This window comes from Zeugodacus cucurbitae, chromosome 2 (genome assembly GCF_028554725.1).
Source record: "Zeugodacus cucurbitae isolate PBARC_wt_2022May chromosome 2, idZeuCucr1.2, whole genome shotgun sequence".
NCBI classification, from domain to species: Eukaryota; Metazoa; Arthropoda; class Insecta; order Diptera; family Tephritidae; genus Zeugodacus; species Zeugodacus cucurbitae.
The window spans coordinates 44,318,652-44,390,740 of NC_071667.1; the positions used below are offsets into that span (position 1 = coordinate 44,318,652).

The 72,089-nt window shown below is 36.1% G+C and overlaps 5 protein-coding genes and 1 long non-coding RNA gene across 8 annotated transcripts in view; 4 read left to right on the plus strand and 2 right to left on the minus strand.

Annotated features, from left to right (window-relative positions):
- LOC105220415 (kelch-like protein diablo) overlaps positions 1-8,716 on the minus strand; it is a 9,514-nt gene extending 798 nt beyond the window's left edge. The window contains exons 1-7 of one of the 3 annotated variants that reach the window (XM_054235967.1): positions 8,155-8,716; positions 3,237-3,429; positions 2,810-3,167; positions 2,360-2,701; positions 1,959-2,272; positions 1,213-1,414; positions 830-931 (exon numbers count right to left, since the gene is read on the minus strand). In XM_054235967.1, the coding sequence (XP_054091942.1) occupies positions 830-931; positions 1,213-1,414; positions 1,959-2,272; positions 2,360-2,701; positions 2,810-3,167; positions 3,237-3,391 (1,473 nt within the window). In that variant the 5' untranslated portion in view covers positions 3,392-3,429; positions 8,155-8,716. Of the gene's footprint in view, positions 1-829; positions 932-1,212; positions 1,415-1,958; positions 2,273-2,359; positions 2,735-2,809; positions 3,168-3,236; positions 3,430-8,154 lie in introns of all 3 variants that reach the window. The other 2 variants (XM_054235966.1, XM_054235965.1) reach the window with 2 other exon arrangements.
- Positions 8,717-22,650: 13,934 nt separating this feature from the next.
- On the plus strand, positions 22,651-24,008 carry LOC128921813 (putative nuclease HARBI1). Its single transcript, XM_054230254.1, has 3 exons — positions 22,651-22,965; positions 23,022-23,417; positions 23,484-24,008. The coding sequence occupies exons 1-3, from the start codon at positions 22,720-22,722 to the stop codon at positions 24,006-24,008; spliced, it is 1,167 nt and encodes a 388-aa protein (XP_054086229.1). The 5' UTR covers positions 22,651-22,719.
- Positions 24,009-25,009, minus strand: LOC128924147 (uncharacterized). Its single transcript, XM_054236056.1, has 2 exons — positions 24,874-25,009; positions 24,009-24,816 (listed from the first exon to the last, which is right to left on the minus strand). Exons 1-2 carry the CDS (start codon positions 24,885-24,887, stop codon positions 24,195-24,197), a joined length of 636 nt encoding a protein of 211 aa, XP_054092031.1. The 5' UTR covers positions 24,888-25,009; the 3' UTR covers positions 24,009-24,194.
- Positions 25,010-25,735: 726 nt separating this feature from the next.
- LOC128924148 (uncharacterized) lies at positions 25,736-26,732 on the plus strand. The gene is made up of 3 exons (XR_008472832.1): positions 25,736-25,987; positions 26,051-26,392; positions 26,444-26,732. It is a non-coding gene; the product is annotated as an uncharacterized LOC128924148 (long non-coding RNA).
- A 2,716-nt stretch (positions 26,733-29,448) lies between these two features.
- LOC128921820 (uncharacterized) lies at positions 29,449-31,108 on the plus strand. The gene is made up of 2 exons (XM_054230297.1): positions 29,449-30,172; positions 30,231-31,108. Exons 1-2 carry the CDS (start codon positions 29,743-29,745, stop codon positions 31,106-31,108), a joined length of 1,308 nt encoding a protein of 435 aa, XP_054086272.1. The 5' UTR covers positions 29,449-29,742.
- A 21,155-nt stretch (positions 31,109-52,263) lies between these two features.
- On the plus strand, positions 52,264-55,332 carry LOC128919845 (uncharacterized). The gene is made up of 2 exons (XM_054225310.1): positions 52,264-52,707; positions 53,765-55,332. The coding sequence occupies exons 1-2, from the start codon at positions 52,415-52,417 to the stop codon at positions 54,501-54,503; spliced, it is 1,032 nt and encodes a 343-aa protein (XP_054081285.1). The 5' UTR covers positions 52,264-52,414; the 3' UTR covers positions 54,504-55,332.
- The last annotated feature ends 16,757 nt before the right edge of the window (positions 55,333-72,089 follow it).

Here is a 72,089-nt window from a genome sequence, read left to right on the forward strand (position 1 = left end):
GGAAACTATTACAAACCAAGTTTCATTGAAATCGGTCGAGTAGTTCCTGAGATATGGTTTTTGACCCATAAGTGGGCGACGCCACGCCCATTTTCCATTTTGTAAAAAAATCTGAGTGCAGCTTCCATCTGCCAATTCTTATGTGAAATTTAGTGTTTCTGACGTTATTCGTTGGTGAGTTAACCCACTTTTAGTACTTTTCAACCGAACCTTTGTATGGGAGGTGGGCCTGGTTATTATCCGATTTCTTTCATTTTTGGACTGTATTAAGAAGTGACTGAAAAAAACGACTCCAGAAAGATTGGTTTATATAGCTCCATTGGTTTCCGAGATATATACAAAAAACCTATTTGGGGACAGGGCCACGCCCACCTCCCCAAAAAAATTACATCCAAATATGCCCCTTCATAGTATGATCCTTCATCCCAAATTTTATTTCCATAGCTTTATTTATGGCTTAGTTATGGCACTTTGTTTTCGGTTTTCGCCATTTTGTGGGCGTGGCAGTGGTCCGATTTTGCTCATTTTCGAAAGCAACCTTCCTATGGTGCCAAGAAATAAGTGTTCCAAGTTTCATTAAGATATCTTAATTTTTACTCAAGTTACAGCTTGCACAGACGGACGGACGGACGGACAGACAGACATTCGGATTTGAACTCCACTCTTCACCCTGATCACTTTGGTATATATAACCCTATATCTAACTCGTTTAGTTTTGGGTGTAACAAACAACCGTTATGTGAACAAAACTATAATACTCTCTTAGCAACTTTGTTGCTAGCAACTTTGTTGCGAGAGTATAAAAATTAACTTTAATATATGTACATACCTTAGACCATGTATTTCGCAGAGGATCGTAACGTTCAACATTTCTGCAATTTTGATGCCAATAATCACCTACAACATAGATATGGCCATGATATGCAGCTACCTGTAATATAAAAAATAAAAATTAATATTTTATTTAACTTTGAGAGGTAAGAGGACGGCTTAATAAGCCAGGGTAGTTCGGGACAAACAAGTGGATTTTGTTATTGTATCGCAGTAATAATTTTGAGAAATTTGCTTGGTGAAAAATTTTGGCTGGATAGTAATTCGAATTAATAGAAATAAATAATTATTTAACACATTTTATTCATTATTTTTCGTTTCTGCTAAATTAAAAAAAAAAATCGTTTAAAATAAAATGAGCCTTTAAATCTTAAAACTTACAGCAGGCTTCGAATGATAATTTGTCATATCTGCACAAGAAGCCCAAGTGTTCGAATCAGGGGTATAGCATTCGACGGATTTTAAGCGATTTTTATTTGAACCGCCCATTACGTAAATTTTACCATTCAAGGTCACCACACCGGCACAGCATCGTGGTGTAATCAAAGGATCCACGATCTCCCAACCATTAGATGTCGTATACCTGGAAAAAATAAAAAAATGACACATATCTTTAAATTGAGACATCTTATTATTCATAACTGTATGAGGACAACAAAAATATATTTTTGGAGGAGAGATTTGAGTACTATGTTTTTTAAAGTAAAAGTACTCCGTTTTATTCACCGTGAATTGTACATGTTCACTTGTGTCGTACACTCTGCATTGGTTGTGTTGCAAAGCTTGAGGTATTTCTCTAACATACCATCTCGGTTCAGCTTTTCCATTTCCTTCGGTACTTCTATAATTGGGTACCCAAATGATATTTACTAAATTTGGCCCTAAAATACGATTGACAGTGGAGTGGCGTGGAGAAACCAAACACTTAGTTTAGGTAAGAATTCGGATGTACCAAGACCTGGAGAGTTGTCATGGAGGTGGAGAAATATCGGGGATGGAGTAGTGTTCTTCATTTTCATTGCTTTTTCATCATTAAGCTTAACGCAAACTTTTAATATTAAGTTGTCTCAACGTCCACAATCACAACTGCTAAATAATCCATTAGAGTTTTAAACATATGTACTTACCTTTCAACTGAATCCAAAAAAGTATTACCATTCCCATGACCACCAATCGCGTAGATTTTACATTCTAATTCGACAACACAGTGCGCATATCTTGCTTCATTCATTTCTGGCAATTCTCGCCATATTTTATTTGTTATATTCCAGCAGAGAACGGTTTTGGATGGTGACTTATAGAGATCTTCGCCAGTGAGAAATATATTATTATCCTTTAAAATCGCGCTACGGTTTATACTATCCTTATTTATACTCTCATATGTTTGCCATTTATTCTCAGCTTTGTTATATTGCAGTATGCATGGATTCTGCGCCATATCCTTTGTTTATATCAAAAATGTATATTGTACATACATTAATTAGATAAATTAAATATTGAAAATATACCGCTGTCTGTGAGCGCTTACCTCTTTGTAAACCACCAGCAGTGTTCTCTCATCACGATTTGCGTTATTGACCCCTACACGTGGTAATGTGTGCCGGATATTTATCTTAGACCGTACTGCGGGATTACTGATCCACGTGGACGCCATGAAGGCCAACAACTCACAGCCTGGTAATGACTGAATGTGAGTCAAAAGGAAATCCACATCGAATTGCGTAAGCCTCAGGCAATCGATTAATCGAGGTAGGTGTTCTTGACGCGCTGAGACATCGTGGTTAAACCAACGAGTTATGGCACCATAGGCATCTTCCTCACAAGTTATACTCAAATTATCCGATTCTAGCAGACATTGCAATTTCTCAACCTCAAAATAGAGGAACTCTTCGCGTTGGCTCATCTAGTATTGACAAATGCGAAATTTAAATTACACAAATACAGTCGTGTCATTCACTACGTGTATGCTGATACTCACCTCCATGAAATTCTGTATTTCGTATTCGTGGATTTTCAGCTTCAAAAGTTCATTTTCCGTCTCGCGTTCTAGGGCATACACACCTTGTAAGTTGCATTCATTTATGTGCGCCATAAGAAATTCAACACAAGTGGTAGCGGCGTCTTCCAACTGTAACACGATTGCTGCCTTCAGCATCGCAGCGACATTGCCAACGGTAACCAACGTCTGCCCGGTGTAGCAAAAGGTTATTAAGCGCTCAAAAATATCGCTATCGATATCATTTATTTCGATGACAGGAGTATTGTCTAGATCGCCGTTGAAGAGGTTCTCGAAGTATGGACTCGCTGCTGAGAGTATCAAACGATGCGCGGGTACACTGTGAAAGACAAAATTGTAGTTTTAATTCAATATTTTTTATGCGAGATTCAAACAAGGTAACACTTACAAAGATGCTGGGTTTAAAACTTTAAATGTCACATCAATTAAAGATTGTTCGTCGTAGAAGCAAAAAATTTTGGTCATTAATTTCTCCATGAAATGTTGTTTTAGCCCCCTCGACTTATTCTGTGAAACAGTTGCTTTCGTAGAACTTGTGGCCATTGTTAGTTACTGGACTTTCCTGCTGTGATAATAAAATACTAAATTGAAAAGAATTATTCTAAATACGTATTTTCAACTTGAGCTTTCTATTATAGTTTAAACTATTGTTTGAAGTGGGAGTGCGAATTGAAATGTCGTGGATTCGGACAAGTGCAGTCGTCTTGGAAAAGTGTTGGTAAAGCGTCAAACTCTGAGCTCGATTATAAACTAACCACAATACGTTATTATCAAGAATCAAAGCATTCAGTCGAAGCTTCAACAGCTTATAAGTGCAGAAATTAGATACTGAGTTTAGAAACTACCATTTTTTGTATGATACAGTTATAGTACTTCCTAAGGAAACACTAATTTCTTCGAAACATTTATTTCCATCACCTTAGCAGCCATGTATGTATGTTGAATGGCTGAGATTTAAGTGCTGAACACAAAGACAACGACAAGCGACAACTGTCAAATAAATTACAAATTTTTCTAATTTTGACGACGACAATGGCCGCTGTAGAGCTGCCACTTATATGCGAAATGTAATATTATTCAAAGTAACTAACAATTATGGGGGATGGGGTCATATGTAGAAGTTCACGCAAGTGAGGAAAGTTTCTGATTGCCATTCACTTGGGAGTGGCCAGGAACGATTCTTTTGCATATGACTCAAGCAGCTCACGACTTCCGGTCTTAGACCAAGTATCCTCTGGGTAGCTAACAAACATCCGTTTGAAGGCGAGCTAAAGTGAGAAGGCGAAACCCGCTTATGCGGTTGTGCGTAGGGTTTGGGACCCACCACATAAAAACACCCCCAATGAAAAGAACAAAACAGCCTCGGATGAGAGACCCCAATTTTAATGACGACCACTGCAAACGTTTAAAGGACTACGAAATAAGGGCATGCACCTGGAATGTCCGGACTCTTAATTGGGAAGGTGCCTCTGCCCAGCTGGTTGATGTCCTCATACAACTAAAGGCTGACATCACCGCCGTCCAAGAAGTGCGATGGACGGGACAAGGATGGAAGAAGGTGGGTCCTTGTGACATCTACTACAGCGGCCATATAAAGGAGCGCAAATTCGGTGTTGGATTTGTGGTGGGAGAGAGACTACGTCGCCGAGTCCTGGCATTCACCCCGGTGGATGAACGTCTTGCCACAATCCGCATCAAAGCGAGGTTCTTCAACATATCGCTGATTTGCGCCCACGCCCCAACGGAAGAGAAGGACGATGTGACCAAAGATGCTTTCTATGAGGGCCTAGAACGCACCTATGAGCGCTGCCCCCGCCACGATGTCAAAATCGTGCTTGGCGATTTTAACGCCAGGGTGGGTAAAGAAGGTGTCTTTGGCACAACAGTCGGAAAATTCAGCCTCCATGACGAAACATCGCCAAACGGCCTGAGGCTGATCGACTTCGCTGGGACCCGAAATATGGTTGTCTGTAGTACCAGATTCCAGCATAAAAAAATTCATCAAGCAACGTGGCTGTCCCCTGATCGAAACATGCGCAATCAAATCGATCACGTTGTGATAGACATGTCTCCAGTGTTTTAGACGTGCGTACGCTCCGAGGACCGAACATTGACTCGGACCATTATCTAGTAGCAGCAAAGATACGCACTCGCCTCTGTGCAGCAAAGAACGCCCGTCAACAAACACAAGGAAGGTTCGACGTCGAAAAGCTGCAATCACAACCGACAGCCGAACGATTTTCTACTCGACTTGCACTCCTGCTCTCCGAGAGCACTCATCAGCATCTCGATATAAGGGAGCTGTGGAACGGCATCTCAAACTCATTGCATACCGCTGCAGCCGAAACAATTGGTCTCCGGCAACGCCAAAAAACCAGTTGGTACAATGAGAATTGTCGTTCCGCAGTGGAGAGAAAACAGACTGCCTACCTCGCAACGTTGCGATCGACCTCAACACGTTCGGGGTGGGATAGATATCGAGAACTGAAGAGGGAAGCGAGACGCATTTGCAGACGTAAAAAGAGAAAGAGGCCGAAATGCGTGAGTATGAAAAGCTTGAAAAGCTGGCCGACATGGGTAATGCTCGAAAATTTTATGAAAAGATGAGGCGATTAACAGAAGGTTTCAAGACCGGAGCATTATCTTGTAGGGACCGAGAAGGTAATCTGGTAACAGATGTCCAGAGCACACCGGGATTATGGAGGGAACACTTCTCCGACCTGCTCAATGGCAGTGAAAGTACAACACCAGGAGATGGCGAACCCGATTCCCCAATCGATGACGATGGAATAGATTTTCCATTACCCGACCATGAAGAAATTCGAATAGCAATTACCCGCTTGAAGAACAACAAAGCGGCGGGGGCCGATGGATTACCGGCCGAGCTATTCAAATACGGCGGCGAAGAACTGATAAGGTGCATGCATCAGCTTCTTTGTAGAATATGGTCGGAAGAAAGCATGCCTGACGATTGGAATCTTAGTGTGCTCTGCCCAATCCATAAGAAGGGAGACCCCACAATCTGCGCCAACTACCGTGGTATAAGTCTCCTCAATATCGCATATAAGGTTTTGTCGAGCGTATTGTGTGAAAGACTAAAGCCCACAGTCAACGAACTGATTGGACCTTATCAGTGTGGCTTTAGACCTGGAAAATCCACAATGGACCAGATATTCACCATGCGCCAAATCTTGGAAAAGACCCGAGAGAGAAGAATCGATACTCACCATATTTTTATCGATTTTAAAGCTGCCTTCGATAGCACGAAAAGGAGCTGCCTTTATGCCGCGATGTCTGAATTTGGTATCCCTGCAAAACTAATACGGCTATGTAAGCTGACGTTGAGCAACACCAAAAGCTCCGTCAGGATCGGGAAGGACCTCTCCGAGCCGTTCGATACCAAACGAGGCTTCAGACAGGGTGACTCACTATCGTGCGACTTCTTCAATCTATTGCTGGAAAAAATAATACGAGCTGCAGAACTAAATAGAGAGGGTACAATCTTCTACAAGAGTGTACAGCTCCTGGCGTATGCCGATGATATTGATATCATCGGAAGCAACAACCGCGCCGTTTGTTCTGCGTTTTCCAGACTAGATAAAGAAGCGAAGCGTATGGGTCTGGTGGTGAATGAGGACAAGACGAAATATCTCCTGTCATCAAACAAACAGTCAGCGCACTCGCGTCTTGGCTCCCACGTCACTGTTGACAGTCATAACTTTGAAGTTGTAGATAATTTCGTTTATCTGGGAACCAGCATTAACAACACCAACAATGTCAGCCTTGAAATCCAACGCAGAATCACTCTTGCCAACAGGTGCTACTTTGGACTGAGTAGGCAATTGAAAAGTAAAGTCCTCTCTCGACGAACCAAAATCAAACTCCATAAGTCGCTCATTATTCCCGTCCTGATGTATGGCGCTGAAGCGTGGACGATGACAACATCCGATGAGACGACTCTTGGGGTTTTCGAGAGAAAGGTTTTGCGCAAGATTTATGGTCCTCTAAACATTGGCAACGGCGAATACCGCCGACGATGGAACGATGAGCTGTACGATTTATACGACGACATTGACATAGTTCAGCGAATAAAAAGACAGCGGCTACGCTGGCTAGGTCATGTTGTACGGATGGAAGAAAACACTCCAGCTCTGAAAGTATTCGATGCAGTACCCGCTGGAGGAAGCCGCGGAAGAGGACGACCTCCACTCCGGTGGAAAGACCAAGTGCAAAGTGACCTGGCTTCACTTGGTGTTTCCAGTTGGCGCCAAAAAGCAAAAAGGAGGAATGAGTGGCGCGCTCTGGTGGATTCGGCTATAATCGCTTAAAGCGGTTCCTACGCCAAGTATATATATATATATAACTAACAATTATGACGTTATTTTGCCATTTTTTTTTGCACAAAAAAGTTCACATTGAACAAAATATGTATGTATGGAAAATTTATTGAAGTAAAAGGTTCCGTACGACAACAATGAAATTTTTGTTTGAGATGTCGCTGCCGTCTTCAAAATATTCAAGACGCTGGCTTCAAAGCGACATTTGTAGTCAGCCGTCACTTCGTCGTGTCGTGTTGTCTTTGTGTTCAGAGCATCACTCGCCAAATCTTTTTATCACCAAATTGAGGAGAAATAATAACAAACCGGCTAAATGTTTGTGATCAATAATGTAGATATTGCAAATTCGGCACGCTGAGCGATACAACTGTTATGCGCTCTCAAATGTTGATTGTCTCTTAGACCCATCATATCACAGAATGTTGAAATCACGTTTTGTTTAATTCTTTGCTTCGATTTCTGGTGGCTGCATTACACACATATACATAAGTTTACATACGGCTTGTTGAGGGATGAACAGGTAAGAGAAAAAACAGCTCAAGTGATCGTATACCTGCTCATGCGGATTGTCACTACCCCGAACAAGCGAAAAACGAGAACGATGCGACAACGCGTCGAAGGTATAAACTATACAAAATTAAAACAATTATTTCATGTTAAGATGTTATTTAAGGTATTATTGCTGTGGTTGTATATGACGATACTAGGGAAGCATCTCCGCTTGCTAGAACATTATTGCAAATTCAACATCAAATTCATCTCTTTCACAAAGCCTTTTCATACATCCATATGTAAGTATACATATTAACACGGATTTGGGGATTTCCCTTACATACTGACACTCAGGCACCCACTTAACACGGAACCAACTTGTTTTCATCACTAAATCGTAACGTAATATGATGTTGATATTATCGGTAATGTAATAGCGCGGGAAAACAACAATCAAATAGTGCAAAATCTACTCACCAATAGTACCTGTTTGCTCTGCTGCTCTCGCTATACTAATGAAGTCGATAACGTTATTCGAAACTCCTTAATTCAAGGGAGCGCTGTCAAAGTCCTAATTTTCTATAACATTTGACAGTGTTGCCACTAGGGAAAAAGAAAAACAATTTTGACATTAGTAGTTTAATTTATGTGTATACATCTTTAAAAACTCTTTCGCCTCTTGCGTCAGTTTAGTTTACACATTTAGACCATTCACAATGGCTAAAAGGACAAATTATTATCAAAATGGACAATATAATTATATATATATATTTAACATAACATAAATTAGCTGGTGAATTAAATAAATTATAATTGATTAAAGAAAACGTACATAAAAATTATTGAGCAGATTTAAGTATATATCCACCAAAAAGTAGCGCAACACTATGGCGCATGCGCGAGAAGATATTTTAGCACAACATGGATAGTTATGTACGCACACTCACATAAATATAGATCCGGTAACGATTTTCGCTATATTTTAAAACAAATTAATAAAAATGTAGTTTTGTTTTCACTTTGTTCAAACTAATTGATTACGTGTTTTAACGTTTTGTCTTTTAATAAATTAGTTTGAACAAATGGTGAAAACATATCTACGTTTTTATTAATTTGTTTTAAAATATAGCCAAAATCGTTTCCGTACATATGTATGTATACTTATGTGAGTGAGTGTATAAGTTAACTCAAGTAGCTCATTCACAGATGAAGAACTCACACGTGGCTTGAGTGAACAAAATCCTGATCTCTCGCCAGCCACTGCGTTTAGTCGCTTGATACTATTATTAGTGCAGCAGAAGATATTAAGAGGATAAGAAAATTGGTGAACTGGTACAAGGTCACGTAACAAATAGTGAACATAGGTTCTAGATATACTTTTCTTTAGATTTAAGTTTTTGTTATAAATTGTAGCTCATAAGGTGCAGCAGTAGCTCACTAAATTATAATAAAATAAAAAATACAAAACAACATGTGCTATTTAATCTTATTTAACTTATATTTCATAAATAAATAAACACCGTAATATATTCCCTAAATGTTTAAGAGAAAATTTGTACCTAGATATGTATTTACGTAAATGGCATTTAACACTGCTAATTAAAGTATATTACTTTGGTACAAATAGCCACCGTTTCATAAATAATACACACATATTAACTCCATTTAAATAAAAGTTATTAAGAATTCAAAATCACAAAGAAACCTTATCGTACAAAAAACGAACTATTTCATCATTTATTTCAGCGGGATCCGTAGTCATTTTGACTGTCAGCTGTTCAGTAGCACATGATCTGGCTTTGTTGCCAACATCAGAAAAGAGTTCATGGGCTCTCTCAGCAAGCAAGAGAGAAGAGTTTCGTACCATATTATCCATAACGCGCACTACGCTATCACCACTTCTGTTTATGTATACGAAGGGAAAGAGTCAGAGTTGTATATTAATTTATAAAATATCACACACAAAATACACAAAACCAATACATATTCTTTTTTTTTTAAGTAATTTTATTTTATTGAATTGATTGCGACAGGGATAAGATAACGGTAGCCACGTTATCCAGTGACTCCGCAAAGTTATTTATGCATTGGAGAGAAGGACGTTCACGAATGTAAAATAGAAAGTGGTATTTGATAGAATATGTGAATTCGCACAATATAGCAGATATTACTACATATAACAGCAAAAACATAACAGATACTATTGATAGTCGTTTAAAACATAAATTAATACATTTGAAATATTTTATATTGCAATCAGAATGGGATGAGCGGGCTTGGTAATAATTTTCAATATATTAAAGACTTCAAAACATGTTTTCTTACGTTAGGTAATGCTCTGAACACAGAGACGACGACACGACATGACGTAGCGACGGCAAAGAACGTATCATAATAAGAAGGGGCAAATGTTAGCTTTGTTAACACAGTCTTTGACATTAGGTCGAACACTATAAAGGAACACACCACTCAAAATGGGAAGCATGAATGAACAAATGATCACCACTCGCTCCCCAACCAAAAACGCCCTGTGACAGGGCGAATTAACACCGCCCTTTAACTAAGTGTTTTCAAAAACTCCAAAAATCCAAAATGCCTGTTTCGAAATAAGCGTCTTATTGGTCAGCATCTGTCCCCAAGTTAGAAGCGACTGAATCACTACCTGTCAGTAGGTATAAAATGATATGGACAGGATCCCAGAGTAACAAAATATGTCTTCTAACAAAACGGAAAATAGTAAAGTTATGGTGCAGGGTATAAAAAGCCCAGTGCGGTTTTAGGGAGCGAGCAAGCAGGCTCCCCGCCGTCGAGATCCAATGACAATGGCACACTTGGTCAGCGTATCAGATAATGCCACAAGCACGAGGATCGAAGTTAGCTCGGACACCCGAAAAGGCAGTCTTCATGGGTAGGCCTGAACGAGAAAGATCGTCGCCACCTTCGTTTCAACTAGGTAGTATGCCTCCTGTGGAAAATGTGCAAACTGTTAGGGACTATATGGCAGATCTCGGAGAAAATATAAATAAACTTGTAAGTTTGATGCGTCCACCTCAATGGTCAATAAACAATAGCATGAGGGAGCTTTTAAGCGCGATTTCGAGAATGTATACTCGCGCGAAAGATCAAAATACCTACTCCAAGAAAGCTGATCAAACGTACCCTTACAAAAGGTGCTGCAGAGACGACACCCAAAAGAATGTGGGAAGAAAAACAAATCCGAAAAACCCCCCTAAAGTAAAGTAACTTCTCATGAATTAGAGACAAGAGCTGTGGATGAAAACGTACAAGGGAAAAACTCGAGCTTGAGCCCTTCCTAGGTTAAAATAAAGGAAACTCCTAAAGATGGAAATTGGGTTACAGTTAAATACAAAAAGAAGACAACAAAAGAAAAGAGCAAGAATATCCAAAGGCCCCCTCCAAAACTTGATGCCCTGGTTATCGCAAAAACAGGTGACATGTCGTATAGTGTTATATGTACTTAAAGCGGTTAAGAAAAATATCACTCTACAACAATTGTGTCTCGAATTAGGAAAACAGCTAAAGGCGAAATCCTCCTTGTGCTAATGAGAACGCAAAAAGGAAGTGTTAAGGACTACAAGGAAGAAATATACAAAGTTCTGGGCAATAAGGCGGAAATAAAAGTCCCGACACAGGAGAAAGTGATTGAAATTCGTGACTTAGATGAAGTTACGACAAAAGAGGACATAGCCCAAGCTATCTGTTCACATTTCGAACAGTTCAGTTTCGTTGAAGGTTCGATTGTCTGTAGAATCCGGGAAAGAACAAATTTAAAACAAGTAAGGAAAGGCTAAGTTCGGGTGTAACCGAACATTTTATACTCTCGCAAAATAAACGATTCAGATCGTCTTCAATGTTCTGGTATATAGAAAGTAGTCGTGGTTGTGAAGCGATTTAGCCTATTTTCATAACATATCATTGGGATGTAAGGAAACTATTACAAACCAAGTTTCATTGAAATCGGTCGAGTAGTGCCTCAGATATGGTTTTTGACCCATAAGTGGGCGACGCCACGCCCATTTTCCATTTTATAAAAAAAATCTGAGTGCAGCTTCCATCTGCCATTTATTATGTAAAATTTTGTGTTTCTGACGTTTTGCGTTAGTGAGATAACCCACTTTTAGTAATTTTCAACCTAACCTTTGTATGGGAGGTGTTATTGTCCGATTTCTTTGATTTTTCGACTGTATTAAGAAGTGGCCAAAAAAAAAAACGACTGCAGAAAGTTTGGTTTATATAGCTCTATTGGTTTGCGAGGTATATACAAAAAAATTACATCCAAATATGCCCCTTCATAGTACGATCCTTCATACCAAATTTTATTTCCATAGCTTTATTTATGGCTTAGTTATGGCACTTTATGTGTTTTCGGTTTTCGCCATTTTGTGGGCGTGGGGTGGTCCGATTTTGCTCATTTTCGAAAGCAACTTTCCTATGGTGCCAAGAAATAAGTGCACGGTAGTCTTGAACACATTTTAAATGAAGGTAAAAGGCACCATGAATTTTCTTTTTGTATTCGTTTCTAGGACTCTTCTGAATAAGTTTTATGCAAAAATTAAAATCATCCCCTTAGCAGTTTTTTAAAAAAATCGATTTTTGAGAAAAAAAATCGAAACTTCCAAAATTCGTGTTCAGTAAAAAACTTGATGAATAGTTACGGTCAAAAAACTATTATAACATAATTCTTCGCACTATATGTCACTCGTTTACATGTAAAGATATCTGATATCTGTTAATCATATTCTTGATTCGTACTTTGAAGTTCGTGAGTGTAATTTTGTAAGTATTAAAAAGGGCAAAAAAAAGTAAACATTCAGAATTTAGTTTTTTGTCATAACTTGAAGGGATTGGTTGACCATGTGAAAGGATTGAGACAATGTGAAGAAAATGTTACTTTAAAGTTTGGTGTTGATGGCGGAGGAGGGTTCCTCAAAATTTGTTTGTCAATACAATCTATCAGTGAAAATGATGAGATTAATGAACCCACACGTCGAAAATATCAAGAAGGCATTGATTCTAACAATTTCCAAGATTCTGGAGTAAAAAAATTATTTTTGCATGGAATAGCTGAATGCTCCGATGAGAATTATGATGTGATTGAAATGTTATGGTCTCTGTTAGGAATCAGAGAATTTGAAGAAGCAATAATTGCTGCGGATTTAAAAATCGCTAATATTCTTGCCGGCCTAATGTCTCATGGCAGTACTTACCCTTGCACGTGGTGCACTGCCACTAAAGACCAGTTGGAATCATGTGGGCAGTATAGAACTGTAGGTGGCTCCATAAAAAATTTTGAAGCCTGGAGTGATGCAGGTAGCATAAGAAAAAATGCAAAAGAATATTTTAACTGCATTTCCCCTCCCATTTGCTCTCAAAATGTAAAATACACTATCATCTACATAATAGTTCCTCCTGAACTTCACCTACTGATTGGTATCGTAAATCATATTTTCAACAATATGTTAATAGACTTTGAGACAGAGAGTTTTGACTGGGCCAAAAAGTGTAACGTTTCGCGTAATGTGTTTAATGGAGCATCTATGTTTGCTGGAAACGCTTGTAAAACTCTCTTGAATAAAGTAGACATTTTAAGATCTAATGGAAACCTCGGTTGTGTAAAATACGTCAAATGTTTTGAAGATTTTCGTCGAGTAGTAAATGCCTGCTTTGGAATTCATTTGAATTGTGATTATTCTAAATATATAAAGGAGTTTCGAAACAGTTACATTGCTTTGCAAATTACGATAACTCCAAAGGTTCACGCAGTTTTTCATCATGTTTCCTACTACTGTTCACAAACACAAAAAGGACTTGGACATTTTAGTGAACAGGCCATGGAATCGGTTCATGACGATTTCAAAAAAACGTGGTCAAAATACAAGTTACAAAAATTGCACATTAATTACGCAAAAAATCTCTTGAAGTCTGTTGTAGAATACAATAGCCAACATGTTTGATTTTGAATATTGACCTGTTCAGCGTTCTCGTTTATGTATTCAATAAATTTATATCTAAATACTTTATTACACAATCGTATTACTTTATTTATAGTATTATTATACATTTTCATTCATACATAATTAATCCAATTTTGTACTGAACACGAATTTTTGGAAGTTTCGATTTTTTTTCTAAAAAATCGATTTTTTAAAAAAAACTGCTAAGGGGATGATTTTAATTTTTGCATAAAACTTGTTCAGAAGAGTCCTAGAAACGAATACAAAAAGAAAATTCATGGTGCCTTTTACCTTCATTTAAAATGACACGAATTTTGGAAGTTTCGATTTTTTTTCGCAAAAATCGATTTTTTAAAAAAACTGCTAAGGGGATGATTTTAATTTTTGCATAAAACTTATTCAGAAGAGTCCTAGAAACGAATACAAAAAGAAAATTCATGGTGCCTTTTACCTTCATTTAAAATGTGTTCAAGACTACCGAGAGTGTGCCAAGTTTCATCAAGATATCTTAATTTTTACTCAAGTTACAGCTTGCACAGACGGACGGACAGTCAGACATTCGGATTTGAACTCCACTCTTCACCCTGATCACTTTGGTATATATAACCCTATATCTTACTCGTTTAGTTTTGGGTGTTACGAACAACCGTTATGTGAATAGAACTATAATACTCTCTTTAGCAACTTTGTTGCGAGAGTATAAAAATGTTATAGATGCCTGGAATATGGTCACGTGGTGAGCAGATGCACTAACCCAGAAGACAGAAGCGAAAATTGTATCAAATGCGGTAAAAAGGGCACTTTGTCAAAACCTGCACTAAAGAACCTTTCTGTGTATTCTGCAAAAACGTTGGAAGGGAAAATACAAACCACCAAATAGGTAGCAAAAGATGCCCAGTATAAATAGCAGCATGTAATAATAGAAAATGAAACTTGTCCAAATTAACTTAATCTATTGTGAAGCAGTGCAAGAACTGCTAAAACAAACGATATATGAGAAGAAAATTGATGTGGTAATAATCTCATAACAATATAAAAGCTTAAATGCAGGAACATGGTTCTCTGATTGCATTAGAAAAGTGGAAATATGTCTCTGCTCCGACAAAGCGGTCCAGGATAGACCGTTGGTCAATAAATCTTTTTACGTAAGAGTAAAGGTTTGTGGCATTCATATCTACTGTTGTTACGTGCCACCTAGCTTATCGATTGTAGAGTATGAGAAAATTCTTGACGACCTAGTTAGGGATGTACAAACCACAACGCCGAATTTAATTGCAGGTGATTTCAATGCTTGGGCTTTAGAATGGGGAAGTAGGACCACAAATCAACGTGGAAATGCTTTGCTTAAAGCATTCTCAATACTTGACTCAATACGTCACGGGAACCAAGAACACGTTTGAAAAAAATGGTTATGGCTCCATAATTGACTTATCGTTTGTCAGTAGGTCATTAGCAGGAAAGACGGAGTGGCAGATATGTGAGCTATATACTCATAGCAACCATCAAGCCATCATGTTAGACATTGGTTTGTGTAACAAATGGAAAGGGAGAGGTATGCGGGCGAAAAAATCGCAACCTAAAGGTTGGAAAGACGAAACCTTGGACGAGGATTTGTTTACGTTTATGATGCACCAGTAGCATAGATATTCCTGTTTTTCTACCTATAGATGACAACGAGGTAGTGCAAGCAGCTGAACGCTTCGGAAATACAAAAGCACCTGGGCTAGATGGCATTGTGGAATTATTCAATAAATGTTTGCGGGATGGAATTTTTCCAAAAATATGGAAAAGACAGCGGTTGGTTCTCTTATCAAAACCAAACAAACCGCCAGGTGAACCAAGCTCTTACAGGCCACTATGTATGATCGATACTACAGGTAAAATCTTCGAACGAATAATATGTGATCGGGTAGAAAATCACCTTGAAGAAGTGAAAGGCTTATCAATTGACGCGATTAAAAAACTGACCGATATTGTAGACAAAGCCATGGAGGGCACTAGGTGGATATACGGTTCTAAGGAATACTGCCCAGTTGTTACATTGGATGTAAAAAATGCAGTCAAGTCAGCGTGTTGGACCCACATATTTCAAGCACTACAGACGCTTAAAACACCTATGCACCTCCTGCGTATTATAAAAAGTTACTTATTCAATAGAGTGCTGCTGTATGATACGGACGACGGGGTCAAACGATACAAAGTGACCGGTGGAGTACCACAAGGATCTATCTTAGGCCCACTCCTGTGGAATATACTGCATGATAGAATCCTTCGCCTTCCAACACCTAAAGAAGTACAAATTATCGGTTATGCAGACGATATTGCAGGGACAATTGTGGCAAAAGAACTACAGCAAATTGAGACTATATGCAGAACTGTCGCTATGAGAATAAAAAATTGGCTAACAGCAGCGAAGTTGCAACTGGCTGGTCAAAAAACAGAAGCAGTTTTAATAACCAGTAGAAAGAAAACTGAAGTAATTACACTTAACATAGACGGGTATAACATTACGACACAGACATCTTTAAAATATTTAGGCATAATAATTTACTCGAGACTAAACTTTAAATCAAAATCTAAATCTTTGTCAATCAAAGCCTGCGAAAAAGCTGCACGAGTGAACGCTGCCTTAACCCGAATAATGGCAAATATTGGTGGACCTAGTCAGAAAAGACGACTTCTATTAGCAAAAGTTACATTATCAATAGAATGTATGCGGCACCGGTATGGGTAAACGCACTTCTGCAGAAAACTTATGTCAAGCCGGTTAAATCTTTCGGCTTAGTGCACTTAGAGTTGGCAACGCTTTCCGCACAGTGTCTCACGAAGCCGCTGCAGTCATATCTGGCATAATGCCACCTGATCTAATGGCTCAAGAGTTTAAGAGAAACTACGAGAAAAGCAAACATTTTGGAAGGAGTCTAACAGTTAAAGAGCATGAAGAAGAAAGCTGTCAGAGCATTAATGAGTGGCAAATACAGTGGGACACAGAAGACATGGTAACGTTGACTTTTACTTGACGCAGTCCTTAAGCGGACATGGCTGTTTTAGATAACATCTCTATAAATATGGCCACGATGAAGCGTGCACATTCTACTTTAGCGGAAAAGAAAATGCTGAACATTTATTTTTTCAATGTCCAAAATATGAGGCGGAGAAAGTGTTTATAGAGTATGAAATTTCAGAGAAATTAACTCCAGAAAATGTAGTACCACACATGCTGCAGTCGAACCATGCGTGGAACTTAGTAAATCAATGGGCCGCAAATGTCCTTCTGGAGCAGAAAAGAGTAGAGTGAATACGAAATAGCGTGGCAAGAAGCCATATTTAAAATATAAACCCCTGAGAAGTACTTGCCAATAGGCTTAGCTTGTTCTGCGATGTAATACCTAACGGTAGTTCCGCATGGCAAATTCAAAAGTTATGAACTGAGATGTTTTTTTTAGTGGGTTTAAGTCTCACACTACTGTTGATAGGGCAACAGTGTCTTTCGATGATTTTTTCCATCTCAAAACAAAAAACGTTTATTTACAAGTTTCTCAGAAAAAACGATTGCTTACTGTTGTTGTTGTCGCAGGGTAACAAAATGCTATGTTGTTGTAAACCTTGATCTATTCCTGTGCGAATGAAGTCAGTTTGGCTAGAATAGCTAGAAATATAACGGAGAAATAAGCAAATGAACTACAGACTCGCAGTAGTCAAAAGTATTGACACACATATTTTTTACATCAAAAGTATGTACACACAACTTGAAATGGATTATCCTGTTATTTTTATATTATAGTTATTATCTTTTGTCCACATAACGGTTGTTTGTAAGTTCTAAAACTAAACGAGTTAGATATAAGGTTATATATAACAAAGTGATCAGGGTGACGAGTAAAGTTCAAATCCGGATGTCTGTCTGTCCGTCCGTGCAAGCTGTTACTTGAGTAAAAATTGAGATATCTTAATGAAACTTGGAACACTGGTTTCTTGGCACCATAAGAAGTTTAAGTTCGAAGATCACTGACCACGGACCACTGCCACGCCCACAAAATGGCGATAACCGAAAACACATAAAGAGCTATAACTAGCCATAAAAAAAGGTATGAATGTAAAATTTGGTACAAACGATTTTTCTAGGAAGGGGCGTATTTGGTTGTTATTTTTTTGGGAAAGTGGGCGTGGCCCCGCCCCCTACTAAGTTTTTTGTACATATCTCGTATTAACGAAATTTTCAGGCATTTCCTTGTACCAGAACTGTGAAGTCGATCTGAACCGTTTACTTTACAATATATAAAGTTAGCATTAGTGAACAGAACTTTGCACAAATACAACATTTATAGTGTGGCATCGCCCTTCTAAAAATCGTCGAAATCGGACCATAAAGTTTCAAGGCCCCAAATATCGAACATGAGGACCTCGGGGCTTGTAATTTTTTTTACCGGAAATATAGGTAAGTTTCTCAAATATTTTGAAGAAATTCATAGGGAATATCTTTCATTTAATACTGTCTCCGTGCCTAAGATACGGGTCATAACTTCACCTAACTTCCATATAGGCAATATTAACGTAACCAAAGTTAACGAAACAAGTAAGGAAGGGCTAAGTTCGGGTGTAACCGAACATTTTATACTCTCGCAATTTATTTATTTAACTTAACCCTTTCGGGGCTTCTTTTTTGTTTTTGGTTTTAAAAATCTATTTTTTAGTTTTTTTATATACTTAAGCCCACTTTATGAATAATCAAAACTAATTTTTTAACATTTTGTTTGTAAAAGTGGTTTTTGGACACTATGCCATATGGCATAGAATCTATTTAAAGGAAAAAAAATAGAATATATAAGTTTTTAATTCAGTTTTAAAATTGTTGTTTTTATTGGATTAAAATTATTATTTTTAAACTTAAACATAATCAAACGCAAAAAACTATAAAAATAAGAGTTCATTGTAACTAAAACTATAAAAAATAGGAATTCATTGTCAATTTCTGATTCAAGATTATGTCTGCATCTGTATAGTTCTCTGAAAAAAAAGAAATAATATAAAACAAATTCAAATATAGAAATAAATCTATAACTTACCTCACTTTTCATGGTATAATCTAAAGCAATTTCTGGTCCCGTTCGGAATGCAGAGATGAACGTTACATTTTGCACACAAGTATCTGGAATATCCTTTGCATCCTGGTACTTTACATATACGTTTTACAGGTGTTTACTCAGGGCAATGTTGAATACCATCGAAACGAATCGAACCTGAAGGTGCCCTTTCATATGAAGGTCTTGATTTCGAAGTTGATGGAGTGCTAGAAAGGTCTAAGTCCTCCGATTGCTTAGGTCTTCCTCTTTTTCGTGAGACACTTTGAACTGTCGCCAATGCCAGCAATCCATCAGCTACATCATTCCGGAACGCTTATAAATCCATTTGATCTTTTTTTCTTATGTTATTACTTTCGCACTCATTGCGATATTCTAACCAAAAGTTGCATACTGCTAAGTCCAGAAAATGGTCGAAAACTCTAAGGGTCCACTTTTTTGTCCGAATAGAAATTCGATACAAAGATAGCAAAAAGTCCATCTTGTCGACTCCTCCCATATATTTATTATACACAGCTATAACGTTAGGCTGTGATACAACGATCTTTTTCTTTTGCTCAGAACAAAATCGGGTGACCTCTTTTGTGTCTTTATCACCATAAATGGACGAAGCCAATTGAACACAGCCCCCATCTAGCCATTTCAAAACGATAATGTTTTGGTTCCTTTCAATGCAATAGTCATAGCTACCTCTTCCTAACTTTTTTAAATCCTTTTCTGGTTTTAGGGGAGCTTTTCCAATTCTGTTTCCTCGTATGGTGCCAGTTGCCCATATTCCCTTTCCTCGCAAATATATTAATAAGTTTATAGTGGTAAAATAGTTATCAAAAAATATCTTGTGGTTTTTATTTTCCGGAATAGTTTTTCATAAATGAATAACAATATCCGAACAAAAACCTAACTTTGAGTCTCCAACAATTGTGTTTTTTCCCTGGTATATTTCAAGATCATAAACAATTTCATTTGAGCTACATAGGCAAAATATTTTTATTCCCCATCTAATAGGCTTTTTAGGCATATACTGCTTCAATCCAGTTTTAGATTTGCATGGAATCAACATTTCATCACAGCAGCAGTTTTCATCTTTTGGAATATCATAAGATATTTTCAGGAATGTATTTATAAGTGGACGAACTTTAAAAAGTTTGTCGGTTGAGTTCCCCTCTATGCAAAACTTTAGACAAGTACGTATTATATGAAACCGTTTTTTTGTCATGTGTTTACGAAAGGCTGGTATTTCAGTAGCACCAGCCCAGTACATTTGTAATCGAGGATATCCGATTGTTCCAATAATGATTTCCAATCCCATTAATGTCAGAATCTCTTCTTTTTCAACATTAACAGCGGTTCCACTCTTCATAAGTGAGGCTTGATTTGTTGCCTGAACAACAGTGTCAATAAAATCATATGGAAAGTACTTTAGAAAATATGAAACAGGAGTTTTTACATCTTGCTTTGGATAACTTTCCGAAAATCCTGAGATTGGAGTATTCCATTCTGTCTTTGCCCATCTATATGAAATAATTTTTTGGAATGGTGGATCCGTGGCATTTTCTCAAATTGATCAGTATTCCCATCCGGATTAGTTAACTCTTCGATCAAGAAGGCATTGTTATTTCTATTATTTAAAGTTTCCAATAGTGACTCCAAAACACTATTTTCTTCTTCTTCCTCATCATCAAAATCAGATATATCTGAGTTATCAAAACTAATTATAATACTTTCAATTTCTTCGGTGTTGAGTTTATTAGGCATTGTCAACACGTCTAGTCAATATGAACTTATACAGCAAAGTAAAAAATTTCCTTTGGGATAAATCTATGCCGTATGGCATAGTATGAAATAAAAAAAATCGGGCAGCTCTATTGAACTACATATATTTCGGATCTAATTTTTTCCTAAATTACTAAGGCAATGTTTATCTACTAAATTAATTACAAAAATCTAAGAAATTAACAATTTCATTTAACAAAATATATAAAAGTATAACATGTTCTTTTTTTGCAAATTGTGAATCTCACGAGGAACGCTTGCTCTCTGAAACATAACAATGTGTGGGGTCCATCAATCAAATTTTTTTTAACCCTTTCACCCCTGATTTTTTTTTTCGAAATCAGGCGGGATTTTCATCATTACGACAGCAAAACTGTAGTATAACTAAAATATAAGATGTTTGGCATACCTGAAAAATCGGATATCCTTACGGTTATCCTGGGATATATAATCCCAATAACATTTATAGGTGGGACGCATAAGTCCCAATAATACCAAAAGGAACAAAAAATGAAATATCAACTTTTAATAAAAAATAATGGATTTCACTGGGACATATTGTCCCAGTAGGGGCGAAAGGGTTAAATTCATTTATAGATAACACTTCAAAGAAAAATACAAAATTAATAAAAAAAGTTTACCCACCCGCATTATGACCTAAAATGGGCTTCCAAAAGTGGCTATGCCATATGGCATAGAATCACCGAAAGGGTTAATTAATATTATATAATTACACAATACACGATTTTTAGAATGGGGCTCCCACACTATAAACATTGTATTTATGCAAAGTTCTGCACCGATATCTTCACTAGTGCTTACTTTATATATTGTAAAGTAAACGATTCAGATCGTCTTCAAAGTTTTGGTATATAGGAAGTAGGCGTGGTTGTGAAGCGATGTGGCCTATTTTCACCACATCATTGGGATGTAAGGAAGCTATTACAAACCAAGTTTCATTGAAATCGGTCGAGTAGTTCCTGAGATATGGTTTTTGACCCATAAGTGGGCGTCGCCACGCCAATTTTCCATTTTGTAAAAAGCTGAGTGCAGCTTCCAACTGCCATTTATTATAAGGCTGTAAGGTAAGGTGGTTATCGGGTTATGAGATTATTAGATTAAAAATAACCTCTATGCTCCGTGAACATCCTATTTGCTTATTTTTACACAAACAATGAAATTCCTACTTATAAAATGCCTAAACGAAGTATAAAAAGCAAAATAATCGAATATAAAATAAGTTCTGCTGTTCAGGAATGAACTTTATTGAAGGTATGTGCTTATTAAATATTCCGAATTTTAAGGCATTTCTGTATTTCTGTAGACACTAAAATTGGAGTATAAATTAATGACAAAAAAATGTATATTTATTTTGTACTTTATGATTCTTACTTACTATGATGATTTTTGATAGTTTTAATGATTTTTGATGCTTTGTGATGCTTTTCGAAGCTTTTTATTTCGGTTTTAATTTGCCGATTGTAAACAAAAAACAGCTGTTAATAGCAGATTTTCCAATAAGAAAATCTAATTGGAAATGGCATTCGCTTAGTTTTATTTATTTTTTGTGCTGCCATTTAGTAAAATTCCAACGACTCTCTAACACTGGAAATAAGCAAACAACCACATAATATGTAAACAAGGGCCTAGGTTGGTCAAAGTTGGTTATTTTGTCATACCGCATTTTGTTGTTGTTTACTTAATCACATAACCACATAACCTGATAACCACCTTATCGTGAACAGCCTATATGTGAAATTTAGTGTTTCTGACGTTTTTCGTTAGTGAGTTAACCCACTTTTAGCAATTTTCAACCTAACTTTCGTATGGGAGGTGGGCGTGGTTATTATCCGATTTCTTTCATTTTTGGACTGTTTAAAGAAGTGCCTAAAAAAACGACTGCAGAAAGTTTGGTTAATATAGCTCTATTGGTTTGCGAGATATGTACAAAAAAACCTATGTGGGGGGGGGCCATGCCCACTTCCCCAAAAAAAATTACATCCAAATATGCCCCTTCATAGTGCGATCCTTCATACCAAATTTTATATATGGCTGACTTCATAAACGCAGTTTGCAATACAACACTGCAAACAGATGCGATACCGATGCAAAGCAACACTGCATGGTAACACTGATTTGTCAAATAATGCAATGACATTTATTAACGTTTGTGAACGCAATATTGCTTTGTCGTGTTTCTTTGTGTGGTAAAAATGAATCTTGACCAATTGTGCACTTTTGTTTTTGAAAACGCCCTAGAATTTGGCGAAAAAAGAAATTCAAGTAACGTGGTGTTCATTAAAAAAATATTAAATAAGCGAAAGCGCCGGCGTGTTTTTTTAACCGGTGGTGGCCCAAAAAGGAAACTTCCAAAAACGTCCAACTTCTGCAAAACGATAAAATGTATGCAGGATGGCGTTTTTTATGCTCATTTTCGTATGAAAAAGAGCACATTCAAGGTATTTATTTTTTAATTTATGTTTAATATAAAATAATTAACATATATGGTTTAAAGAATTTGCAGACCATGTTAATGCCGTGGTGGCCTCCGCGCACAACTGGACGAATTGGAATTTCTTTGGAAAAGGTCTTGCAAATTGCAATTTGGAAGCTGAGCAATAATTGTTCTTTTAGAGATGTCAGCGATCGTTTTGGAGTAGCTGTTGGTCTCGCATATAAAGTCTTTGTAAAAATAATAAAGATGATCTGCCGTTTAAAGAAAGACGTCATCAAATTTCCAAGAAGTGAAGCTGAACAAAAGCAAACCAGCGAAGCATTTTCAACTCTACGTTTCAATCCTTTTCCTTTTGTACTCGGGTGCGTCGATGGTACACATATTCCCATTTCGCAGCCAATCAGAGATGAAATCAGTTACCGGAATCGAAAGGGGACGTACTCAATCATTGCTCAAGTAAATATTTCTTTTGTTTTATGAAAAAATTATTATTTTTAAATTTTGGTTAACATTTTTTGCCAGGCTATTGTCGACAGCCGTATGAAATTCATAGATGTGTTCATAGGGTGTCCGGGAGCATGCCATGATGCTTCAATTTGGCAAATGAGCCCTATCAAGAAGGCCATAATTAACAAAGAAATAAATATTTATCCCAACTACCATTTTTTGGGCGATGGAGGTTATCCTTTGGAGATGTGTGTTATGGTTCCTTATCGCGATAATGGATTCCTGACACCAATGCAATCGAAGTACAATGCAATTTTAAGTTCAACTCGGGTTGTTGTAGAACAGGCATTTGGCGTTTTGAAGAAGAAATTTAGAATTCTAAAGTATATCGAAGTTAAAAATCCAAGTTTGCCAAAATTAATAACAATGGCTTGTATGATTATTCACAATATTATTATTATAAATGAAGGGAACAACGCCGATGATTTAATCGCAGAAACAAATGCCATCACTTCTGAAACACTCGAGGAAGTCACTTTACCAGGACAAAGAGAGGCAAAAGCAAAGAGAGATGCATTGGCAACTTTGTTAACAGCCTAATGCATCTCTCTTTGCTTTTGCTTTTTCAATTAAAAATACTTTTTATAAATAATACTTTTTTATTATATCGCTTTTTCATGAGATCAATTACAACAATAAATACATATGTATTTTGTTTGTATTCTATTTTGTTTGTATTTATCTAAAAAGATTTTAATCTGTTAAGGTGAACAAGAAATGGAAAACTTATTGAGACCTGTCTACAATTCTCTGAAATAAGGCACGGATTTCCTTCAGCTCAGCTACTTTCTCCTTCTCCACCGCAATTTTTTCTGCTTCGATGTCCAAGAGTTTTTTCATCACTTTGGCATCTGCCTCAGACTCTTTACTTAAAAACTCCAGAACTTCGCATCGTTTTCGTTTTATAGCAAACCTTTGAGTAGTGTTTTCTGAAGGTGTAGCATCTAAGTTCATTGGCGCGTGGGAATCGGTGGGTGTCAACGGGCTATCGCTTGTCAAATCTTCCACCAAGGATTCTAGAGAACTTTCAAGCATTTCACTGGGCACCTGAACGCTACTACGGCTGCCAAACACCTCATCCATGACATCGAAAAATTCCCAGTTCGTGGAACTCTCGCCAGATGTGTTATTGCGTTTCTTAATTCTTTTGTATGTGCCCATTAGATTTATAAAACATCTGGTTGCTTCATCTCTTGAAAAGGGAAATGTGCCCTCGACCTCCTTAATCTCCCGCATTATTTGCTCCCAAATAGCACTCCTTTTCTTTTTTTTGGCACAAAAATCCGGTTCATGGCGTAGACGCACTTCCAAAAGGAGCTTTTTCCTTTCATGGCTCCACTTCTTTTCACTATAAGAACGAAGAAATCATATAACAGAAAGAAAATGCGAAAAAGTTTTTACTTACGATGTCTCAGCCATTTCAATTACCGCAAAAATCCAAAAAGCATCCAAAATAAAACAGATGCACAAATTTGACAACTGTTGCGATAGTGAACACACGGCAATGCCAAAAATATGCTAATGACGTTTATGAACACTAGGCATTTCAATGTTGCATTGCAAACTGCGTTTATGAAGTCAGCCTATATTTTATATTTCCATAGCTTTATTTATGGCTTAGTTATTTCACTTCATGTGTTTTCGGTGGCAGTGGTGCCAAGAAATAAGTGTGCCAAGTTTCATCAAGATATCTTAATTTTTACTCAAGTTACAACTTGCACAAACGGACGGAAGGACAGACAGACATTCGGATTTGAACTCCTCACCCTGATCACTTTGGTATATATAACCCTATATCTTACTCGTTTAGTTTTGGGTGTTACAAACAACCGTTATGTGAACAAAACTATAATACTCTCTTTAGCAACTTTGTTGCGAGAGTATAAAAATTAAGTTCCTTCAGAATTCGGTCGAATATGTAGAAGTTTAGATGAAATTGGTAATTGGAAAGCGACAGAGTTTAGGCAGTTTTTATTGTATATAGGTATATTTGTTCTAAAGGATTGCATTGGTTGTGACCATTACTACCATTTCCTCTTATTGAACGCAAGTATAAAACTACTATCTTGCAAGAAGTCCTATAGCTCTGAATCCAATGTTGCCCAACAAATCTTGGAAGAATTCGTTGATTTGTTTGGAAATATATACAGAGACCATTTAATTAGTTACAATATATGTACAGTCACTCACATTGAAAGTCGGGCAAGCGCAAAACAAAATTTCTACTTATAATAAAATTGTAATGAAAAAAAAAAATTTTTCAACTCGATCCTTTTCTATTTTATTAAAAAAAAGTCTTACTGTTAAAAAACAACAAAATTATATATTCAAAGAAACATAAAACTTAACGCATGTAACAAAAACTGTACTAAGGCCACTTTTTCGCCTCACATTGAAAGTCGGGCAAACTGTATTTCTAGAAAATGTAACGGTAAATGTTCCGTTATATATATTCGAAATTTAATTATAAGCCTGAAGATTTGTCAATTGGAAATCGTAAGCCAGTCAGTGAAGTTTAAGTGAGTATTTTTTTAAAATGTCGCGTAAAATTAAACAGTCTACTTTAGTTGAGCGCAATTTAGTCATACATCACCATTTACAAGGAAAAACGGAGCGTGAAATAGCAAATTTTGTGAAGAAAAGCAAATCCACAGTCCACGATATTATTACGAGATATAATCGAAATGGATTGGTTTAAGAGAAATAAAACAAAGGCCTTTTACTTCTGCACGCAAACTAGCTGCAATGGTCGAGGAATCTTCTGGTAGTAAGGTAACCCAGAAACTATAAGAAGAGTATTACGAAAAAATGAGTTCCATGGTCGAGTAGCAAGAAAAAAGCCCCTAATTAGCAAAAAAAATCAACATGATCGACTTGAATTCGCTCGAAAATTTATGGATAAAGATTTCTCATATTGGAGAACGGTAAATATTGACAATAAGAACGTTTCTATAAATCTAAGGTCGATTTTTTAGGTATTATTTACAGACGAGAGTATATTTAATTTATTCGGATGTGATGGAAGAGGTAAAGTGTGGCGTAAAATAAATCAAGAACTTGATGCCAAAAATTTAAGGAAAACAGTGAAGCACGGTGGTGGCTCAGTAATGGTCTGGGGGTGTGTGGCAGCTTCAGGAGTTGGAAATTTGCATATTATAGATGGCATAATGAACAAATATGTATATTTGGCGATTTTGAAGAATAATTTGAAAGAAAGCGTGCAAAAACTTGGTATTGAAAACAACTTTCAGTTTTATCAGGACAACGACCCAAACCATTCGGCGCTTGATGTAAGAAGTTGGTTGTTGTATAACTGCATAATCAAAACTCCTGCGCAAAGCCCTGACCTCAATGTAATTGAACATTTGTGGGACGATTAGGACGCAGGATGCAGAACAGGATGTGCACATCGAAGGAACAGTTGAAGAATGCTTTACAAGAGGAGTGGAACAAGATTAGTCCGAATATGTGCAAAAATCTGGTTGAATCAATGCCGAGAAGACTACAAGCAGTAGAAAATCGAAAAGGTGGAGCCACAAAATACTAAAAATTATTTTTTTTGTGTGTAAACTTTTAAATACTTATGTCTTTTACGTCTTGCCCGACTTTCAATGTGAGGCGAAAAAGTGGCCTTAGTACAGTTTTTGTTACATGCGTTAAGTTTTATGTTACTTTGAATATATAATTTTGTTGTTTTTTAACAGTAAGACTTTTTTTAATAAAATAAAAAAAGATCGAGTTGAATATCTTTTTTCATTACAATTTTATTATAAGTTGAAATTTTGTTTTGCGCTTGCCCGACTTTCAATGTGAGTGACTGTACATGGGTTTGCTCCATTTAACTGACTGTACTAAGCAATATGGTCCTCTATATAACTTTTCGGCTTATAAGTTTGAAAATCACATGCAGTATTTAAAAAAACTTATAAATAAATCCAATAAAATCCTGCAACAATTACATTTAAGACTTGAAGAAAGAAATAGTGCAGATTTTAATTGCAATAAATGTCCAAAGTTAATTCGTTTATTATAGATTATAAAAAAGAAAAAGACTCATATTGTTTTGGTAAAAAATTAGGCCCCATAAAAATAACAGGCATGACAGACGAATCTGGTATCACTATAATATCGGTACATTGTTTCTTGAATTCTCAAATTAGTATTTTTCACTATTTAAAGTAATTATTGTATTTTCCCGACTGCATTTTATATTATTGTGTTAAATGATTTAAAAAGAATTTTGATACTGCCAAATTTATATTTATTAATCAGATGGATTCACCAGCCCTATTTGAAGATATGTATTTGTAGGAATGCCCAACAACATCTTCGACTCCCGTAAAATGTAATGTAAATTTGTCGTTTTCTATTTATTTTCAAGCATTTGTTATTATAGAGCAATTGACAGTAAAACGGGAGAAGTTCAATATTTCTGGTTGCTATAACTCAGAGGCAAGTTTTTCAAAGCAATATATAAACAATTTGCCTGTGGATGGAAACGGTAATCCAACATATTTATAAAATATATTTTACTTTATTATGTTTATACCTTTTTCAGAATATTTTAACATGTTAAAAACTATTTCCACCCAACTCGAAGAATTGACATCAAGAGTTGGTAACATGGAAAAGAAGATGAACAGCTATAAAAAAAGAAAATGTAAGTTTATAATCCTAAATTTTTTTCTTGTTCTATAAGTATTCCCCAATACAAAAAGAACGTATTGTTTAGTTATTTACTGTTTAAGAATTATTTAAATATTCTCTAACTGAACATGTTCTCTTTTCAGATAATTCATACAAGTGAAGAAATGGCGCAACAAAAGACCGTCCGCGAATGAATGGTTCTAATTCGCAGAATTCACCATTCAGTATGCCGACTAACTGGCGAAGAAGTCAATAATGCGCAAACTGAAATTGCTTCCACCCTACCATTGACGACACTAGCTGCAGCTTTGGAAATGGACGAGAAACTTAAATCCGAGGAATTTGCCACAGCAACGGTTAGTAATCTATACAATTTCATCAATAAACAATATTTAAACTTTTGTATATTTTTTTAAATTTACAGAAACAAATTTAAACAAACAAAGGCGAATTTCGAAAAACGAATTCGGAAGTCCATCGAAAAGAGCCACCATACATAGAAACAAAAAAAAAATATAGAAAGCGAAAAGCTGTGGAGGAATCATGTGAATAAGGAACGATTCCAAAAATAAATTTGAATCATTTTTGGTTTAAGAATATATAAACAAAAATGAATTATAATAGTAGAATATGTGTAATATAATTAAGTTAATGGGTAAGCAATTAATTCAAAAATCTAATTTTTACTATGAATTAAATTTTTGTTAATAATATTAAAGATAAATGAATTTAATGTAAATCTAGTCAAATGAAAATAAAGTTAGGGCTTTAATGATCTAATATATTTGTTTTAATAACAAAATAACTTAAATTAAAAAAAAAATGAACACCAAAATGCATATTTTATGAAAAAATGGAAAACATTCTCAAAATGTAAAGTTCCAGAGTTCTCACTCCTTAACCTAACTCGAATTTCTATAACTCGAAGTTCTCCATAACTCGAACACTTTAAATGGCAATAAAATTAAAATTTCATACAAATTTCCTTCCATAAATCGAACTTTTAGACCGGGACATTATACAAAATTTAAAATTTTAGTATCAACGTAGAATTTTAAAAGAGTGTTTCTTTATCGTATGGGGACAAACAAAAAATATGATTTTATACTTATAGATTTCCTAAATCGTGTAACAAAGGCATGGGATACAGACGTCAAAAGCCAAACAATAGCAAACTTCAACAAGAAAATAACAGAGTACATGTTTTAACGTATGTACATAAAACTTTTTGCGAAGTAAATAACTAAAACTGTGGGTAAATCTATATTTTACAGCTTTTTGAAAAATGTATGTATACATATATATAAATATACCCAGGCTCATACAAAGCTTAACCCTAGAACCATAATATGCGTAAATTTTACGCATATACAATTTTCAAATTGTGTTTGCACAAGTGTGCCATGACGTAACGGTACCCAGCGCCGGCAGTGCTTGTAGCAATTAGTTTTATATATGCAGGAATGAGAAAACCCAGCAAATGTGGTCATTTGAAGGTTTGAGAGCAAGTGCAGCACAAGTCTATGCGTAAAATTTACGCATTGTTGGTAATAAGTGGAATAATTATTCGTAATAAAAGTATACAACTGTTGTGCAAATTTTATGTAGGCTTGTTTTCACTGACGAAATGGCAGCTGGAAAACCGTGTTTTTCAAAACAAAAATTTGATGATGACGATATAGAGGTTATTCTGCATGATGAAGATTTTAGTGATATCAGTGGAGATGGAGAAGAGGAAAATGAAGATTTCGATAGCGATGATAGTTTGGCCGATATGAGCTATTTTCCTGATCCAATTGATGAAGCAGAAAAAGAACTAGAAGTTGTCTGGTCTGAAAAAAGAAAAACAGCAACAGCATTGGAGGGGAATAAGCAGACAAAAATAAAACGTAAAACTTTAACATTGCCAAATTTGGAACAAGAGTTGGATAACCAACTTGCGGAAATTGGGGAAAATAGTCAAATTTTGGGCAAAAACGGTCACATTTGGAATAATTTTCCAATAAAACGTGAATACGGTAAATGCGCAGCACGAAATATTATATACATTCGGCCAGGTAATAAAATAATAATGAGAGAAGTACACTTTCGTACATCTATACTAAATATTTACAGGACCATCGGGTAACGCCAAAGAAGCCATGGAACCAAGCGATGCATTTAAACTGTTTATTAGTGACGAGATATTGAATATTGTTTTATACCATACAAATGCCAAAATTTCTCAACTAAGAAATAAATATCAATCAAGAAATGCCACGGTTTCAAATACAACTCTTATGGAATTGAAAGCCTTGTTGGGTTTGCTGTATTTGTCTGCTGTTTTGAAGAGCAACCATCTATCAACTGATATCTTGTTTGACACTTCTTATTCGGGCGATCGATATAGAGCGACAATGAGTAGACATAGATTCGAGTTTCTTCTAAACTCACTTCGTTTCGACGATATGACTACAAGAGAAGAGCGGAAGAAAAAGTCTTCATTTGCGCCAATTTCTGAAATTTGGGATATTTTTGTTGATAGTTGTACAAAGAATTTTAAGCCTGGTTCCTATGTAACCGTCGATGAGCAACTTGTTGGTTTTCGAGGTAGATGCCCATTTAGGATGTATATTCCGGACAAACCAAATAAATTCGGAATAAAAATTGTAATGGTCTGCGATGTCGCTACAAAATACGTTATTAACGCAGAGCCGTATCTCGGAAAGTCTACTAATACACAAGGAAAACAACTAGCCAATTACTTTGTTGAAGGACTGACGAAACCTTTGCATGGAAGTAACCGGAATATAAAAATGGACAACTGGTTTACGAGCATCCCTTTGGCAACAAAACTGTTAAGTAATCCCTACAGTATGACAATTGTTGGCACACTACGTAAAAATAAAGCTGAAATACCACCGGAATTACTTGACACTAAGTCACGGCAGTGTGGCTCATCCCGATTCGTTTACAATGAGAATATGACTTTAGTGTCATTCCAGCCAAAATAAAATAGGAATGTACTATTACTTTCGACGATGCATATTAATGGAGCGCTAGACCCAACCACAAAAAAACCTGAAATTATACTCACATATAATTCGACCAAAGGCGCAGTTGACACTTTTGATCAGATGACTCAAAATATTTGCTGCAACAGAAAGACGAAACGGTGGCCACTTTGTTTCTTTTACAATATGTTAAATATTGCTTCAGTTAATGCCTATGTTTTATATAGTCACAATGTAACACGAAACGGTCTTAAGCCTATGAGTAGGTCAAAGTTTGTACTTAAACTTCATGAAGAACTCACACAACCGTGGCAAGAGGAACGATTGCTAAATGCACGGTTGCCTACAAAATTAAAAGAAAAAATAAATGAAATAATAAAAACTAACAACCCAATAGGTTCAATAGTTAGTCAAAAAGCTTCTCCGCAAAAGGCGAAAAGGAAATACTGCACATTTTGCCACTACACAAAAAGACGATTTACTACAACATATTGCTCTGTATGCAAATCATCAGCAATTTGTGGTGAACATCAAATTAAAGTTTGTAAAAACTGTGTTAATGAAATTTCATCTATTCCTTCTCTTTTCTTTAATAAAATGAACTGAATTTTCTTTTAAAATCTTATACTTTATTTTAAAAATAAATTGTTTGATAAGAATTATCAATTTAGACCGCAAAATGGCTCAAAATCGGGTTATATTAGGCGGATTCTCATTTCTGCGTAAAATTTACGCATAGTTGGTCTTAACGTAGTATAGAATGACGTTATGGTTCTAGGGTTAATATCAATTCAAATCAAACATTTTAAGTTTGAAGAAAAGAAAACCCATATACAGATACACATTTCATGTGTTTAATTAAGGGAGGATGGGATCATGTGTAGAAGTTCACGCAAGTGAGGAAAGTTTTTGATTGTCACTCACTTGGGAGTGGCCAGAAACGATTCTTCTCCACATGGTTCAAGCAGCTCACGACTTCCGGTTTAGACCAAGTATCCTCTGGGTAGCCAACAGACATCCGTTTGAAGGCGAGCTAAAGTGAGAAGGCGAAGTCCGCTTATGCGGTTGTGCGTAGGGTTTGGGACCCACCACATAAAAACACCCCCCAATGAAAAATCTACGAAAGCCTCGGATGAGACACCCCCCTTTTGATGACGACCCCTGCAAACGTTTTAAGGATAATGATATAAGGGCATGCACCTGGAATGTCCGGACCCTTAATTGGGAAGGTGCCTCTGCCCAGCTGGTTGATGTCCTCATACGACTTAAGGCTGACATCACCGCCATCCAAGAAGTGCGATGGACGGGACAAGGACGGAAGAAGGTGGGTCCTTGTGACATCTACTACAGCGGCCATATAAAGGAGCGCAAATTTGGTGTTGGATTTGTGGTGGGAGAGAGACTCCGTCGCAGAGTCCTGGCATTCACCCCGGTGGATGAACGTCTAGCCACAATCCGCATCAAAGCGAGGTTCTTCAACATATCGCTGATTTGCGCCCACGCCCCGACGGAAGAGAAGGACGAAGTGATCAAAGATACCTTCTATGAGCGCCTAGAACGCACCTATGAGCGCTGCCCCCGCCACGATGTCAAAATCGTGCTTGGCGATTTTAACGCCTGGGTGGGTAAAGAAGGTGTCTTTGGCACAACAGTCGGAAAATTCAGCCTCCATGACGAAACATCGCCAAACGGCCTGAGGCTGATCGACTTCGCTGGGGCCCGAAATATGGTCGTCTGTAGTACCAGATTCCAGCATAAGAAAATACATCAAGCTACTTGGTTGTCTCCTGATCGAAACACGCGTAACCAAATCGATCATGTTGTGAGAGACGGAAGACATGTCTCCAGTGTTTTAGACGTGCGTACGCTCCGAGGACCAAATATAGACTCGGACCATTATCTGGTCGCAGCGAAGATACGCACCCGCCTCTGTGCAGCAAAGAATGCCCGTCAACAAACACAAGGAAGGTTCGACGTCGAAAAGCTGCAATCGCAACAGACAGCCACGAAATACTCTACTCGACTTGCACTCCTGCTCTCTGAGAGCACTCATCAGCATCTCGGTATAAGGGAACTGTGGAACGGCATCTCAAACTCACTGCGTACCGCTGCAGCCGAAACAATTGGTTTTCGGCAACGACAAAAAACAAGCTGGTACGATGTGGAGTGCCGTCTCGCAGCGGAGAGAAAACAGACTGCCTACCTCGCAACGTTGCAAACGACCACAACACGTGCGGGATGGGATAGATACCGAGAGCTGAAGAGGGAAGCGAGACGCATTTGCAGACAAAAAAAGAAAGAGGCCGAAATGCGTGAGTACGAAGAGCTTGAGAAGCTGGCAGACAGAGGGAATGCTCGAAAATTTTATGAAAAAATGAAGCGACTTAACGAAGGTTTCAAGACCGGAGCATCCTCATGTAGAGACCAAGGTGGTAATCTGGTAACCGATGTCCAGGGCATACTGGGATTATGGAGGGAACACTTCTCCGACCTGCTGAATGGCAGTGAGAGTACAACACCAGGAGATGGCGAACCCGATCCCCCAATCGATGACGATGGAACAGATGTTCCATTACCCGACCATGAAGAAATTCGAATAGCAATTACCCGCTTGAAGAACAACAAAGCAGCGGGGGCCGATAGATTACCGGCAGAACTATTCAAATATGGCGGCGAAGAACTGATAAGGTGCATGCATCAGCTTCTTTGCGGAATATGGTCGGAAGAAAGCATGCCTGACGATTGGAATCTCAGTGTGCTCTGCCCAATCCATAAAAAGGGAGATCCCACAATCTGCGCCAATTACCGTGGGATCAGCCTCCTAAATATCGCATACAAGGTTCTATCGAGCGTATTGTGTGAAAGACTAAAGCCCACCGTCAACAAACTGATTGGACCTTATCAGTGTGGCTTTAGACCTGGAAAATCGACAACTGACCAGATATTCACCATGCGCCAAATCTTGGAAAAGACCCGAGAAAAGAGGATCGACACACACCACCTTTTTGTCGATTTTAAAGCTGCTTTCGACAGCACGAAAAGGAGTTGCCTTTACGCCGCGATGTCTGAATTTGGTATCCCCGCAAAACTAATACGGCTGTGTAAATTGACGTTGAGCAACACCAAAAGCTCCGTCATGATTGGGAAGGACCTCTCCGAGCCGTTCGATACCAAACGAGGTTTCAGACAAGGTGACTCACTATCGTGCGACTTCTTTAACCTGATGCTGGAAAAAATTATAAGAGCTGCAGACCTAAACCGAGAAGGTACAATCTTCTACAAGAGTGTACAGCTCCTGGCGTACGCCGATGATATTGATATCATCGGAAGCAACAACCGCGCCGTTTGTTCTGCTTTTTCCCGCATGGATAAGGAGGCGAAGCGAATGGGTCTGGAGGTGAATGAGGACAAGACGAAATATCTCCTGTCATCAAACAAACAGTCGGCGCATTCGCGTCTTGGCTCCCACGTCACTGTTGACAGTCATAACTTCGAGGTCGTAGATAATTTCGTATACCTGGGAACCAGCATCAACAACACGAACAATGTCAGCCTCGAAATCCAGCGCAGAATAACTCTTGCCAACAGGTGCTACTTTGGACTGAGTAGGCAATTGAACAGTAAAGTCCTCTCTCGACGAACCAAAATCAAGCTCTACAAGTCGCTTATCATTCCCGTCCTGCTTTACGGTGCAGAAGCTTGGACGATGTCAACATCAGATGAGACGACACTAGGAGTTTTCGAGAGGAAAATTTTGCGCAAGATTTATGGTCCTCAGAACATTGGCAACGGCGAATACCGCAGACGATGGAACGATGAGCTGTACGAGTTATACGACGACATTGACATAGTTCAACGAATAAAAAGACAGCGGCTACGCTGGCTAGGTCATGTTGTCCGAATGGACGAAAACACTCCAGCCCTGAAAGTGTTCGATGCAGTACCCGCCGGAGGAAGCCGAGGAAGGGGAAGGCCTCCACTCCGTTGGAGGGACCAGGTGGAGAGCGACCTGGTTACACTTGGGATCTCCAACTGGCGCCGAACTGCGAAGGAGAGAGACAGGGGGCGCACTATCGTCGATTCGGCTATAACCGGCTAAACGGTTGCAACGCCAATCACATACATACAATTAAAGTTTAGACATATTACATAATATAAAGGTAATAAATTATTTACAAGGAGATAATTTTTTTGCTGACCCTACATAACGTAATTCACCCTTGTGTACTAGTTGTTTACAATGTATAATACTACTTAAAGTACTTATATTTAATATGTTTCTTAATTTTGTTTTTATAAGATCCACAGCGGCTGAACTGTGCGCTAGTGTGATTAGATTAATCACAATCTTGTAGAAATCAATGAAACAAAACTTATTCATACAATTTTTATTGGTACCAACGGTACTCCAAAATTTATCTATTGATATCCATATATTTCTTTAAATTATTATCACTCAACCTAAGTAACTCCTATTGAGTTATTATCTTATCGGGATCACAGAACTAAATTTTTTAAGTTTTGAATTAATGGCTGTATTTCTATATTTTTTCCAAAAGAACAATACTTGGGGTTATAATATTTGAAAACTGCAAATCTTTCCGGTAAAAATCAAATCTCGATTTGATTTGGTCTAAAGCTCAGTATAAAATTCAAGAACGTTAGTTTGGTTCTCACTTATTTCATTATCGCCAGTTTCACTTTTAATATATTCTTCACAGTTGTCCCAACAAATATTTTTGATACATGAATATGATATTTTGTATACCTCTATGTAATAAATATATTGTTGAAATTACTTAAAATATGATGAAAAAAATTTCTTAAACCTAATAATAACACTGATCAATAAAATTTTGTAACAAAACAAGTAAGAAAAGGCTAAGTTCGGGTGCAATCGAACATTTTATACTCTCGCAATTTATTGAAGAAATTTTATTAAATTCGGTATAAAGTTTAATAGAATAACGTAAATCGTTACATATAGTATATGAGGGCTGAGGTAATTCCTGAACCGATTTCATTCATTTTCACCAGCAGGGTACACCATATCCAAGACTATACACTCACTTAATTTTGCTAAGATATCTCACATATTAACTAAAGGCCTGCACAAGTTGATTCGCTTTTCTTTGCACACAGTGTGATTCGGTACAATTGCCGATGTTATGCTTGATTCGTTTGAGCAAGCGAACAACATTCACTCAACACGAAATGCTCGCATGAGTTGATTAGCAGTGAAGTTCGAACTTCTATTTCGAAACATGAGTGATTTGTCTTACGTCCATTTCAATTGCCTTTCGAGCCTTTTGAGTGATGACCGATTTAACACATGACAACGTAAAAAATGAAGCGAATCAATTGAATCATTTGAACAGTTATTTGTTTTCTGACTTTGTTAAGAAAATAAATTCTCTACAATGGAAGGAAATGTAACATCCAACAACAATATCGAGGAACATATCAAGTTTATATGAAAAAAATCTGCAAATAATTAGAAATTAAATGAAGAGTGTTATAAATAACAGAAATAAGATGGGTTATGGTCTAACTTCCTATATTTGGACAATATCTGAATTAACGAATTGAATTAGAACATGTTAACAATTACACTTAATACATACATATACACATATATATTTATCTAAATGTACATACTTTTATTAAACAAAACAAAATTCTTGAATTACTTGCACTAGAAGCTATTCCTTTTAATTACATGCATACATATGTACATAAGTACATACAATTGAGACTATTGCCTTTCGAATCAATTGTCTTTCGGATCAATTGCCTTTCAAGTTATGAGTGAACTGAACTGAAAGAGCAAACTTACATTTCTCTCCAGTGCAGTGCAGTGTGCGTACCCTCGCTCTTTGTTTACAAGCTCTTCAACTCAGATGCTGAGTTAACGTTATGCCGATCAAGTCGTATGGTTTTTTACGAGTGGCTTGAAATGCCAAATGAGTGAATCGTTGCAGGAGTTTAATATTAACCAATACATATATACGGAATAAAGCCCACCGTATTTTTGAAAAACCTATAATTAGATATATGAGAGCTAGGGGAAGTTATTACCCGATTTTAACAAACAGAGACACACTATTAGAAGAAAACACTTTTCTCTGAATTACATTAAATTATCTGAGAGATTTACCCATATTTTCGGTTAAAATTTACCCTTAGGCGGTGAGTTCAACATATTCGATATCTAGGTTGTGAACCGATTTCGCCCATTTTTTATCCGTGTTATCAGGGTGTCAAGAAAATATTATACACCGAATTTCATTGAAATCTGTCGAGTAGTTTTTGAGATATGGTCTTTGACCCATAAGTAGGCGATGCCACGCCCTTTTTTGTTATGTAAAAAAATCTGAGTGCAGCTTCCTTCTGCTATTATTTCTGTGAAATTTAGTGTTTCTGACGTTTTCCGTTAGTGAGTTAACCCACTTTTAGTAATTTTCAACCTAACCTTTGTATGGGAGGTGGGCGTGGTTATTATCCGATTTCAACTATTTTCATGGTGTGTAGTGGGGTACGTAAGAGAACCGACTGCAGAAAGTTTGGTTTTTATAGCTTTATTGGTTTGCGAGTTATATACAAATAACCGATTTGGGGGCGGGGCCACGACCACTTCCCCAAAAAAGTTACATCCAAATGTGCCCCTCCCTAGTGTGATCCTTTGTTCCAAATTTTACTTTTATAATTTCATTTATGGTTTAGTTATGACACTTTATGTGTTTTTTGTTTTCGCCATTTTGTGGGCGTGGCAATGGTCCGATTTCACCGATTTCGAACTTAACCTTCTTATGGAGCCAAGGAACACGTGTTCCAAGTTTCATTAAGATATCTCAATTTTTACTCAAGTTACAGCTTGCACGGACGGACAGACGGACGGACGGACAGACAGACATCCGGATTTGAACTTTACTCGTCACCCTGATCACTTTGGTATATATAACCTTATATCTAACTCGTTTAATTTTAGGACTTACAAAGAACCGTTATGTGGACAAAACTATTATACTCTCGTAGCAACTTTGTTGCGAGAGTAAAAAAAGTAAGCAGTACTTCCGAAACATCTACCAAACCTCTACAAAATCATACGTATATTGATTTGATTACGACTAGTTTCCGTGTTCCGGTACTTATCAATAAAGTTTAATATAAATCGTCTTTTCCTTATTATTTTCTAATTCAGTGATTTATTTTTCAGAAAAGTGGCTATATTTTGTGTTTGCTGAGTGGAGTGATTCTTAAAGAATGTCAAGAAAGTGTAAAAATTATCCTGACAAGTTCTGTTACATTTGTGGTGAAATAACTTTTGTGTCTCAACGAAGAAATTTAACACCTTTAATAAAAACACGTAAGTAAGGCCTAAATTCGGGTGTAACCGAACATTCTGTACTCTCGCAATTTATTTATTTAACTTTATTAATATTATATAATACACAATTAGTATTCGTGCAAAGTTCTGGACCGATATCTTCACTAGGGCTTACTTTATATATTGTAAAGTAAACGATTCAGAACGTCTTCAAAGTTCAGGTATATACGAAGTAGGCGTGGTTGTGAACCGATTTGGCCTTTTTTCAGAATATATCCTTGGGATGTAAGGAAAATCCCACAAACCAAGTTTCATTGAAATCGGTCGAGTAGTTCCTAAGATATGATTTTTGACCCATACTAATGCTACTCTACTTGACCTTATTCCTTACATAATCATCCAAAATTTTTCTTGTTACACAGAAAAAAATTTTTTTGTTGATCAGTGTAATACCAATTTTTTATGTTTTTTCAATTAATTCACATTTTAATTAAAAACAATATGAAAAAACCTAAACGTAAATCAATAATTTTTCAAATTAGAGATAAGAAATGTTAAAATAGCTTAAAATTACGTCACTAAAGTATGTATGCATTAAGAACAAATAAGTTCAACAAGTTTTTTTTTTTTAGTTTTCATGGACCGGTAATACTTTGTTGGATAGCCTTTGGATTTCTTAATTGCACTCAACCTGGCTGGCATGGACTTTACCAGTTTTTGGGTCACTGAAGGTGGTATCTTTCAAAGGTTTTTTCTTTTGATTTTTCTCTCTAAATTTTTTGATACTCTCGCAACAAAGTTGCTAAAGAGAGTATTATAGTTTTGTTCACATAACGGTTGTTTGTAACACCTAAACGAGTTAGATAATTCTATTTACTTGCTCTATAGTGCTATGCTTAGTACGAAACCCGAATTGGTGGGTTGGTATTATATTACTTTCGTGGAGGAAAGGAGACATTTTTGATAGTAAAACGTTTACGAATATTTTGGAAATACACGACTTTTTCCACGAAATTGGATAGTTCACGAAACCAAGAATTGCATTAAAGAGCAAGGAGAGCACTGCTATAGCAATATTTGGTAACTCAATTAAAATTTTTGGAGTAATATTATCGTGTCCTGAAGCCTTTTTCGGATTTAGCTCTTTTATTATCCTAGTAATTTCAAAAGTAGACGTCCTAATAGACCTGCTTGACACATTAGCGGTATTGGTCAAAGCTCTTTTATTATCTTAGTAATTTCAAAAGTAGACGTCCTAATAGACATGTTTGACACATTAGCGGTATTGGTCAAAGTTGGCAACTTAAATTATTCTTTGGGAGTTAGATTGAAATACCTTTTCTAGGTGATTTGCAAAGCAACTTGCTTTTACCTCATTACTTCGTGCCCAAATACCATTTGACTTTCTTATACATATGTAGGTATTTTGAAATCTACGGGTAGCTTAAAAGACTTTTGGGCTTTCCAAAGAGAGTTTTGCTTGCTAGAATTTGGACACAGTTTCTTTATATAATTTTCAGTGCTGTATTCTTCCTCGCGTTTGAGCGCTTTTTTTAACTTACGTACAGTAGATTTAAGTTGAAACTGAGTAGAAGGAGAGCGATGTATCTGCCATTCGCGTCTAGTTCGCCTTTTTTCGTTCACAAGCTTTTCTATTTCATTATTAGTGATTTTTCTAAAAACCTTAATGTTTCCTTTTGGTGTTGCCAAGGCAGCTGCATTAGTTACTACATCATAAAATTATTTTATACTTTTATCAATAAATCTTCCTGTGTTTATTTTTAAATCAATGTTAATGTGGCTACTGATATATTTTCTATATTTCAACCAGTTTGTTTTATGAGTTGTTAGAGAAACTTTCGGCTCAACTATCATGGGCTGTTCTCTTAATTTTATTAGTACAGGAGAATGATCAGAAGATAAGTCAGTACATGTATCTACTGTTATTTGCGATCTATCTGTATTTTTGACTACAGCAAAACCTATTAAGTCTGGTATTTTGTTTATATCACTGTGCCAGTATGTCGGCTTACCAGGAGATATTACATCAAGGTTATTGTGCTTATTTATAATAGTGTAGTACAGCTGCCGTCCTTTCAGATTAATAAAATTTCTTCAAGAAATTGCGAATGTATACGAGGGCTGCTATATATATTTCTGGCCTAGGCAACACTAAGTGTTGCCAGGTGCAATCTGACATTTCCATTGGAAAGTTTTGTCATTTAATCGTGAATTGTTTTATTTACAGGGAATTAAAAAATTCATCTCGGCCAAAAAATGGAATTAACTCGTAAACATTTTCGTGCGATCATTTTTCACAACTTTCGACGTGGATTATCGCGACAAGAGTGAATCGATGAACTAAAATCTTTGTATGGCTATGAAGCACCATCCTATATCACTGTGAAAAACTGGTACAACGAATTCAATCGTGGCCGACGCTCGCTCATAGACGAATTCCGTGAAGGTCGTCCAAAAACAGCCGTTGTGCCAGAAAACATCGATGCCGTACGTGAACTGATAATGCAAGACCGTCATGTAACATACCTTCAGATAGAGGCATGCCTATCCATTTCTCCCACCAGCATACATTCGATATTGCATGAACACCTGGCCGTAAAAAAGGTTTGTTCTCGTTGGATCCCGCACAATTTGACAATCGCTCAAAAAAGTGCTTCGGAAATTGGTTTGAGCGCATGCAAAAGTGTATAAATCTTGGTGGAGAATATTTTGAAAAACTGTTAGCACAGGTGGTGGAGTACGGTGTGCTTCGTTTCGTATTTGTGGTTGGCCGTGAAGAAATAGAGGGCGCAATTGATTCCACACAAAGTAATCCAAAAAAGAAGAACAAATATGCTTTATAATAATTATAATTTTATTTAATATATTGGAATTGAACTTACCACGTCTGGATCGGCAGAGATGTCGCAAAGGAAGGGAGAAAGAAGAAGAAGCTAAGCAAGAGCGCAAATATGCGTTCGAATTAAAACTTCGAAAAAGCTTCGAAGTAGTGATCTTTCTTCCGACACAGACGTGGCAGTGAAATTAGGCGGGGGCGGCGTCAACATACCGCCCGCCTTGCAGTATTACTGCAAATGCAGTTTACAATTAATTATTAAATGTAGTTTACAATTAATTAATTATTACTTAAAACTAACATGCGACTGGCTCCTGTACTTTCTCTGGCAAGGATGCATTTCTTGCAGATGAGGTGGCCGGCGAGACGAATCGAGTCTGGTTCGGTCCGGGAAATGCCGCTGAGACAAATGGAGTCTTAGACGGCCATTGCCATGCCACCAAACTGCGTAGAAATTACCACATTCCGAGGTCGGTGAGACGACTCGAGTCTAACTCGATCCTGGGTAAATGGTAAATGTCAGAGGCGTAGGTAGCCAGTGCATTTTATTGGGCCGTATTATACGACGCCGGATATTACATATCCCAGTGTCGTATTTTGGGCGACGAGTTGTCCCACTGTCGCTGGTTGTAACCCTGGCAGTATGAGCCGGGAGTAAATGTCCGCTCCCAAAATTACCTCGACTGGCGCTGACTTGTTAAAGTCGTTGTCTGCGAGCCTTAGGTTCTGGAAGTGTTGAAGTGTGTGATCTTCCAGAGACCTTACTGGCGTCGGTGGTAGTTAATGACGCTGTATTTGTGCAGTTACGGAGATTTCTGACTGTCCACCATGGTTGTCTCGAAACATGAGATCGCATACTCGGCTGTCTCCACGGGCTTGTGTGCGGAGTCGCAGTCGTGAAATAGTGGAGGCGAGAATGACAGTGGATGGACTAACTGGGTTAATCATGGCTCGCACTGTGATGAACCTGGTTGCAGTGCGTATCTTGATTAAGGCGGTCGGTGAAAGCGCTAATTTTTGCTGCCAAGGTAGTGTTGCGTGCCTATCCTTGATGATACGGCGTGCGTCTGCTTGACGTCGAGAACCTCGTCCACACCTTCTCTTCGGACGGGGTGGCCGGCGGGACGCATTGCGTTCCGCTGGGTCCGGGTAATGTCGCTGAGACGAATCGAGTCTCAGTCGATCGTTACCATGCCGCCAATCCGAATAGAAGTTACCAGCACGCCGAAGTCGGCGAGACGAATCGAGTCTGGCTCGATCCTGAGCGTGTGGTATGCGGGAGAGGCATCGTTGGTCAGAGCTTTCCCTTGGTTGCATGACTGATGACGTCGGTTGACATGATTGAGTAGGTATCGAATCCGTCGTAGCGATGGTTTCCTCTTCCATTTCCGCTGCCTCTAGCTCGACTTGTTGTGCCCATGTTAACTCTACGACATCCTCGTCTAGTTCTTCAGCATCTGAACTAATGCCATGGAGCATTGTATGGTGAGGGCTGCCGCAATGTTTACAGCGTATTACGCTGTCGCACTCATCCTTTGAGTGATTCGAGGCAAGGCAGTTGCTGCAATAGCGGTGTATTAAGGCTGTCCTCAGCCTATTTTCTGGGGACATCTGGCGAAATTTTGGGCACCAGCGAAGAAGGATAACGGGCAATTGATGGTCGTCATTTTGAATAATTTATTGAATGAAAAGAAAATTATTAAGGTGTGAATGTATAGAATAAGTTAACATTGATTGGGTAAAATGACATTTTTTGTGATAGGCCTACAAATTAAGCCGCGTTGAGTTTTTATGTCCACAACTCGAACTCGTTGGTCCATTCCTGGATATATTTTGGTGATCCTGCCCAATCTCCATTCATTTGGAAGTAAATTTTTATCACGAACTACCACTAGGTCGTTTACTTGGACGTTCTGTTGGGGATGTTTCCATTTCTTTCGTTTCTGTTTCAGTGCACTATGACGAGATGCTCCAAAAGTAGTTTCTGCTGGAATAACTTTGAATGGGAGTGAAACAATGTAACGCTCTTCGATGCTTCTAATGGTTGTTTTTGAATATAACCTGTCACAATATTGTTCTTTTACAGTGAGAAATGGTTTCTTAGGTATTTCTTCTAGTTCCCGGAATTTGGAAAGCTGATTATCTAAAGATACCTCGTTGAAATATGTGACGTAAGTCGGTTTATTCTTCGTTTCTTCGGAGGGAACAGAACCTGTTAAAATCCAGCCGAACACTGTACGTTGGGCAATGAGGGAACCGAAGATCTTTGATTTTACCCCGTTTAATATGATTTTCGGGTAGATATCCCCTCCGATCAACAAGTCAACCTTTTGACTCGTATGGAAATTATTATCCGCTAAGGGGATATTGGGTAACCTTTTAACAATTGAAGGGTTGATTGATCTGGAAGGAAGCAGTCCAGTCAGTTTTGGTAGTACCAACGCTTCCGCTTCTAATTTTAAACCTTTGTTACGGGGCGAGCCAATGGTGATTGAGCATACCGTTTGAACTCGTCCCGACAAGGTATTATTCAATCCCGAAACTCGTGCGCTGACCTTCCTGCTTGTCAGATTTAAGCGTTGCTGCAGACTGTTGGTAATGAAGGTTCCTTCAGATCCCGAATCGATCAGGGCTCTGACAGTGAAGGTGTTGTCGTTGTGACATATAGTCACCATAGCTGTACCTAAGAGCATGCTTCGACTGGTCGGCACATTTGATACATTTGCCTTAATGGAGGCCATATGAGATTTAGTGGAAATCTCAGTAGGATCTGTGCTGGCGGGTGACTGAGCTATTTCCTCACTCTGATCCCGGTGAATCATAGTGTGATGTCTCTGTTTGCATTTAGCACAGTTGAACATGCTTTTACAATCTTTGACTTCATGTGTGTCCGATAAACAGTTTAAGCAGACGTGAAGTTTTCTGACCGCATTTAACCTTGCGTTAGGCTGCACCTCTAAATCTTTGACAAGTTTTTAAAATGTGCGATTGAGATGAGCAAAGTTTACATTTAAGACTGTTTGTCTTGACGTGATGGGAATTTATGGGTTTGGACCCTGTTCTTGATTGCAAGGTTGGTGTCCAAACTTCACCATCAGCCGACTTAACCTTGGGTTGAGTAATCGACTCGCCTTTGAGGTTTGATACCCTCTCTAGCGTTTTAACCCGTTTGGTTAGAAATTTGTCTAACTGAACCCATTTTGGAATCTCTGAATCCGAATCCAGAGATTGTTCCCAAAGCGACAGTGTATAGTCAGGCAATCGGATAGAACACAAATACGTAAATAAGGCATCCCAGCTATCTATATTGATGCCATTTATTTGTAAAACTGAAATGCAGCTATTTATTTCCCGCTGTAAGTTTCTGAGTTCAGCCTCAGATTCAGTTGAAATGTGCGGAAGTTTGAATAATAAATTTAATTGCGTATTGACAAGAACTCGTTTGTTTTCATATCTACACAACAAATTATTCCAAGCCAATGCGAATCCATCATTCGTCAGAGGCGCTTTCGAAACGATAGCTTTCGCCTCACCTCGGGTTTTTTGATTAAGGTGGAATAATTTTTTTTCTCACAACACACATATGCGTGGTAACTGTTAGTATATTTAAGCTTTAAGTCCTCAACTGTTTTTGTATCGGAAGCATCCACCTTTGGCAAACACAACTTGTATTCCGACTTTACCTCTGCCCACAGAGATTTCAGTTCGGCTTGTTGTACTTCAAGAGAGTAGGCACTTTGGTTGTTTGCAGTTGGAGCAAAAGACTCCTCAAACTCCAGTATAGCGTCTACAGCTATGATAAAGGCCTTGATGGATTCCATTGTATTTGACAATTTAACCGAAACTGCAAATATGTTGCGCAAAATCGTTTCTAAAACTTTAAAATTTGATTTAAATTTGAAAAAATTTGCAAATATGTTACAATAAGTTTAAGAGTTACAGCACCAATCACGGAAAACTGCAAACTGAATTAACGCGTTGTTTAGTTGTGAAGCGTACAAATCTTTCGAAATAAAAAATTATAAATTTAATAAAAGCCAAGTTCAAGTTTCGTGAAAATTTATTTTTCAAAGTGCTTGCTGGGTAATCGTACCAATGCACTTGCACGTCTAGTCTTCGAATAGATACACGAACAAAAATTGATATGTGCTAAGTCGTTGATATCAATGAGTTTCGCTCAAATTTGTTTGGAAAGTGCTTGCTGGGTAATCGTCCCAATACACTTGCACGCCTAGTGTTCGTATAAATACACAAACAAAGATTGATGTGTGTTTAGTCACTCTTTATTTAAAGCAAATTACAAATAAAATTCACAAGTACTTATTTTAATTCTATCACTTGCACTTTGGCTTATGGGGTTATCTCCGCACTAATGCAATGTCCCTTTTGTTGCTGTCCTTTGCCTCTGCCTGCCTTTGCTGCCGGCCTTCTGTGATGGCTGCTGCGCTGCTTTGCCTTTGATTGCGTCGCTCACTTCAATGCTGTTTGGGCTATGTGCTTTTTGTTCTTTTTTTGTTTTACTTTTCACTCGCGTAACTGCAGCTGCGGTATTGCTGCTTGCATTTATTGCTATTCGAACAATATGGAAAGGCAGAGTTGAGCGACTAGACTCAAATTAACTACACAAAAGGACCGAGAGAGATTTGTAACGAGAGCGTAACTGCAGCTACTGTATTGCTGCTTGCCTTTATTGCTATTCGAGCAATATATGGAAAGACAGAAGACAATATATGGAAAGACAGAAAGGCAAAAACCGAGAGAGATTTGTTGACGCTCCAGAGGTTGTTTGTGCGTCCAAAAAAATTAAATTTCGAATAACAGATATTGTTAGAATATATAAAATGATTTAAATGACGAGTGCAAGGCGAGGTGTACTTATTGTTGTACTTAAACGAAGTACAATACAACCTGCAGTGTGCGAGTTTTTGTTGGTAGAGCGCCAAAAATAAGTTTCGGTCTCTACTTCACACCGCACAATTAGTTTTGTACATACATAAATTATGTACAAATTTACTAATTTATTGCCTTATAGCTTGCAGAGCACAAGTCCAAAATATGTTTGGCTGTAACCTTGCGTGTTACTAATTCAGGCGAATCAATGCACTTTTCACTTTAAAAAATTCAACTTGTTACCTGTTATCCGGCTCGAAGGACCAATGTTAGCTCAGGTGGTGGAGTACGGTGTGCTTCGTTTCGTATTTGTGGTTGGCCGTGAGGAAATAGAGGGCGCAATTGATTCCACACAAAGTAATCCAAAAAAGAAGAACAAATATGCTTCATAATAATTATAATTTTATTTAATATATTGGAATTGCACTTACCACGTCTGGATCGGCAGAGATGTCGCAAAGGAAGGGAGAAAGAAGAAGAAGCTAAGCAAGAGCGCAAATATGCGTTCGAATTAAAACTTCGAAAAACCATTTTCGTTGATAAATATTCCTATTTTCATTATTAGGTCGATACTCTCGCAACAAAAATTGCTAAGAGAGTATTATAGTTTTGTTCACATAACGATTGTTTGTGTCACCAAGAAATATAAGAGTTGGGGTTATATGGGGTTATATATATATAAATGATCAGGACGAGTGGAGTTGAAATCCGCATGTCTGTCCGTCCGTCTGTCCGTGCAAGCGATAACTTGAGTAAAAATTTAGATATCTAAATGAAAATTTGAACACATGTTCCTTGGGACCGTGAGAGGGTTGCTTTCGAAATTTGCAAAATCGTACCATTGATATTTTCGCTACGAGGGATATTCATCATTTGGTTACGACGAGCTTGAATTCTCAGTGATAATTTTGATTTCAAGTCTTATATCCAGGGCAGCCTCTGTAGCAGAGATAAAGAGATGTACAACTCTCATATCACTGGAAATGAGAGCGCAATATTAAACGACAAAACCACCTAAACTTTGACAGTTTGTCGAGATGAGGAGGTTTTGACGTTTCGCAATTGGGAAACTGGAAAGGTCAAATTGAAATGTTGCCAAAAAATAATGCGACGGAGACATTTTTAACCGCCTTGCAAGATTACTAATAAGAACTTAAAACAATAAATATAAATGAAAACGCGTAATTTAAAAGTAGTTTAAGAATATTTTTGTAAATTGCAGCATCGAGAAACTAATTTTTCATGGAAAATTGTAAAAGAAATTGATTTATTTTCAGTTGACACTTAATAATTGAACTTATTTATTACTGAAACTTCGAAAACCGGCTATTTTAATATACCATTTTATCGCTAAATGAAATTGAAATAAGTTATTTTATATTAAACATTCAGTGTATAATAATTTTTAACCATAATAAATGTTGGGTATTTTAATTTAAATGCCCAAAAATTAGTATTTTGTCTGATCTGATAATAATGCAAAATGTTATAAAAAACGCAAATTTTGAGGCGCTCTTACACTGGAATAAGTTGGACATTCCTTTATCCCTGCACTGTAGTTAGCAGTATGATTTCCTCCACAATTACTGCATTTTTTATATGTATCCTCTTTTTTAAAGAGTACATTTTGAAGTAGAGTGTAAATCACCACATTCCACACAAACACTGCGTAGAGTGCAATAAGACTTGGTATGCCCATACTCATGGCAGTTGGTGCTTTGTACCGGACCATTTCTTTTATGAGGTTCTTCAACGGTAATTATAATACGATGTAACAAGTATTTTAAGTTGTATATTGGATGGGTTTCATTCCTTTTAATTGGATTATAGTTTGGCAGCAATTCGATTTTGAACATTGTTGTGGTACCTTATTTCTATTGAAGATATTTACCACATTTTTAATTCCAAAACCGCATTCTTCAAGGGCTTCTTTGACATCATTAGATTCTACCGAAGACTTTATGTCTTTTACAACAACAACTGGCCTTGCGAGCTCTTCAGTTGATAAGAATAATAGTTTTTATTCTTATTTGACAAAAATTTCACTATATCCATAAAACCTTTCTCAGTGTAGGACTGTATTTTAGTTTCATCTATATTGCCTTTTTCAAAGGCACTATATGAAAATTGTTAGTACTTACAATTTCACTTAGTTTTGCAACAAGTACATTTGAGCTACGCTCTCGAAAATACATTGGCGGCGGCTTGGCATTCACGACTGTGGTGGTACCCTTCGCATCGTCGTTCGATCCATTGCTTAATATGGCAAATCTGTTGCCATTTAAAGTTCCAGGTTGGAATTTTTTGGAATTGACAAGACTTTAAAGTTTTTATTTCCTTTTAATATTGACGTAGCGGTCAATACTAATCTGTACAGATGGTGTTTTTCTTTTTGGTACATGCTCACATTACATTGTTTTTCCTTTTGGTGTCCGCTCATTTGCTGTTTTGTTCTGCTTCTATTGATCCCTTCTGCTGATCGGCTGAGCGCTTCGATGACTCATCTTTCTCACCGTTGGATTGTTTATTTGTTGGAGTAGATTGTGTAGGCTCAACAAAGATGAAGTAGGCATTCAGGAAACAATGCCACAAACAGAAACAAATTATCAGAATAAAACACTAGCTAAGGTTCGCACTTTCCCACCTTCGACATGGCGCAGGTGGTAAGCGCGAAGGAGTTAATCAAAGGCGATTCCGGGCATTTACGTTTGGATCCTGATAAAACTTTTTAATAACCTTTTTTTAAAAAAAGTTTTTGCAGAATTAAGTTCATATAATCATTTCAAGGGATATTTTCTTTATTTAAATAATTAAAATATTTTTTTAAAATATTTGCATATCTGAAACAATTCAATAAAAGATTTTTGCTATGAACGCAAATCATAGTCACTCACACATTCATAAATACACATACGCTTGCCGACACTTTTGCTTTTACGCGAGTACAGTTGAAAGAAGCAAATGGGATGGTCGTTCGCAAGGAGGGGTCGGGGGCGCAGGAAGCGCTTGCGCATACGATTGGATGATGTTCGTGTCACTTGCGCGAATTTTTGATTTGCAAAGAATCGTTAGAAGGAATTGTGAGGAATATATATATGTATGTGTGCATGTGCGTACATCTCTTTGGGAATAAGAAAACAAGTAAAGAAAGGCGAAGTTCGGGTGTAACCGAACATTTTATACTCTCGCAATTTATTGATATATTTTTATTAAGATAACACACAATTTATATATTAATTATTCGGAAAAAGTCAAATAGAATAACGAAAATCATCATATATAGTATATAGGCTGATGTAATTCCTGAACCGATTGCACTCATTTTCATCACCAACATACATTATATCTGAGAGTATATACTCACTTAATTTGGCTAAGATATTTCACATATTAACCAATTCTAGCCAAGCTATTAGCCCATCGTATTTTTGAAAATCCTATAATTAGGTATATGAGAGCTAGGGGAAGTTATGACCCGATTTTAACGATTTCCTCTGAATTAAATTGAGATATCTGAGAGACTTACCTATATTTTCGGTGAAAAATTACCTTAAGGCACTGAATTCTTCATATTCGATATCCGGGGCATTTAAAAGTTATAGTCCGATTTCAACAATTTTTTCACAAGTGATGCCACGGGTCATATCGTCCCCTCAATATAACAATAGCGTATGTGCTCATATACCATTATTTTTTTATTGCATATTTAGAATCTCCATCATTGATTCTATGTCTGGTCAAAATTTCGTCAAATTCTACTTCCACAAAGTGGTTCAAAATGTCATTGGAAAAATTGTGTATAATTTCATGTTCATGTTTTTTGTTCATGTTTTCTGATTTGACAAAAACTTTAAACTCGATTTTCTCAAAACCCCGAAAAAATTATACGCTATTGTTATATTGAGGGGACGATATACAGCATTTGTGTAAAGTTTTATTTCGCTATCTTCATTGGTTAGTTATGTATATCTTACTAGCAGACCCGGCGAACTTCGTACCGCCTTAGCGTAAATTTGGTGGTAAATTTTCAGGCATTTTTTTCTCTCCGTAAGAAACATCCTCAAACCCTCTGGAATACACACAAAAAAGAATCAGCCAAATCGGTCAAGCCGGTTTCATGCTATGTCGTGACAACGGAAAACGGGTTTAATTTTTCGTTTTTGTGGCTAAGGTATACATTAAATTTGTAAATTTTTCAATGCAGATAAAAATTCTTACGCATAAAGACGAAAACGTTATACCTTCTTCAAAGTCGAGGTTGATTTATGTTAAGCAGCATGATAACAACTCATACTACTTTTAATTGCAAGTGAGTGGGGATAATCCAGCAATTTTAAATAGTCTGTGAGATAATTGAATACGTCATCCTGGTTTGTAGCTGTGTCAACTCTCCTGAAATTCTAAATTGTCGCATTAAGATCGAAGATATTCTTGTTTTTTTACCACCAATATAGGTCATTCAAGCAGTCATTTATGGTTATCATATTGTGGTTTCATGTCAGGAAAAACACGATGAATAAGCTTCTTCTTTGAGTCAATGAAGTGACAGAAATATGTTGGAAATGTTATTAATCCATTGAGGTGTCAACTGGGACCCTACCATTTCCAACTGCTTCTACAATCTCAATTTGATATTGTTGCAAAATTAGTGGTATGTTAGTTGTTTATTGGCGAATCTTTATGTGTCGCCATAAAGTAGATGATTTTAATCATGCGATTATCCAGGAATAATTGGAAGAGTCTGGCGTAAATCACCTGCCAACAGAATCATGGCTCCACCAAAAAAGTTTTGGTTGTCGCGTAAATCTTTTGAAGTCCTTCGCAGTGCCTCCAGCGACTTCATGACTATCTGGAAAATCTTCGCTATAGCGCTACTTTTGACGATTTTGCAGACTGGTATTTCTTCGATTTGCAATTTAGGAATAATTTCAAGGCCGAATGTGACGTTGGTTTGCCTACTAACAGTTGCCAAGTTGCCCCTATTCCCGTTAACATTAGCGGTGAAAATGAGAGAAGTTGGTTCAGGAATTACATCAGCCCTCATATACTTTATATGATGATTTTATATTGGACTTTATGCCGAATATATGGGTCAAATTGTGTGTTTTCTTAAAAAAATTAATGTTCGGTTGCACTTAGCCTTTCCTTATTTGTTACAAATTGTTTAGGGCTATCGACACAACCTTAAACAGTTAAACACTGACAAAAATATTTCAAAAAAGCAACAATGACAACCTTCAAAATGTTATTATTTTTTGTTTTCTTTTTTCATATTTTTGTTGTCAATTCAAATAAAATGCTCTTTGTATTATCTTCCTCGTAATTTTTCCATATTTACTTAATTTCTAAACCTTTCCTGCCCTTCCCCGAATATTTCAAGACTTCAATTAGCCAGATCGGTTTGGCCGTTCTCGACTTTTTGCGAGACTAACGAACAGCAATTCATTTTTATATCTATAGATTAGAAATTGTTTGTATGAGAATTTAAAAAAGGATTTTAGACTTTTTCAGGACCTTATACTTCAAGGAATATTGCAAAAAAAGAATTAGCGAAATCGGTTCAGCTGTTCTCGAGATATGCGCTTAGCAACACATTTTGCGGTTCATTTTTAATTAATTTTTCTTAAATGCGTTTTTTAATACTTCACTATTTAATTTTTTATAATTTTCCAACATACAAACCTTGTCCTAACAATAAAGAATTATTTGTGCACTCGTTCGAAAGTTATGGGCGTACATACATTTCGAAGATCCATTTTTATTTATATAGAAGAAGAAGATAGATGTGTTTTGTTAGAAAAAAGTACAAAGACAATAAGAAAAGCAATTCAAGCAACGGTGCGTTGCTGAAAAATAAGTAACTGTAAAACAGAGTAAATATAGTTGACACTGTATTTACATATCTACATACATGCATACATGCGGCAATTTATGCGAGCATTTGATTGTGCTGTTTAGCGTTATTTCACTTGTTCTGCGGTCATTTATATATGCACACTTTTTTGCTTTGTACTTTACTTCAATAAGGGTGCGTGCAAAGTGGCCGCTTGTTGCCGAGCCGAGCCGACTGACGCTTATTGCAAGAACTTGTTCATGCGAGAAACAAGTTTCAGTGTGCATAGTGGATGCGAGAATCAGCGCTGATATTTTATCTATTATTTGTGTTTTATGTATGTTTGTATGCATTTGGGTTTGTTGTTCATTCGTGTTTGTGAAATTGAAGTGAAAAGATATGGATTCGTCAGATGATGAGTATTTAGCTTCGGCTGCTGTTTTAAAGTATTTTATCAACAAAAAATCATTTGGAAAACATCCAATAAATGATAAACGAAGTGAATTTGGAGAATTTCATCACTTATATAGTGATTTAAGAAAATATCCTGCCAAGTTTAAAGAATATACTCGAATGAGTATTGAAACTTTCGACTATATTCTCGAAAAGATTGGTGATAAATTAAAAAAGAAGTGGAGTAATTTTATTAAAGTACCAATATGTCCATGTGAACGCTTGATAGTAACTCTCAGGTAAGAAATTTTTTATGTTTTATATATTTGTATTTATTGTATTAAATTCATTTTAGATCGTATTAAATTCATGAATACATTTTTTTATAAATAAAAAGAAAAATTAAAAAAAAACATTAAAAATAAATAATATAAATTAATTAAGAGGAATTTAAAGATGAATAAAGTACAGTTTCCATTGTATTTTGGTCTGGAACCAATGATGATGAAGTTGATGGTATATTTGTACCTTCAACTGTGGTAAATAAGATCGGTTGAAAACAAGGAGTTGTTCTAAGGTCTAAAGAATTTATCTGGTAGCTTTCAGAAGAAACGCTGGTTGGTGAAGACAAAGGCGCGTATCTTGAAGTTTTATTGGACAGTGTGGGCATATCTTTAACTTTTGCATACACGTATTTATAAAGTACATTTTGCATTTCCATTCGACACAGAAATTTATTCTCTGGGTCCAACTTCCGAATATGCGGCAAAAGAGTTACGAAAAATGCTTCATCTTCATCCAATACAGTCTTTTTTTCCATTTTTTTATTTTCCAGCAGTGCCAATTTTCTTTTTTCCATTTCCAACAATTGGGCAGTGCTGTTAGAGGTATTTTTTTTTTCGATGGAACTTCACAGCTGAACTCGTCATTGTCGCGCAGATCTCTTGTTTCTTCGACTTGTGAAGTGTTGAGAATATCTTCAATTTCTTCTTCATATACAACCTCTTCTTGGGTAGCTTTTACACTTGACGCTTTTAAATTACCACTTAAATTTCTGAATATCATTTGGTCCTTTAAAAACAGTAGAGAATTGAAATAAGGCCAACTCGAAGTAATTTGTGATGCGGCATCCCCCGATTTTGGAGTTGGAATTTTGCGTACTTCACATCGAAATTGATCGCGTAAATACTTCCATTTTTTTTTAAGTCTTCCTCTGCAAGATCAAATAAAACCATATAATAAAAATATGATAAAAATTATATGCATACATGAATTTAAACAATAATATACAAACATTTATACAAATAATATAATATAAATTTAAATAACAATTTTTGTTTTAACTTTCTTATTTAGATTTCTGGCAACTGGAGCATCATTTGCCTCACTATCTTTTTCGTTTCGGCTAGGCAAATCAACAGTAGGAGCTATTGTTAAGGAGACAACACAAGTTCTATGGGATAATATGTTTACTATACATATGCCGCAGCCAAACGAACAATGTTTTCAAGAAATTGCAGAGCAATACTGGAAGCTATGGAACTTCCCAAATTGTATTGGTGCTATCGACGGGAAGCACATACGAATCAAGTGTCCAGGAAATACTGGCTCCATGTATTATAATTATAAACACTTTTTTTCTATTGTATTGCAAGGTATTGCCGATGCCAACTGCAAATTTATTTCGGTTGAAGTTGGTGGATACGGAAAGCAAAGTGATGGTGGCACTTTTAGCTCTTCCAAAATCTTTAATCTTTTAAAAAGTGGAGAACTACCTGTACCAGGAAATACATGTCTGCCAAACAGTGAAGAAATTGTGCCATATGTATTTCTTGGGGATGAGGCTTATCCCCTTTTAGAATGTTTGTTAAGGCCGTATAGCCGAAAGGAGATAACGGAAGACCATGAATATTTTAATGCCCGGCTTTCAAGAGCTAGAAAGTGCATTGAATGCGCCTTTGGGTTATTAAGTGCAAGGTTCAGAATATTATGGAAACCCATTGAAACGGATCCTTTTTTCACTGAACTCCTTGTAAAATGTACAGTCACTCACATTGAAAATCGGGCAAGCGCAAAACAAAATTTCTACTTATAATAAAATTGTAATGAAAAAAGATATTCAACTCGATCTTTTTCTATTTTATTAAAAAAAAGTCTTACTGTTAAAAAACAACAAAATTATATATTCAAAGAAACATAAAACTTAACGCATGTAACAAAAACTGTACTAAGGCCACTTTTTCGCCTCACATTGAAAGTCGGGCAAGACGTAAAAGACATAAGTATTTAAAAGTTTACACACAAAAAAAATAATTTTTAGTATTTTGTGGCTCCACCTTTTCGATTTTCTACTGCTTGTAGTCTTCTCGGCATTCATTCAACCAGATTTTTGCACATATTCGGACTAATCTTGTTCCACTCCTCTTGTAAAGCATTCTTCAACTGTTCCTTCGATGTGCACATCCTGTTCTGCATCCTGCGTCCTAATTCGTCCCACAAATGTTCAATTACATTGAGGTCATTCATTTTCATCATATAATTAGTATAGATAAAATGAAGGAATCAGATGGAATTCAAAATTTTGTTATATGGGAAGATGTCGTGGATGTGAACCGATTTCATCCATTTTCCACACGTGTCATCAGGGTGCAAAGAAAATATTATATACCGAATTTCATTGAAATCTGTCGAGTAATACCTGAGATATGGTTTTTGACCCATAAGTGGGAGATGCCACGCCCATTTTCCATTTTGTAAAAAGATCTGAGTGCAGCTTCTTTCTGCTATTTCTTCTGTAAAATTTAGTGTTTCTGACGTTTTTCGTTAGTGAGTTAAAGCACTTTTAGTAATTTTCAGCCAAATCTTTGATGGGAGGTGGGCGTGGTTATTATCCGATTTCTTTCATTTTTGGACTGTATAAAGAAGTGGCTAAAAGAAACGAATAAGTATATAATATTTTCTTGACACCCTTACAACACGGATGAAAAATAGGCGAAATCGGTTCACAAGCACACCATCTTCCCATATAACTCCATTCTGAATTCCATCTGATTCGTTCACTTTATAATATATACATACATAAGGAACCGATGAAAATAGCGGAATAAAACTTTACACAAATACTGAATATCATCTGTGGCTTCACTTATGGAAAATTTTTCGAAATCGGGGTATAACTTTTCAAGGCCCCGGATATCTACATGAAGAACTCAGTGCCTGAAGGTAATTTTTCAGATACTTTAATTTAATTCAGAGGAAATTATTTTCTCCTAATTGTGTGTCTCTGTTCCAAAAATTATTATAATCGGATCAGAACTTCCCCTTGCTCCCATATACCTAAAAATGTGTGGGCTTAATTCCGCATTTATGGGTTAATATGTGAGATATCTTAGCAAAATTAAGTGAGCATATAGTCTCTACTACTCTACTACTCTACTCTATAAGCTTGGTGGGAAAAATGAGTGAAATCGGTTTAGGAATTACATCAGCCCCCATATACCATATATGATGATTTTCTATTGGACTTTATGCCGAATATATAGGTCAAATTGTGTGTTATCTTAATAAAATTACATCAATAAATTGCGAGAGTATAAAATGTTCGGTTGGACCCGAACTTAGCCTTTCCTTATTTGTTACAAATTGTTTTGGGCTATCGACACAATCCTATATAATTGAACAATAACAAAAATATTTTAACAAAGCAACAATGACAACCTTCAAAATACTATTTTTTTGTTTTCTCTTTTTATATTTTTCTTCACAACTCGAATAAAATTCTCTTATTATTATCTTCCTCGCAATTTTTCCATATTTACTCACTGTCTAATCTTTTTATGGCCTTCCACGAATATTTCAAGACTAAAATTAGCCAGATTGGTTTGGCCGTTTTCGTTTTTTTGCGGCACAAACGAATAGCAATTAATTTTTATATTATACTAGATAAAGAAGCGAAGCGTATGGGTCTGGTGGTGAATGAGGACAAGACGAAATATCTCCTGTCATCAAACAAACAGTCAGCGCACTTGCGTCTTGGCTCCCATGTCACTGTTGACAGTCATAACTTTGAAGTTGTAGATAATTTCGTTTATCTGGGAACCAGCATTAACAACACCAACAATGTCAGCCTTGAAATCCAACGCAGAATCACTCTTGTCAACAGGTGCTACTTTGGACTGAGTAGGCAATTGAAAAGTAGACGAACCAAAATCAAACTCTATAAGTCGCTCATTATTCCCGTCCTGATGTATGGCGCTGAAGCGTGGACGATGACAACATCTGATGAGACGACTCTTGGGGTTTTCGAGAGAAAGGTTTTGCGCAAGATTTATGGTCCTCTAAACATTGGCAACGGCGAATACCGCAGACGATGGAACGATGAGCTGTACGATTTATACGACGACATTGACATAGTTCAGCGAATAAAAAGACAGCGGCTACGCTGGCTAGGTCATGTTGTACGGATGGAAGAAAACACTCCAGCTCTGAAACTATTCGATGCAGTACCCGTTGGAGGAAGCCGCGGAAGAGGATGACCTCCACTCCGGTGGAAAGACCAAGTGCAAAGTGACCTGGCTTCACTTGGTGTTTCCAGTTGGCGCCAAAAAGCAAAAAGGAGGAATGAGTGGCGCGCTCTGGTGGATTCGGCTATAACCGCTTAAAGCGGTTCCTACGCCAAATATATATATATATATATAACAAATGACAAATGTTGATTTATGTTACGCAGCATGATGACAATTGCAAACTTTTAATTGCAAGTGAGTGGGGATAGTCCAGCAATTTAAAATAGTCTGTGGGAAAATTGATCACCAAAAATATTTTCGTTGTCGCGTAAATCTTTGAAAGTCCTTAAAGGCGATTTTGCTGACTGGTGTTTCGTTGATTTGCAATTTAGGAGTAATTTCAAGGCCGATTTGGCGTTTGTCTGCCTACTAACGGGTGTCAAGTTGCCCCCATTCCCATTATAACTGGGCGTTGAAAATGAGTGAAATCGGTTCAGGAATTACCTCAACCCTCATGTACTATATACATATGCTGATTTTCGTTATTCTATTGGACTATATTTCAAATTGTGTGTAATAAAATTACATCAATAAATTGCGAGAGTATAAAATGTTCGGTTGCCTTTCCCTACTTGTTACAAATTGTTTTGGGCTATCGACACAGCCTTATACAATTGAACAATGATAAAAATATTTTAACAAAGCAACAATGACAACTTTCAAAATATTATAATTTTTTGGTTTGGTTTTTTTTTTATAATTTTGTTGTCAATTCAAATAAAATCATCTTCTTGTTATCTTCCTCACAATTTTTCGATATATACATACTTACTTTCTAATCTTTCCCTGGCCTTCCATAAATAATTCAAAACTAAAATTAGCCAGATCGGTTTGGCCCTTCTCGACTTTTTTCGAGGCTAACGGCACAAATTGTTTTTAGTGATAGGGGTGATTAGAAAATTGTGGATTTAAGACTTTTTAAGGCAATTTTTCTAATTTTTCTCTCCGTAAGAACCATCCCAGTACCTCTAAAAACATTCTAAACAAAGAATTTGCGAAATCGGTTCAGCGGTTCTCGAGTTATGCGCTTAGCAACACATTTTGCGATTCATTTTTATATTATAGAGAAGATTATCAAGCGAAATTTTTTTTTTAATTCCGCACAGGACCATTCAGTAGAGAATCGACCGCGCGAGTGATCTTAACCACCGTACCACCGTGTCCGAGTGACGCCTACAACTCTACATACAACGCATAGTTAGACGCCGAGCGGATATTTTTCAAAATTTTTACTCGTGATATCTTTTGAATGGAATGTCAGAATCTAATAATTCAAAAAGTTATATAAAGGTTTTGAAGCGATCTTAAATAATAAATCATTTATTTCGATAAGGATTAATACTAAGGTACAAATAAAGAGCCTTTTCAAGTAGTGGTATTTTAATTAATTTTTTTATATATGTAAAATCGCTTATAGTGACAAAACTATAATAGTTAGAGATATGATGTCGCGACGTTTTTTGTAGATAATGATAAGTTCTACAAAATTGTAGTACACACATCACTTTGTTATATCTTCAATCATTTTCGCAGCATTCGCGATTAAATAAAGTTTTTTGGTATTTTTTTACATTATCGGAGTTTTGGTAAGGAACCCTATTTTTTTTTAAACTTAATATAGCCTATGCCACTCAGGGATAGTGAAGCTTTCCAACGGTGAAAGAATTTTTCAAATCGGTTCAGTACTTTCGGAGCCTATTCGAGACAAAAAAACAAAAAAACAAACCTTTCCTCTTTATAATATTAGTATAGATGAACAACCGGACGTTTTCAAACCTATTGAGCAAAGAAAAGGCTAACTGTAGGGAAACATTAAGTAATATAGAAATTGAAAAGGAAACGGAGTATAGTGGTGAAACCGAAAATGACAGATTTTTGTTTGAAGATGAAGAGGTTGACAATAATACAGAAACAAATGACAAAGACGTTAATGAGGAAATTTGTAAGGGGTTAAAGTCATGGGCTATAAAAAATAAAATATCACAAACTAGTTTGACGGATCTTTTACAAACATTAGATAGAGCAGGTATTAAAGGGCTGCCGTTAAGTGCAAGGACTCGTTTAGGTACTAGTCGAGAGGCAGTAAAAATTAGATATCTACTTGAGGGTGAATTTTTGTATTTAGGAATACAATACAATTTTAATTTTTCAGATTTTGATTTTTTAGATAGCGTAGAAAGAGTTTCTATAGATGTAGGAATAGATGGACTTAAATTATATAAAAGTTCCAATAGGACATTGTGGCCAATTTTAGGTCATGTAGTAGGCTTCCCTAGCTCAAGACCATTTACAATCACATGCTTCTCAGGAATGGGTAAGCCAGCGAATGTGAATGATTTTATTAAAGAATTTTGTGACGAACTTAAGTTTTTGCAACAAAATGGCGTTAAAATAGGATCTAGTCAGAATTTAAAAGATTTTAGTGTTAGGCTTTTTGTTTGTGACACACCAGCTCGCGCATTTGTAACAGGTATAAAGTCACACGCCGGGAAGAATAGTTGTCCTAAAAGAATAGATTAGATATAAGCCATCATATAGACCAATTTAAGCATGCGGAAATTTTGCTAGAATCTGTAAATAGTGACATGGTTTCTCAATTTCCTTTAGAACCCATGTATTCAGTTGATTTAAGGGTTACAAAAAAACTACTTCAGTTACTTATTAAGAGAGGGAACGTAACAAAAATGAATGAGAAAATAGTATATGTTAATAACCACGTTCCCTCTGAGTTTTCTAGACGCAGTAGAGATCTGGACGAAATAAGTAACTGGAAGTCGACAGAATTCCGTCAATTTTTTAATATTATAAATAGGTTCTTTAAAAATTGTCAACCAACAAAACCAACCAGATACTTTTGGTTGTGTTGTTTTGACAAAAGTGTGTGATGTTTTTAGAGAACCCTTAGTGTCCTCATCTGGCTTAGGTATCCTAGTAGGTCAAATTATAGATGAAGACATTAAAATTATTCAAAAAGTAGATTTAGAATTTTAGTATTTTTCTATTCCAATAGGGAATAAATTTATTTTAATTCCATTATTGCATAATTTCCGTCTCCGTAAGAACCATCCCAGTACCTCTAAAAACATTCTAAACAAAGAATTTGCGAAATCGGTTCAGCGGTTCTCGAGTTATGCGCTTAGCAACACATTTTGCGATTCATTTTTATATTATAGAGAAGATTATCAAGCGAAATTTTTTTTTTAATTCCGCACAGGACCATTCAGTAGAGAATCGACCGCGCGAGTGATCTTAACCACCGTACCACCGTGTCCGAGTGACGCCTACAACTCTACATACAACGCATAGTTAGACGCCGAGCGGATATTTTTCAAAATTTTTACTCGTGATATCTTTTGAATGGAATGTCAGAATCTAATAATTCAAAAAGTTATATAAAGGTTTTGAAGCGATCTTAAATAATAAATCATTTATTTCGATAAGGATTAATACTAAGGTACAAATAAAGAGCCTTTTCAAGTAGTGGTATTTTAATTAATTTTTTTATATATGTAAAATCGCTTATAGTGACAAAACTATAATAGTTAGAGATATGATGTCGCGACGTTTTTTGTAGATAATGATAAGTTCTACAAAATTGTAGTACACACATCACTTTGTTATATCTTCAATCATTTTCGCAGCATTCGCGATTAAATAAAGTTTTTTGGTATTTTTTTACATTATCGGAGTTTTGGTAAGGAACCCTATTTTTTTTTAAACTTAATATAGCCTATGCCACTCAGGGATAGTGAAGCTTTCCAACGGTGAAAGAATTTTTCAAATCGGTTCAGTACTTTCGGAGCCTATTCGAGACAAACAAACAAAAAAACAAACCTTTCCTCTTTATAATATTAGTATAGATGAACAACCGGACGTTTTCAAACCTATTGAGCAAAGAAAAGGCTAACTGTAGGGAAACATTAAGTAATATAGAAATTGAAAAGGAAACGGAGTATAGTGGTGAAACCGAAAATGACAGATTTTTGTTTGAAGATGAAGAGGTTGACAATAATACAGAAACAAATGACAAAGACGTTAATGAGGAAATTTGTAAGGGGTTAAAGTCATGGGCTATAAAAAATAAAATATCACAAACTAGTTTGACGGATCTTTTACAAACATTAGATAGAGCAGGTATTAAAGGGCTGCCGTTAAGTGCAAGGACTCGTTTAGGTACTAGTCGAGAGGCAGTAAAAATTAGATATCTACTTGAGGGTGAATTTTTGTATTTAGGAATACAATACAATTTTAATTTTTCAGATTTTGATTTTTTAGATAGCGTAGAAAGAGTTTCTATAGATGTAGGAATAGATGGACTTAAATTATATAAAAGTTCCAATAGGACATTGTGGCCAATTTTAGGTCATGTAGTAGGCTTCCCTAGCTCAAGACCATTTACAATCACATGCTTCTCAGGAATGGGTAAGCCAGCGAATGTGAATGATTTTATTAAAGAATTTTGTGACGAACTTAAGTTTTTGCAACAAAATGGCGTTAAAATAGGATTTAGTCAGAATTTAAAAGATTTTAGTGTTAGGCTTTTTGTTTGTGACACACCAGCTCGCGCATTTGTAACAGGTATAAAGTCACACGCCGGGAAGAATAGTTGTCCTAAAAGAATAGATTAGATATAAGCCATCATATAGACCAATTTAAGCATGCGGAAATTTTGCTAGAATCTGTAAATAGTGACATGGTTTCTCAATTTCCTTTAGAACCCATGTATTCAGTTGATTTAAGGGTTACAAAAAAACTACTTCAGTTACTTATTAAGAGAGGGAACGTAACAAAAATGAATGAGAAAATAGTATATGTTAATAACCACGTTCCCTCTGAGTTTTCTAGACGCAGTAGAGATCTGGACGAAATAAGTAACTGGAAGTCGACAGAATTCCGTCAATTTTTTAATATTATAAATAGGTTCTTTAAAAATTGTCAACCAACAAAACCAACCAGATACTTTTGGTTGTGTTGTTTTGACAAAAGTGTGTGATGTTTTTAGAGAACCCTTAGTGTCCTCATCTGGCTTAGGTATCCTAGTAGGTCAAATTATAGATGAAGACATTAAAATTATTCAAAACGTAGATTTAGAATTTTAGTATTTTTCTATTCCAATAGGGAATAAATTTATTTTAATTCCATTATTGCATAATTTATTTTATAATTTTACGTAGAAAATTTTATAATTTTACGTAGGTTGAGGAAGAAGATAGAATTGATGCAAATCAGCGAGATGGTAAAACGAATTTACTCTACTTATATGTTTTTCATTCTATTAATTGTAACTTTCTTTGTAGGAGGAGAAATGCGCCGTTTCAGCATCGCACAAGCTCACTCAGAGCGTATGGCCACCCAACCCACAGTTAGCAACAACGAAACAACAGATCAGAGATAAAGAGATGTACAACTCTCATATCACTGGAAGTGAGAGCGAAATATTAAACGTCAGAACCACCTAAACTTTGACAGTTTGTCGAAATGAGGAGGTTTTGACGTTTCGCAATTGGAAAAAGAGGGACGACCAGATTGAAATCCCTCAAAATTATTAGTCGAGTGGAGACATTTCTAATTTTTTCTGTCAATTTGTAACGGCCATGTACGGCTATTTATAAGAAAAAGCAATAAGCAGCTCGTGTACATGTAAGTAAATTTTAATGTTTGGTAGATAATTTAATATCTTTTTAATCATTTTTAACTTGATTTTATAGACAATATGCCGAAAGCAAAAGGTAATTGGAGGAAGTGTGTTGCTGGCTGCAGCGAGGGAGGACAATTATAATTTTCCAAAAGAGGGAACGGACCTCGAACGGTAAGTAATTAATAAAAAGTTAGATAGTGCAAAAAGTGTACCAAATAATTAATAATAAAGTATTGATAAAGTGAAATATTTGTGAATAACAAGAGATTAAAAAAGTTTGTAGTTTAGAAAAGTGAAGAAATTGTGTTTCGATAATGTTCGATATATCGAAATTTTAATATTAAATAAAATTAAACAATCTACTTCGCTCTTATAGTTGAATGTTTTAGATGTGTTAGAATTTAAATTTTTCTTTGCATATTTTAAATGTAAAAATGTTATAGATAACTTTTTAATTGTAGTGAAATTTTTGTTTCGATAATTTACAATATATCGAAATTTTATTTTAAATAATATAACTTCAAGCTTATTGTTCAATTTTTTAGATGTGATATAATTAGTAGAATTTAAATTGTTGTTATCTCCATGTTTTAAATGTGAAAATGTGTGTGTATAATAGTAAAAAGATAAAGTATTGTGTTTCGATAATTTTCGATATACCGTCATTTTAATTTTAAATTTTTTTTCGCGTTTTTCGTTGGTAGTTACAAAATAATTAAGTACTATTAAACATCGATATGTTTTAACGTTAGAACGGCTAATTAACATAAAGTTTATTTGTTTTGGAACTTTATGCACTAATTATACATATTTATTATTATATATATTTTATATTATTACATATTTTATTTCTTATTTGTTTATACTTTATTCTTTTAATAGGCGTAAATGTTGGCTCGAACGTTTAGGTGTTTTTGAAAATATGAACGATGAAACACCTAAACACATTTTTGCCTGTGAACGGCATTTTTCTGATAAAATGCGCCACAAAGAAAAATTACGTCCGAGGGCCGTTCCTGATATTAATTTAATTGTCGAGCCTACATTTAATGCCTCTAATTCTTTTTTTCAAAAACCCATCGAGAAGTGTCCGGAAGATTTCGCTTCTATTGAAGAAGCTGTCTCAAATGCAACCGGTGCATCGAAGCAGCTTCTTCCACTTTTTGAAACGGGAAATCGCGATATAATTCTAGAGCCTCTTCCATTCCTTGAGGAGGAACATTTAAATAGTTCTGAAAAGGCCGCGCAAACAGGTCGGGGTCTGACAGCAGGGACAGATAGAAAGAAGAAATTGAGGGAAGAGAATAGGATTTTAAAAATAAAATTAGATGAAAAAGAACAGGAGAATAGGAGTTTAAAGGCTCAGTTGGTCCAAATGGCCACTGAATTAGAAAGATGTAGGGAAATAATAAGAAATAGTTCATTTAGGGAACAGTCAGACCCTCTTGAGTTAGTTAGTAGCAATGTTCCTCCTCAGTTAGGAGCTTGTATTAAGAGTAGTTTTTTTAATAGTAAACGTAAAAATCACGGTCAGCGGTATGGTAATTTTTTTAAAACCATAGATTATGGTGTGTTTTTCTTGTCGCCAGTTGCTTATCGATACCTAAAGCACCAGCTTAGTTTTCCTTCAGAAAACACTTTGCATAATTTTGTTACAGATTGGCCTCGTTTCCCAGGTTGCACCCAAAGCAGCATAAAATCGTTAGAAATTAGCTGTAGGGGATTTTCTTTTGAACAAAAGTTCGTATCCGTTTCTTGTGATGAAATGTCATTTGCAGTATGATAGGAAATTTGATAGGGTGATAGGTCTTGAAGATTATGGCGATGAAATCGTACATCTAGATTAGCCACAACTGCAATGACCATAATGGTGCAAGGTATAGGTGGCGAACCTTGGTCCCACCCATTAGCGTATTTCTTTGTAAGAGGTTCTTGCAAAGGAGATGTCCTCAAAAAATATATTCTTGAAGCCATTACACAACTTCAAAATATAGGACTAGTTCCTTGCCATTTTGTTTGCGACCAGGGTACTAATTTTCAAAATTTTGCTAATTTGTTAGGTGTTTCAGCGTCACGGCCTTTTTTTTAATGTTAATGGCAAGGTTTTTTTTTACGATAGCCCCCATTTGATAAAATGCAGCCGGAACTGCTTACAAAATAATAAAAATAAAGTTTTCTTCAAAAATCGTCGCGTTAGTTGGTCCGATATAATCCATTTTTACAAAATGGACTCTAAGTCGAGTTATCGGTGCGCGCATAAATTAACCGATGCTCATATTTACCCCAATACCTTCCAAAAAATTAAGGTTAAATTCGCGTCTCAAGTGTTAAGTAATACGGTTGCTTCTGGTATGTTATCCCTTTACAGCTCCGGAGCCTTAAGCTCAAATAGTGTAAGCTTTATTAATCCCGCGGAATTCGTTTCTTTTTTTAATAAGTTATTCGACATTTTTAATAGCAGTTTTGTTGAGGCCATTGTACCCACTAAAAAAGTTTTTGAAGGTTCCCAAGAGCAAAAACAGTTTTTAGATGAGGCAGAACAGGTTTTAAAAACAATCCGGGTCGTAGATGAGTTAGGAAACAACACAACAAATAATTTCAATTTTATAAATAAATAGTTTAAGACGCTTGTGGCGATTGCTGCCACATTCAGGATTTCCCTACCTAAAAACAAGACGACTATGCCAGGACAGTTTGGAACATTTTTTTGGTCAGATTAGCAGTAGAGGAGGTACTAGAGTAACACCTTTCATGTTCTCTAGCCTATTTAGAAAGTCGTGGGGCCTACGTTACGTAAATATCGTAACCAAAGGAAACTGTGAGCTGCCTTTAGAACCCGAAGCTACAGTAATTTCAGAACATAGCAACAATGTTCTTCTTAATGTGTGCAATGATTCCCTTTGAACGACCTTTCTTGGCAGGATTTTCAAGGCTTACCACGGCCCGAACACTCCATTGTTAGATCCATCACTTTAGATAGTAGTTTAGAAATCAATTTTTTAAAAGAAAACGCATTTAGTTACTTCTGCGGCTATATATATTTGAAAATTTTCAAAATGCACACATGCCTCCTGCCCTTGCCTTATTTAGGAGATGAAATTTCTTCTGATGAATTCATCTTCCTGCACCAAAATCAAATCGATAAATGCAACTTAGTTAAGCCGCCTAATGAATTTGTTGCATTTATTAATAACTTAGAAACTAAATTTGTTGAGGAATTCGACAGAAATTGTCACAAGATAGGTGTAGGAGAAATTCTTTTTTCTAAATTAAAAGATGTTAGGCCCTTCTTGTGTTGTGAAGACTGTGACCCAAATGTAGCAATTGCTCTTTTTATTAGAATTAGGATTTATTTTATAACTAAGTTTTTAAATAGAGATCTTTCAGTCCCCAATTTTAAGAATAAAATTTTATGTGTTTCTAATTTGTATTTTTCTTCTTTTTTAGGGGTTACAATAGCTAAAATTTAAACAATGTTTTTTTTTTTTAATACACAGAGGCTCTAAAGTCAGGTTTTAATTTTTAGATTAGGTGAGAATTAGGGTATTAAATGTAGGCATTTGTATATATGTATATATTTATTTTATTATAAAAATTGTTATTGCATGCTGTTATATTGTTTTTGTCAATTTAATTTGTTATTTATGAATTTATTGTTATTGCATGCTATTGTTTTTATCAATTTTATTTTTTTATTCATGAATTAATTGTTATTTTTTTGTTTTTTCGTTGATTTATGTAAATAAAATATTTTTATGGGTGATATAGGCCTACTGGGGAACCGAGCACCCAAAAATAACTTTGGTAACGCGCCCTTTTGCGTACCTCATAGGTGGTGTGCAAAAAGAACAGATATTGGAGACCCTTGGTAGGATGGAACTTCGACAAGAGACACTTTTAAATCGCCTCACAACTGTGGTAAGTGCTCTTGCAGAGAACGTATTTATTTTACCAATATTGTAATATTTTGATTATTTAATATTTATTTCAAATTTCAGATGCCCGAACGTGCTGAGGTGCAAGCTCAAGGGCAGATATTGCGAGAGTATAAGGTGCACTCAGCAAAAACTCGCCGCGTGTAAGCCGTATCACTGGCGATGTGGGTGTGAGGAAAAAATTTTGTTGCAAAGCTTACTTATTTGTCGACTGCTCCAACTTTTTGGAATCATAGTTAACAGCCGCACCACATCACCTTTAGATTCCGTTTCTTTTATTTTCTCTTTAATCTCTGAAACAGTTTCCGAAATATCTGATTCATGACTAATATTGTTTACATCAAAAACGGTGTTCAGTTTAACCTCAAGAGCTGCTTTAATTTCATTAATTACAATTACGCTTTACAATATGCGAAATATCTAAAAGTGAAAGAATTTCGTTCAATTTTAAAATATGCTCATCAATTGTATGGTTTTGATCTGGGCTGTAATTAGGTTCATTGAAGTCATTAAATTCTTTTTCCTCAATTGTCATATGTGTAGAAGAAGAAGAAGTGAAATTAGAAGTAGAAGTTGAAAGATTTGGTGATTCTTCAGTTTTTCTTCATTTAGAATTATAATTTTTGGTATGAAGACCAAGTCGGCAAGTGTCACAGATTAAACTGCCTTTTGGAAGCTTTAAACTTTCCAGGAATTATGCACCTAAAAGCCGAAGTTTCTGTTTATCCATTTTTCGTGCATGGTTCGTTTTAGATAAAGGGTTACAGCAAGTTCTTGAACCCATTTTCTTAATGTAAATTATATTATTAGCTCTGAAAAGAACTGATTGAACACAATTGAACTGTGAACATAATTGATATATTTATTCAAACAGATGATTTTGAATGAAAATAATCTATATACTTAAGTCAAGTGTGGTATATAAGTCGATCGTGATGCGCCTGCTGTCGCGCGAGTTACCATCTCAACTCCCTTTGAGATGATACCCCACGGACCGGTGCAGGAGTTGCCAACTCAACATCTTCTGAGACGATACCACCACGAATCGGTACAGGAGTTACCAACTCAACTTCATTCTGAGTTGATGCCACAGAAAAGCCACAACGAATGATGCGACTCAAGTAAAATGGGAACTACCGTTACAGAAGATAAAGAAGCCTAGCGAGAGTGACGCGGCAGCGTCGACCAGTTCAGTTGATTTTTGAATGCCAGATAGGACGGTGGTCGAGCCTATCGGTAACTCGCGCCACAGTGCACCGTCGGACGAAATGTTATATCTCCGTTAGTTTTAGACCCTCCATCAATTTTTTTTTAAATACGCAGAAAATTATAAGGAATTAAAAAAAAAATTATGCCATGAATATGGCACGTGGCCAAATCAGTGTAAATCTAGTTTAAAATTTTTTTTTGATTTTTTTGGTCAAATTTTTGAAAAACCGAAAGCTTGTAAATTTTTTTTAAAACTGTTACGAATCCTCTGTAAATCCTGTAAATATGAAGCAAATCCATTAAATCCCGTTAAGTTTATCGTAATTTAAAAAAACTCTGACTTAAAAATTAAAAACCCTGTAAGTTCTAAATTTTTAAAAACCCTTTGGTTTGTGGGCCACCTAACACTAAAGTTATGCTAAGTTTCAAAAAAATCGGCTGACCCCCGACCAACATTGATATTTCTGAGACCCAATTGTAAAAATTATTAATATTATGTTAAATAATTGTAAAAACAAAATGAAAATATGTTAACATATAAATAAATAAAGTTTAAAAAATTAATTTTGAAATTAAAATAATATGTTTGAAGTTTTAAGAAAATTTATAAATAGGGATGAAAACATGCAACCCTGCATCAGCTAACGATTAGGGATATTAGAGCAGTTCAGCTATATTTTTGTGTATTTAAATTATATGACACTGCATAATGAGCGCAACAGAGATGTAAGATCACATGTATTCGTACATGTGAGGGGAATAGTGGTTAAAAATCTCACAAGCAGCTATGCTGGCCTATGGCAAACTCAAGTGGTTACCATTTTTGTGGGTTTAAAAAGCTTCGGTTTAACCAGCTTTTTTACCATCTTTGGCTGGCAGGGAAGGTGAGAGTTATATCAAAAATATGCTCATCGATGCTCTCGCTATATGTTAGTCTTTTGGCATTTATACATACAGTGGCTCACAGCTTATTTCGTGTAAGCAACATTTTTGATAATACTGATATGAAATTAATATTTTTTGCGCTGAACTAAATGAACGAATGATGCAATTATATTGATAATTTAGTTTTAAATACAAAACATGTCAACAAATTTACAAAAGTATTCAAATTCAATATTTTATTAAACAAAAACCAAAAACACTCATAATTCATGGGTCACAGCTTATTTCGTGTGGTATAAAAATTCTTACTGAAAAGTTATAAAAAGTAAACAAAAATAAAATTTAAATATTTTGTGGAAAAGCCTTTTTGCTCGATTACAGCTTTCATGCGGTTTTGCATTGATTCCACCAATTTTTTTGTATAATCTGGCGATATTTTACCCCACTCTTCCTTCAAAGCCGCTTTTAGAGTTTGGACGCTAGAAATGTGGTGTTTTCTAATATTAATTTCCAGAATGTGCCATACATTTTCAATAACGTTCAAATCTGGTGACTGTGCAGGTGTTTTGACGAGGTGTGTACAATTCCAAATGAGCCAAGTTTGTACAAGACCAGATTTATGTTTAGGGTCATTGTCCTGGTAGAAGCGAAAAGTATCACGTATACCCAGGTCTTCTGCACTTTGAAGCAAATTTTGCTTCAGTAAGTCTAGGTACACTTCTTTATTCATAGTGGAGTCTATAAACTCCAATCGACCAACGCCTGCAGATGACATACACCCCCAAACCATTACATGACCGCCACCATGTTTTACTGTTGCGCGTAAATTTTTTGTTTGGAGCTCAGTATTTGGTTTCCGCCATACGTATGCTTTACCATCTGACGCAAAAAGATTAAACTTGCTCTCATCGGCGAAAATAATTGTATTCCAAAAAGCATTGTCCTTGTTTAAATGGTCTTTTGCGAACTGCAAACGGGCTTTTTTATTTTTCTTATTTATACAAGGCTTATTCCGGGCTGTTCGGCCATGAAAATTGGAATCCCTTAATATTCTGCGCACAGTTTCTGGATGAAATTTTTTGCCGAGAAACATTTCAACATCTTTGGCCACCGCTGGAGCACTTAACATTGGTTCTTTTTTAATTTTTTTTTAAATCCACCTCTCATCCGTTTCATTAAAAATTTTATTAGGAGCCTTTCGACCCTTGTTATGCACGCGATTTTCACGTACAAAGCGCTGAATTATTTATTGGACTGTAGATGAACTTAAGTCAACCATTTCAGCAATTTGTTTTTGCGTTTTTCCACTTTGAAAATGTTTAATAACTAATTCGCGTTTTTCAATTGAAGTGCGTGGACCCATGTTGATATACCGCGTAATTGCAACTGATCTGCATTGTTTTTAGAACATAAACTGCTTCTTAAGTATTCATAGTTCACACTTTGATTTACCGTTAGTTTTCTGCATCCGTTATTTGCATGTATCACATGAACGAAAATCAACACACGAAATAAGCTGTGCCCCATGAATTATGAGTGTTTTTGGTTTTTGTTTAATAAAATATTGAATTTGAATACTTTTGTAAATTTGTTGACATGTTTTGTATTTAAAACTAAATTATCAATATAATTGCATCATTCGTTCATTTAGTTCAGAGCAAAAAATATTAATTTCATATCAGTATTATCAAAATTGTTGCTTACACGAAATAAGCTGTGAGCCACTGTATGTACATATGCGCTGATATGATATTGCGCCCAGTTTAGTAAATTTCAATGAGGTTATGTGATACATGCATTGTATGTAACATTGTATGTAATTATTTGCGATGTTTATATGAATTTGTATTTTAAACAATTTTTTACAATATTAATAATAACCACATTTTAATCAGTTAAAGCTTGCATATACATACATATGACTTACATACATATGTGTTAAATATATCAAAGTTACTCACTGTATATAGTTTCTCAAGAAACAGTTTATTCAGTGAAAATAAAAACATTTTTGCACTATCCGCAGCAAAATGTATTACTCTTTTCTTCAGTTCAAAATTTGTTTCGAATCAGAGATAGTAACATACAGTATTTAAAGAGAATTGATGCAAAAAAAGATGATAGCAATGCAAAAACAAACCAAGAACAACAAAAAACAAAAATTATTCAAATTTGTTAGTGTCAAGAAACTTTACACACCTCGAGTTTTTTACTTGTTAGGCACGCATGTTTTGGCGCGCAGTTTCACGAGAAATCTGAATGTTGTACTCTTCCTGAAGCTATTTCGTAAGAACACTGATCGAATTTGGCCAAGTTTTCGAGACATTAGGCACTGTACATGTCCACTTATTTATAATTTACTGCATTTTTTCGCTTCGGTTCTAGTATTTCCTTATTTTCCGATCAAAGACAATATTGGGTATTTTAGATATGAAAAAAGCAAAAATGAATCACCAACTAATTGACAAAATCGTTGTAAATACCTTTACGTAAATGCTTAACGGTAAAGTACGGTTAACTTTGTAACACGTGCTTAACAAGAAAAAATCGAAGTGTGTAAAGTGTTTCTTGCCAATAACAAAATTGAATTATTTTTGTTTTTTTTTTGTTGTTCTTGGTTTCTTTTTGCATTGCTTTCACAGCTTTTTTTGCATCACTACTCTTTAAATACTTTATGTAACCATCCCTGATTCAAAATGTTGTACTGAAGTAAAAAGTAATAAATTTTGCTGCGGAAGGTGAGAAAGTGTATTTCTTTTCAATGTGTAAACTGTTTCTTCACAAACCACATATATATAAAAAAGTTATATAACCCCATGTTTAACTATTTTATTTCTGGACCAAAATTTGCCCAAATGTAACCGCGAGTCTTGTGCTTGGATTTCGCGGGGTTATCAAAGGAATATTTCCATATCCAAAATAAAAAAAATGAATGCGCTTAGACAGGATTTCTTTATTTCATTTCATTTATTTCTTATTTATAATAAAATACATACTTATTTATAACAATAAATATAAAAAATCATTAGAAAATTATGTACATATAAGTTTTCCTTTTGACAATACTCAGCGCATTCAATGTCAAAAATATAAAAAGGCACTTAAAAGAGGAAAATTGCAAACAATTTTTTTATTTGTGGCATAAATATTACAGGCATATAAGCGGAAGGTGTTCGATTTGTCTACTTGTTAAGCACGTGTTACACAGTTAACCGTACTTTACCGTTACCTCTTCTTCGTAAAGATATTTGCATAGAATTTGTCAATTAGTTGGTGATTCATTTTTGCATTTTTCATATCTAAAATACTCAATATTGTATTTTTAACACGTTGGCTGCCAATGTATCACCGGTGATCACAACAAAAAACTTCCCCCAGGTGCCAGTGTATCACCGGTGATCACAGCAAAAAACTACTCCCAGTTGCCAAGCAAAAAAATTCATGTTGTG

What these genes read in the sequence shown, in the direction of transcription:
- LOC128921813 (XM_054230254.1), top strand. Translation starts at nt 22,720, where the DNA reads ATGAATCTTGACCAATTGTGCACTTTTGTTTTTGAAAACGCCCTAGAA. An exon ending in TGAAAAAGAGCACATTCAAG is followed by an intron (nt 22,966 to 23,021) that starts GTATTTATTTTT and finishes TATGGTTTAAAG; the next exon opens with AATTTGCAGACCATGTTAAT. An exon ending in CGTACTCAATCATTGCTCAA is followed by an intron (nt 23,418 to 23,483) that starts GTAAATATTTCT and finishes ATTTTTTGCCAG; the next exon opens with GCTATTGTCGACAGCCGTAT.
- LOC128921820 (XM_054230297.1), top strand. Translation starts at nt 29,743, where the DNA reads ATGGCAGCTGGAAAACCGTGTTTTTCAAAACAAAAATTTGATGATGAC. An exon ending in TATTATATACATTCGGCCAG is followed by an intron (nt 30,173 to 30,230) that starts GTAATAAAATAA and finishes AAATATTTACAG; the next exon opens with GACCATCGGGTAACGCCAAA.
- LOC128919845 (XM_054225310.1), top strand. Translation starts at nt 52,415, where the DNA reads ATGGATTCGTCAGATGATGAGTATTTAGCTTCGGCTGCTGTTTTAAAG. An exon ending in CGCTTGATAGTAACTCTCAG is followed by an intron (nt 52,708 to 53,764) that starts GTAAGAAATTTT and finishes TTTCTTATTTAG; the next exon opens with ATTTCTGGCAACTGGAGCAT.